At 40.0% G+C, this 72,089-nt stretch overlaps 1 protein-coding gene across 1 annotated transcript; it reads left to right on the top strand.

Moving 5' to 3' along the window:
- Positions 1-40,846: 40,846 nt before the first annotated feature.
- LOC121461198 (putative Dol-P-Glc:Glc(2)Man(9)GlcNAc(2)-PP-Dol alpha-1,2-glucosyltransferase) lies at positions 40,847-48,268 on the top strand. The gene is made up of 3 exons (XM_041672109.1): positions 40,847-41,082; positions 42,405-42,602; positions 44,125-48,268. Exons 1-3 carry the CDS (start codon positions 40,912-40,914, stop codon positions 45,178-45,180), a joined length of 1,425 nt encoding a protein of 474 aa, XP_041528043.1. The 5' UTR covers positions 40,847-40,911; the 3' UTR covers positions 45,181-48,268.
- Positions 48,269-72,089: the final 23,821 nt, after the last annotated feature.

Genomic DNA, 72,089 nt, shown 5'->3' with positions numbered 1-72,089 from the left:
CAGCCTCTTAAAGGAGCACTGATGCTGTATGCCACGAGCACCAACACTGAGTAAGAGAGTGCCTTTGCTAGGAAGCCACCTCTGGCTCCATGTTCAGAACTTTTTATTTCAGTTTTCTTGGGCTCTATGTGAGTATATGTATATTAGATACCAAATGTAGTCGGACTTCCTTTGGACCATCCAGTTCCCAGTTCCCAAAGAATGACCCAGAGACTTACTATTAATTGTGAATACTTAGCCTTAACTTAGGCCTGTGCACAGCCAGCTCTGATAGCTTAAATTAGCCCATTTCTATTAATCTACACCCTGCCACATGGCCTTTACCTCTCCTCCATTCTGTACATCTGACTCCCTCCATATCTGGCTTGTGAAATATGGCCACCTCAGATTCTTCCTGACTTCCCCTCTCTCCCCAAAAGTCTTGCCTATTATTTCCTGCCTGTTATTTGCCATTTGGTTCTTTATTAAACCAATCAGAAGGAACCTTGGGCAGAAGACACATCTTCACATTGTACAAAAAGATTGTCCCACAACAAAGATTTGTTGGGGCCATCATAGGAATTGGTCAAATTACCACTCATCATAGGCTGAAGGGAATGAAATAGATGAGTAGTTTTTTGAACTTTAGGTGAGAGGGCTTATCTGGAGGAAGAAGTCACTGGGCATTTTGCTAGGTGCAAGCTACGATCTGGTAGTAGGGACTTAAAATGGGAATGCTGTGGATCAGTTAACCAGAAATAGATATTGGTTGACATTGCTTGGACAGTGCGTTTTGAATTCTTTGTCTGACTTCCCTGACTTCTATATAATAATCAAATTCTGTCTACAGCTTGGCTACTATCCAGTTGTATAGTCAGTATCTCCTCCACAAAGATAATATTAAATGTTTGGAGATACAAGTGGGATTTTAAAAGTCTCTTGGGTCCGTTACAATAGACTGTACTCATCTCTGGTTTATCATACACACATTGAACAAAGTTGGTGTACAGATAGTTGAAAGTGAGAGAAATAAGAGACCTTTATACTGACATTTTCTATGCCTCAGAGTTTATGGACCTGACATATACAAAGAATGACAACATTTGTAACTGGTTTGTAATTGTCTGTAAAGATCTGTGATTTCTCTCCAGTGTCCAGTCTGTCACCTTTAAACTCCTCCTTGATATATTTTTGCTATTATTTTGTTTTCTATTATTCCTCCTCCAAGTTCAGGACAATATTTTTACTTAGTCAAGGTTTTCCAGCTCAACTCTGTTTTTTGTTTTGTTTTTGTTACTGAAAACTGTGCCTTGTATTTAAAAGAAATTTCTTAAAAGACTTGATCTTTATTTAGACATCAATGCTCAGACCAGGGTGAAGCCCATTTATCTTTTGAACTTAGGTTCCATACAAATAATGCAATCTCTAGCATGTCAGTTTGGATTAAATTAATTGTCCTGGACAAATGTGTGAATTAGGACTTCAGAACAGTGGGTGGCTTCCATGAATCTTATTTTCTTGAAATAATTCTGATTCTCAGAATCATCCTTTGGCTTTCCTCTTATGTTCCAGCTCATTCCCCTCTCATAAACACCTCTCCCAGTCTTGTCCTTATCCCTTGTTTCTCATGGCTTCTAAGTTTATTTCAGACTTCTTGTCCTGGGTAGCTTTTATGTCAACTTGGCTTAGGCTAGAATCATTTTGGAAGAGTGAACCTCAATTGAGAAAATTCCTCCTAGAGATTGCTTTGAGGGCAAGGTTGTGGAACATTTTCTTGCTTGATGATTGATGTGGGAGTGCACATCCCACCGTGGGTGGTAACATCTATGAGTGAGTTACATCTGTGAGTGTGAGGTCCTTGATGGCATTAAAAAAAAAAAAAGCAGGCTAAGCAACCCACGAGGTGTTCCATGGAGAGGCACCTTGTTTGTCCCAGCCGCCTGGCTAGCTTACACCGGAAATAATCATGCAGAAACTTTATTCACTAAAACACTGCTTGACCCATTGGCTCTAGTTTCTTATTGGCTAATTCTTACATCTTAATTTAACCCATTTCTATTAATCTATGTATCACCATGTGAGTGTGGCTTACCTGCAAGATTCTAACCAGTGTCTGTCTCAGGCAGAAGATCCATGGCTTCTCTCACTCTGCCCTTCTTCCCAGCATTCAGATCTGTCTTCTCCGCCTACCTAAGTTCTTCCTATCAGGCCCAAAGCAGTTTCTTAATTCATTAAAAAATGAAAGCAACACATGAACAGAAGAACCTCCTACACCAAAAACGAGCAAACAGCACTTGACTATGGATGCATCAGTTCCTGCTTCCAGGTTCTCACCCCAAGGGTTTGCAGTGGCTTCCCTCAGCGATGGATTTATAAGTCAAAAAAAAGAAAAAAAAAAAAAGAACTGAACCATTTCCTCCTCAAGTTTTGGACATGGAATTTTACCACAGCAATAGTAACTCAGCCTGGGTAAACGCATATGTATTCGCATGGCTTCCAAACCATGGCAGCTGCTTTTCCACCTTGGTGGACTTCCCAGCAAGCTGTAAACCTAATCAGAAACTTCTTAAGCTATGTGAGTATTGCACTACCTGGCTTATCTTGCCAGGGATTCCAATGGTATGTGATATTTACTCTTTTTGTTTTTCTCAAAAAAAGATCTAATGGCCTTGAGTCTGCTTCCCCTTAGGCTGCATGCCCTGAGAATTCGTTTTATTAGTCATTTGTTAAATAAACATGTTAGACCTGGTGTAACCAACTCCTTGCAATTCCTGAAAATGATTAAACATCTAAGCATTGCTAATTCTTCACTCTCCTCTGCTCTTTCTTTTTTTGCCACCTTCTAAGTTAGCTAATTGTGTGGCGAGTGTGAGACCGAACCCCAGCCAATGAGGAACAGTAGAATTCCCCCCCCCCCTTGAGTTAGGGATAAAAGGAAAAGGCAGAAGTCATCTAGTCCATGCCTAACACCCTACTTTGGGGGTGGCAGGTACACTTTAAAAAAGAAAAGAATTTCTTACCGAATTACTTTTATTTTTGCTCAGGTGTTTCTTTTATGTGACATTTCAAAATTCCCTTTTCCACAGGGTCTGTTCTGAGCTGGCTGGTTAGCAATAATTCTACTCCACAGTGCGCATGGCACATCCCAGCACTTTGAAGAGTAGCCAGTAGGGAAGAAACACTTTAAATTCATTCAAAGCTTGATTTATCCATGACACTCAATCAAAGTGTGTGATACCTTCAGCAGTAGGTTCTCGCAAATAGCTGCTTACAAAAAAAATCCCATTTCTCGAGTTGTTTTAGTTCTATTGCTGTGGCAAAACACCATGACCAGGCAAAGTACAGAATAAAGCATTTATTTGGGGGCTCACAGTTCCAGGGAGTTAGTCCTTGTCCATCATCCTAGGGAGCATGGCAGCAGGAAAGCCAGCACCATGCTGGAGCAGTAACTAAAAGCTTACATCCTGATCCATAAAGCAAGAGGCTGAGAAGAAAGGCACGAATGGGGATAATGTGTGCTTCTGCAACCTCAGAATCCACCCCCAGTGATACACCTCTTCCAACAAGGCCACACCTCCTAACCCTTTGCAAACAGTTCCACAAACAAAAAGAAAGCATTCAAACATACCTATAGCTTCTTACAAAAAAAACAAAAAAAAAAAACAAAAAACAAATAAACAAAAAAAAAAACCCCAAAAAACAATTCTCAAGTTGTTTTAGTTACTGTTCTATTGCTGTGGCAAAACACCATGACCAGGCAAAGTATAGAATAAAGCATTTATTTTGGGGCTCTGTGGAGGCCATTCTCATTGAAACCACCAGACTTACAGAAGTGGGTTTATTCAAGAGCCAAATATGAGGGCTTATTACCCAAGAATGGGTTTCCCCTAATGTCCCAAATGTGATGCCATGGAAGTGGTTACATGAGACTTTTATTACCTCCAGAAAACAGAAAACAAAGCCATAAATCAAAGTATTTGTCAACTACATTGTAATACATCTGTGGGGTGACAGGTGGGCAGATTACAGCAAGGCAGGAAACCTTTGCTCCAGGTTTCAGATGCTGTCTCTGATATTCTTTGCTTTGGTGTGGTGAAATCTGGTAGTCTGCTTAGACCATCATGAAATGTTAGTTTAGACGCAGATGTGGGCGATGCGTGGACTAAAAATAGCCCATGGTAATGTAGCTCTGGTCTGCCACATTGAAACTGCCTATAGTCTTGAAATTCAGTCTGTTGGCCTGGTAGAATCGTTATGGCTCTCTCTCTGTCTCTCTCTCTCACTCTGTCTCTCTCTCTCTCTCTGTCTCTCTCTCTCTGTCTCTCTCTGTCTCTCTGTCTCTCTCTGTCTCTCTGTCTCTCTGTCTCTCTCTCTCTCTGTCTCTCTCTCTCTCTCTCTCTCTCTCTCTCTCTCTCTCTCTCTCTCTGTCTCTCTCTCTCCTTTGTGGGAACTTCATTTCACACAGGCAATAGCACGTTAATATGCTATACCATTTACCTCCCTGACTAACAACTCCTATCAGGGTAATCCACTCTTCACACTGGAGTTATCTTTGTGTCTTTGGGAGAATGTCTTTCTACCCATTTGGAATATCTTCTTTGAAAACTGTCACTGTTTCCCACAACTCTGTGACAATTGGAGGCTGCAACGGGGGGGGGGGGGGGGGGAGGGGAGCAGCACCTCCACATGCCCATACTTGCCCTTTCTATGTCTGTGGATCTCAGGAGCCAGCAGCTAAGGAGATACAAAAGAGAAAAGATGGTAAGGTCCGGAACAACATGAAAAGACTCCATCAGTTGCCCACAAATGATCAATCTTTAGCACTGTTTCCAGGGACCTAGATAGCATTGATTGTTTTGCTCAAGTTGCCATGACAATGAGGGGCAAAGCCCAAGGGAGCATCATGTTATGCCCAGAGGAAAAAGCTGCTACACAACAGTTATGCTTTTTTTTTAAAGCTAGAAATAGCTTTTTCTAACTTTTCTGTCTGGAAAAAAAAAATCTATAATCCTTCCAGATGCAAGCCAAATGCCACTTCCCTTAATAAAACGTCTCTCTCCATATCAAAATTAACTGTTCTCCTAAAACTCAATACTGCTGATTTCTTTTATAAAACATTCTCCTATATTCCAGTGATTATTCTTTGCCTTCCTGTGAGGGAAGTTCCTTGATGATCCATCACTGAATGGAAGAAACATGGAGCTAAATAACCGATGTCTTGTCCTTGAGGCATCCATACTTTCGTGAGGATAAAACATGCTACGTAGTTAACATCATGGCATGAAATCTTCAAGGGACTGAAACAGAAGGCGTGGATCCTACCTTGCAGCAATATGAAACTATTTAAGTGGAAGGAAAATATTGATGTATCACCAAACATTCTGGTCCTCTCTGCATGTCTTTCTTCCATTAAGCTAGCCTGAGGCACAGGAGGGAGAACTCTGCTCTCTCATGTTGATTTTACCCAGGCGTAAGCTTCAGAGCTAAATAACTGGACAATGTTTCTGGATAACATGTAACTTAGATATTAAAATTCTAGACAACTTTGCTATTGGCTAAACAGAAATAATGCCTACCTTGTAGTAGCTGTTGTCTGCCATTCACAGGCTAAGACAGAGTCCAATTTCAGACACAGATATGAATAAAGTAGACCTTGAAGTGCAGAGAAAAAAATCATGACAGTTCTGAGTCCAGGCTGCCTTTCTGTCTGCTTCCTCAAGCCTCCAGAGGCCAACCGCACATCTTGTCCTTCTGATTTATTTGATAACCAGTGTGTTCTCTCATTAAATCCCAGTCTGCATTAAATCTAGCTTACGGGGTGATCTCTGTTAACTACATCCAAACAACCTCTGAATATAATAGCTGTGTCTTGAGGCATAAATAGCAGTTTGTCAGATTTGTGGACAGAGTAGGGCACTCCACCACAGAGGAATATGAAAAGGCATCAAAAGGTGAAGCTAATGTTCGAGAATCAAGTATATCAAGAGCTAAATCATATGTTGAGTGAGAGGATTGCTTTACCTCATCAAAAGTAAGCATAAATACCTATGAAAGGTTTTGAACTTGAGATAAATTGTAGTAGAAAAAGAACATGGAAAAATTCCCAACCCAGATGTTAGATTGGACATGTGCCAGTCATACTGTGGCTTTATGTAACAATCCTCTTCTTTGTTCTCGACCTAGAAATAACAATAACAGTAATGACACCAATTATCAGTAACTAACATGTATTTAGTACTAACTTTGTGCCCTAGAGCATGCTAATCATTTTAGACTTATTATCTGATTCCTTTCTTGTGTGAACCCTATGCTAGGGACTATCATTATCTCCATTGGGTTGAGGACATTGAAACACAGATTGATTGAACTTACTCAAAGCCATATACAAAATGATTGACCTGGACTCTCCAAAAAACTAGGATTTGAACATGAAACCAATCATGTTACTTTACTCCTAAAATTACAGATCCCTAACACCCAGGATCTGCCCATGGATTTAAGATCCTAAGTTGAATAATATCTCATCACAAATGGGCTTTGCTTACTATTCAGGACTTCAGTGTGCTTCCAGAGACAGACTTGTGGCACCAAAAGCACTCATGTCTGCCCATCAATTTAACCACCAGAAGTGTGATTTAGTGACTGAATCCTTGCAGATATAATTTAAGTGTTTTTATAATTGTTATAAAAATATTGTCTGCAGATAAGACTTTTCATGATGCAGATACCCATTTATGGACTGAACATAGTTGGTATTCTGGGAGTCATGAATTGATTAAACATTCATTGCCTCCAAATTCTTGTTCAATTTCAGGGACCATTATGTCTTCGATGACTTTTCTTCTCAACTCTCCCAAACACCTGTCCATCCTTAGCTGTTCATTCTCTCCAGTAACCTAGTTAGTAAACACTTGGTTTTTGATCTTGCATTTTGTAGCTGCCACTGGCTTATTTCAGGTTCAAGAGATTTTCTACCCTGATTTCTCATTTCCAAGAATTATTTCCCAAACACTGTTATTATTAAACACAGTAAACACACACACACACACACACACACACACACATCAAATAAGAAACATCTATTATAATTTTCTGTGACACTTATTACCTGTATTGAAAACAGCTTTTCTTAAGGTCAAGAAGACTGGAGATAGACCATCTTGTGCATATACATGCATACATACAGAAAAACAGATACATGTACATATGCACACATGCACAGATACCTGTATGTGCATATTCATAGACACACGTACATGTGCACACACGTGTGTATACATGCATGTACAGAGAACCTTGTTCTCCAGTGTCTATTGCTAGGGTTTATACATACAATCCTTTCATCCAAGAGTTTACCTATGGATATTAAGCTGCCATTTAATCATCAAATTTGGAAAGCAGAGCCAGTTTCTAGGCATCTGTGAGGTGTATCTCTATATACAGTTTCCCAGGACCTAAAAATTCATCATTTTGCACTTAATGCTTTTTCATGACCTGGATGGTTCTGACCATGAGTAATGTGATATCTACAATCATATCCTCAACTTCAATAACAATAAGAGCTCCAAAATATTTGTAAAATAATAAACTTCTTGCTAGCCTTAAATATTCTAAACCTGATATTTTCCTAACTCCCCTAGGCACACAAGTAGAATTGACACAAAAAAATAGGCATAAGCAATTAAGTGGAAGATAGATCATTGCACTCTGGTAAAATTTGTATTCAGAATACATGAAGAATAAATCATACTCAATAATACAAATAACAATAATAATACAGACAAACGGTAAGTAATCATATGGCATAGCAAGTACAGAAATAAACAACTGCTTTCTGACGTCATTTGAAGTACCGTAAGCCTGACCAAGAGAGATCATAGGCTCGATGGGGAAACATATTGCTAACATTTGCTAAATGGTCATGCTGTAAAAACTGCCTTTTAAATATTCATGTTTATGTTCATGGACTAAGGCTGTGCTCAGTCTTCTTCAGAGGCTCTCCTTAGTGCATAAGCTGCAGTGATTACAAAGTATCACAGTCGCTCAAAGTACCAAGAAGAAGTGACATAGGAGTGAGCAGTCTGCCATAAATAATAATGATAAAAATATAGATTATCCTTTCTGAGAAGCAGAAAGTATGTAAGAGCCAGAGAATGGGAGATGTGCTGCACAAAGGTGTCCTCTGGACACGTCACAGCCACAGGAGAGACCTGCACAGGACCAAGACCAACGGTTCACCATGGATAGGGGAGTGACCTGTAGGGGCCACATTGTCTGGACATGTCACAGCCACAGGAGAGACCTGCACAGGACCAAGACCAACGGTTCACCATGGATAGGTGAGTGACCTGTAAGGGCCACATTGTCTGGACATGTCACAACCACAGGAGAGATGTGCACAAGACCAATGGTTCACCATGGATAGGGGAGTGACCTGTAAGGGCCACATTGTCTGGACATGTCACAACCACAGGAGAGACCTGCACAGGACCAAGACCAATGAACAGTTCATCATGGATACGGGAGGGACCTCTAAGGGCCCACCCCCACCTAATTAACATTGCTTGTGGGAAGAAATTCCATTATCTATAGTGATGTAATCACTTGTAAGTTGCCCCTGCTCCAGTACATGACCTCCCACCAATACTTGCCCAAGAAACTCTAACTAAACCCATGAGCCACACATCAAAAAGCACCAAATTGTAGGGGAAACTTATTGAAACAAAGGAGGATTTCAGCAGGGAGGAGAGAGGGTAATGAGATTGAAAGTGACTATTCATTACATACATGCCTGAGCTGTCAGATAATTTTTTTAAAGTTTAAAGAACAAAGACACTTCGTCGAATAGAATATTTAAACACTCACCACCCATTAGGTAAATGAACATTAAAACCACAATTATCTATCAAATAATGCTATTAGAATAACTGAAGTATAATGAGCAGGAATTATACTTTTTATACACTGTTCTTTGCAATATAAAACAATGAAATCGTTTTGGAAAACAACCTGGCAGTCTCTTACAATGTTACATGTACACTGACTGCATGATCCAGATGTTCTATTCCTGGATGTTCGCCACCTTTCCTTTCGGAATGAAAACATGTGTTCATTAATGTATTAATGCTTTATTAATGTATTCCCAGACCAAAAGGGGGTGGTGGTTTCAATGAAACCAGCTCTCACGGGCTCATGTATTTGGCCACTTGGCCTCCAGTTGGTGAGGGACAATAGGACACGAAGCCTTGCTGAAAGAAATATAAAGTGCAGAGTGGGCTTTGAGAGATTGTAGCCACACCCCTCTTCCAGTTCCCTCTCTGTTTCCTGTGTGTGGTTGAAAAATGCAGTCAGCTTCCAAATCCTACCACGGCTTGCCATGCTATTCCTGCTGTTCAGAACTCTTCCTCTGGAAGGAAAATAAACCCAAATAAGCATTCTACCTTAAGTTGCCTCTGGTCTTGGGATTTTATCACAACCGCAGATGCACTGGTAAATAAATAAATAAACAGAGATCTGGAGAGTCAGTGAACTACTACTCAGCAGCACAGAGGGTTGCTTAGACTACTAAGACATAACAACATGAATAAATATTCAGAATAATACCAGTGAACTAAAAACTCCCTAGGCAAAAGGGTACACTTCTAGAAAGTCCCGGAAGGTGCAAGCCAATCTGTGGTCTTTAAAAGCAGAATAATGGTTTCACAGAGATGTAGGGGAAGAGTAAGGAGCAGAAGGAGGTTACAAAGAAGTACCATAAACATGTGGAAGGTGCCAGCAATGTTTTCTGTATTCAATAAGATCATTCATAGGTCACCGGACACAAGACTATTGTTACTAAGCTCTTTATTTCATACATGTTCAGCATGTTGTGCATGTATACCACACAAAACCAGCGCACACAAAAAGGAAAAGAAAAAAAGTAAGTCTTTGCCAGAGCTACGTCCTAGTGGGATCTATCTATCTATCTATCTATCTATCTATCTATCTATCTATCTATGACCCTGTGCTTCTTTTTTTTTAATTGATTTTTATTGAGCTTTACATTTTTCTCTGCTCCCTTCCCTGCCTCCTCTAACCCTCCCCCAAGGTCCCCATGCTTCCAATTTACTCAGGAGATCTTGTCTTTTTCTACTTTCTACTTCTCATGCAGATTAGACCTATGTAAATCTCTCTAAGTGTCCTCATTGTTGTCTAAGTTCTTTGGAATTGTGGTTTGTAGGCTGTTTTTTTTTCTTTATGTTTAAAAACAACCTATGAGTGAGTACATGTGATAATTGTCTTTCTGTGTATGGGTTACCTCACTCAATATGATGTTTTCTAGCTCCATCCATTTTCCTGGAAAATTCAAGATGTCATTTTTTTCTGCTCTGTAGTATTCCATTATGTAAGTGTACCACATTTTCCTTATCCATTCTCTGGTTGAGGGGCATTTAGGTTGTTTCCAGGTTCTGGCTATGACAAACAATGCTGCTATGAACATAGTTGAGCACATGTCCTTGTGGCACAATTGAGCATTCTTTGGATATATACCTAAAAGTGGTATTATTGGGTCTTGAGGAAGGTTGTTTTCTAATTCTCTGAGAAATCACCACACTGACATCCAAAGGGGTTGTACCAGCTTGCATTCCCACCAGCATTGCAGGAGTGTTCCCTTTACTCTACAACCTCTTCAGCATAAGTTGTCATCAGTATTTTTGATCTTGGCCATTCCTACAGGTATAGGATGGAATCTCAGAGTTGTTTTGATTTGCATTTCTCCAATGACTTAAGAATGTTGAATATTTCCTTAAGTGTCTTTCAGCCATTTTAGATTCTCTGTTGAGAGTTCTCTGTTTAGGTCTATATTCCATTTTTTTTTAAATTGGATTATGTGCTCTTTTGGTGACCAGTTTCTTGAGTTCTTCATATATTTTGGAGATCAGACCTCTGTCTGATGTGGGGTTAGTAAAGATCTTTTCCCATTCTGCAGGCTGTCGTTTTGTCTTGTTGACCATGCCCTTTCCTTTACGGAAGCTTTTCAGTTTCAGGAGGTCCCATTTATTAATTGTTTCTCTCAGTGTCTGTGCTGCTGAGGTTATATTTAGGAAGTGGTTCCCTGTGCCAACGCGTTCAAGTGTATTTCCCACTTTTTCTTCCATAAGATAGTGGGAAATACACTAGTGGAATAGATTTAAAGAGCATTTTGATCACCAAGAACAGAGAGTCTCAAGTGCTATTTTGCAATTGCTACTCCACAGTAATGTCCGTGATTTCTCACACATTTTGAGTCTAGAAAATGCCTTCATTAGGACTTCTTTATTCAATACTTTGAAAAACCAGTTCTTCTTGTTTATATCTCAAAAGGTCAAGTTAAACTTGAAAAGTGAGCACATTTTAATATGACTATCTTCAAGCTTGAAATTAACCAGGTTGCAAGTGATCCAGCACCTTGATGAAGGGAAATTACTTCTGAAACCTCCTGAGATGCAAATTAGCCAGCTATTTCCAAGAGCCTGATTAGAATGGCTTATCAACTTCAAGCTCAAATTAGCCAAGCTTTTTCTGAGATGAATCTTTCTAAACACTCAGAATCAGAAAGGAAAATGTCCAACTAACAAAAAGATTTTTTATTTCTCATTGGTTAGGATGAGATTTGGAAAATGTTAGATGAAGAAAGGGTGACAGAAGTTGCTCCTGAAAAGGAGCTAACATAAAATCACCCCCAGGCAATAGCTTTATTAGGAGAGAGAGAGAGAGAGAGAGAGAGGACCTCCAAATAATGGAAAGTGTGAATGGGCCTGGAGGCAGGAGAACATTAAGGAGGGCAGTGTATTGTATCAGAGACCACGTGAAATCAGCCTTTAAGGGAAGGCAAGCTCTTTTAACATGAAAGAAGAGAGGCATGTCTTTAAGTGGAAATATGAAAGATGCTAGTCATGCAGGGGGAAGAGAGAAGGCTCAGGGGGAGTACCTTCAGAGAAATCCTACAAAGAAAGAAAAAGTATCTGGTTTCTATGTCCTTTTGTGAACTGGCAGAAGATTCTACACCACCTTATTTAGTTCAGCATAGCTTCTGTGACAAACATCATGGTACACGTACAGAGTACACATACACTTACAGCAAGCACGGGCTAGGACCATAAATTAGAGCGACAACATGCCTTGGCTTCCTTGCTTTCTGTTCCAGAAGCAGAGCTCTGAGGTATTTAAAAGTGCAGCATGCCAAGTGGGCTGGCCTCCGGGTCATGCCTGCATTTTTCCCCTACAGTCCTGAACATGAGGAGCCACCTGCTCTTCAGTGTGAAATGCCTGGGAGCATAAATGCTATCACCCTACACGTGTGTCTCTGCAGTTGACCTAAAAATGTCCCAAATCGAAAGAGATTTTCTGAAGAATGAAGGAGGCCAGTTGTGCACATGTTTATTTTTGTTACTCTTGAGTGAAAGCCTCGAAACATACAGGAAGATTGTGTTACAGTTTGCTCTTAGCAGTTTCAATTAGAATTTGGTTTTGCCTAATTCACTGACTTAATCACTAATAAGTTTTGCTGCTACAGATAAGAGATCTGAAGAATAGCCAGCCCAAAGGAACTACCCTTTCAAGGAGCTATCCCTGTTGCATTTAAATATACATGGGCTGCTCATGCAGTAACTATTAATGATGAATTTATAAAAAGAATTTGCTGTCTAATAGCATTATGTGAAAAGAAGTGCAATTTGAAAATAGAATAAAACTACTAACTGTTCTTGGTTTCCTGCATTCATTTTTCTGTTTAAAAGAAGTGTGTGAGTACATCCCATGTTTCTCTTTTTGGGTCTGGCTTACCTCACTCAGGATAGTGTTTTCGATGTACTCACTCATATTTGATTTCTAGCCATAAACAAAGGACATTGAGCCTATAATTAGTGATCCTAGAGAAGCTAAATAAGGAGAACCCAAAGAAAAACATATAGGCATCCTCCTGAATATTAACCTTCATCAGGTGATGAAAGGAGACAGAGACAGAGACCCACATTGGAGCACTGGACAGAAATCTCAAGGTCCAAATCAGGAGCAGGAGAGAGAGCACGAGCAAGGAACTCAGGACCGCGAGGGGTGCACCCACACACTGAGACAATGGGGATGTTCTATCGGGAACTCACCAAGGCCAGCTGGCCTGGATCTGAAAAAGCCTGGGATAAAACCGGAATCGCTGAACATAGCAGACAATGAGGACTACTGAGAACTCAAGAACAATGGCAATGGGTTTTTGATCCTACTGCACGTACTGGCTTTGTGGGAGCCTAGGCAGTTTGGATGCTCACCTTAGGAAACCTGGATGGAGGTGGGTGGTCCTTGGACTTCCCACAGGGCAGGGAACCCTGATTGCTCTTTGGGCTGAGGAGGGAGAGGGACTTGGTTGGGGGAGGGGGAGGGAAATGGGAGGCGGTGGCGGGGAAGAGACAGAAATCTTTAATAAATAAATAAATTAAAAAAAGAAGTGTGTGTGTGTGAGAGAGAGAGAGAGAGAGAGAGAGAGAGAGAGAGAGCATGTCATTAAGCATTTGAAGAGGTCAGAGGATAATTTCAGGAAGTCAGTTCTCTCCTTTCACAATCTGAGTTCCTGGGACTGAACTCAGGTCATCAGCCTTGGTGTTAGGTGCTTTTATCTGCTGAGCCCACTCTAGAACTTTGTGTCTGTTGGGTGCATCTAAATGGGGGGAAAAAGCTTGAAATAGTGAGATTAGAAATTAGAAAACTTTCAACTGTAGTAATTCTATTAAAATGTTCAGATTTATACCCTTGAAAAGCTATAAGGCATCAGATTGCCCCCCTGCACCCCATCTCCTATTTCCTGACCTCCACTACCCCTTGCCTCCCACTCCCCTGGCATCCTGTCCCCCTGGTCCCTACCCCATGGGATAAAGTCTGACAAATATCTAGAATCCTCAAGAAAAGTCACAGGACACTCTTCAGGAATCACTATTGTTATCTCAGGGTGGAGGAAGAAAAGGAACACTTTAGACCAGGGAAAGATAAAACTTGTATGTATTTGGGCAACAAAATGAGGTTATTTAAATTAGTAACACATATTATCATTTGAGGAATGCTTTTGTAGTGGTGGTGGTGGTGGTGGTGGTGTGTGTGTGTGTGTGTGTGTATGTGTACCTACAGATGACAGAAGAGGGTCACCCAATCCCCTAGAGTACTGAACTATCACCCAGCCCAACATTTGATGTTTATTTTGGAAGCATAAAGTTGAATGCACCCCGATTTTATTGGTCTTTTTCTAACTGGTAAGTCATTTCCTGTGTCCATCATGACACTATATTTTGCTACTTATAAAGACAAAAGTCTTAAGTTTCAAAGATTTTTTAAATGCGTGTTTTAGGCCCAGTTGATTGTCATAAAGACTCCACGCTATGGAAGAGTCTCCCATCTCTCACTGTTCTACTGATTCTTTGGTTAAGAGTCTCAACTATGCACGTCTAACTTTTCTGTTGTGTTTTCAATTAGTCTTTGTGTTTGTATTGACAAGGGAGTACTTCCCTTTTCTGATTCTCTAGTTCCCTGAGCAATGGGTGCAAAATTAGTGCAGAAAACTTGTAGACCGAGATCCATTCTTTCTGTTTATCAGAGCTAGCTCATGAATTGTGCCATTCCTTCAGCTTCCTTAATTAAAGTGACTAGTGTGAGCTTTGGGTCCTAAGGGACTGATTTTTGTCAGCTACCCAATTAGAAATGTGTGCTCCACATAGGACTTGGGTTACAGATACAAACTGGCCTTCTTGGATTACGGGTGGAAATGCATAGTTGTGAATTTGGGGGGACAAGTGAAACTTCTGGACCCCCCTACTGCTCAACAATTGTTGGTCCCATATTTAATTCTAAAGCACTACTTGACAATCAAGAACTGATTACCACAGTTTCTTGTGGCTGGCTCATGCATGCTGCTGCCGTTTTAGTCAGGGTTTGCTTTTTCCCTGGGGGCATCTTATCTCGCAAGAATAGCAATGACTCAGAGGAACTGGGGGAAAGGAAAAGTGACAAGCTTTCCGAATACCTCTGCTTATTGCTCACATAATTAGCTTTCTGCCATAAATTTCATTTCCAGGTGACATTTTATTGAGCTGTATTATAAAGTGGTGGGTGACCGAAAGGAAGTTGCCTTCAATCATTCTTAAAAGTAAAACAAGAGTGAGCGAGTGATAGCATTGGGTCAAAGTGTTTGATTTGAAGTTTAACTGTGGCATGCATTAACTGTATTTAATTTGAAAACTTAATAATCTGTTTGAAACCACTGACTGCAGAGATTGGTTGATGCAAAAACACAGCTTTCAACTCAAAGGAAAGAAGAGATAGCTTATTCTGGAGCTACCAGGAACACAGATTTATGTTACCCCAGGCCACATGCTCCAATGTGTAAGCAGTTTCGTGGAGTTTTTCATAGTAACAGATCAAGTGCTTCAAAACACATTGATGAAAACATCAAAGGGACAGGGTACAGCCAAGCAGAGAAATCTAGGCTATAGGTCCCAGATGCTATCGATAACACTGTTAGCCTCTAATTGTTGGGAAATTAGAGTGATGTTAAGTTAATATATTCCAAAAAGATTTTTTTTTAATGTTAGGATATTAGGTCAGGCTCTATCTTTGACTGACAGAATGGTAAGGCTGACACAGGTGGAATGGCTATTTGGGGAACTAAAGATAGCCCAAGATAAATTGTAATTAGCCTGCAACTTAATTACAACCTGTAACATCCCATCCTGTCCACATCACTGAAGTCAATCCGCGTTTGCAGACACAGCTTCTTTCCAGGAATCCTTGTTCGCAGCTTCTTTTATTAATAGCATCCCTTTGAAAACACTGTGATCTGGTCTGCAACTGGTCTCCTTATGTTATGTTATATATTATGCTGTGCTTAGGAGTTAATTACTTATCTGCTCAGACACATTGAAGGGAATAGCACAGCCATTAATGGAGCTGGAGATAAGGGGCCTATTGATGCCTTGCGGTGGGAGGTTTAAGGAATGCGAGGAAACAAGGGCAAGCGGAATCACAGATTATCATGGTCCCGAGCTTCATAACCATCACTGTATGAATACCTGTGATGTGTCCAGATACATATATTCTATGCATTTCTGAATGCTCATAGCATTTTAGAAAATAAAACTACATCAGGAATTGGGGAGGTAGGTCAATGGGTAAAGTGTTATGCCCAAATACATGAAGTCCCCGCAAAAGCCAACAAGGAGACCAAGTACCGTATGTAAAAGCCTTTATTTTAAACGAGTTTGCAAACTCAGCCTCTCTGCGTGTCCAATGTATTGGAATAAACGGAGAGCTCCGAGTTCAGTTAGAATTGGGTATTGCTTTAGGGTAAACTACTGAGACTCAGGCCTCTTATTAAATTTATCAATGGCTGAGTTCTACTCTGGCAGGTGATAATGGTCAGAAGTAAAGAGCTTCCTTTCAGTGTCTTGACCATAGTTAGTTTATCATGGCTGGCTCCCACATTTCCCCCATCACAAGTACAGATGACAGGACACAATCTTGGGTCCTGCTTGCCCCTGTTTTTAAAGAGCATGGAACTATTTAAATTAATAAATCTATTAATTGACAACTCTGGCAATATAGGTAGTTATCTTGTCCCCCATGCCAGGGAGTTCCCCCTTGTCTCAGCCTTTCAACCTATTTTGGGCAGGGGCATGGGATGACATTTTTTTTTTTTCGCAACTACTTCAAGCTGACATTGGGGCGTTGTTTTTCGGGCCTAAGCATGTTGAAAGGCTAGCCAAAAGTGGGGGAGACATCTAGGCAATGGAGCACTCATCAGACTTCATTGAAGGGACAGGGAGTGTTCATATCAGCTGGACTGTTCTGCATCAGCTTTCAGGAAGTCCAGGGCTCAGCACCATTTAGAGCAGGTACTGATGCTTAGATGCATCTGCCAGCCAAGTGGAAGCCTATTGAGATAAGTTTAAACTAGGAACAGAGGTTAAAATTTATTTGTTTAAAGAAAAACCCATATTGTAGAAAAAGATCAGATAACAGGCATCTGTACACAGAAAGAATAGGCTCATACCTTTGAGTCCTAGCAAAAACTACAGATTTGTTAGAAGCATGTATATTTTTCTGCTGTCCAGAGAACCATGTATTGTTTGGACAGAGATGTCTTTGGCCCAGTGAGAAACACCTTTAAGTTCATATTTAAATGGCAACCAGAATAGATCTAAAATCTTGAGCTTAGACTCATACAGTAAGTAGTTATTGCTCTATTAACTTATTAGAACTACCATAGAGGGGGGGGGAATTAGAAACATTTTTTTATATCTTAACCGGTATTTATGCCTTAAGTCATTTTTTTAGACCCTTAAAGCTTATGAACTTTTATATCCTCAGACCTTAAAATATTTTTTAATGAGCTAACAAACTGACTGTAGCTTTGTGGAAGGATCTGAATACCTTTTGCTACTAAACTGACATTATAACTGCCCTAGCCATTAATACTATCAGAGATCCCAGAATGATAAATAAAATATATCTCAGTACAGACCTAATAGTTTCCAAATCTATTAAAACTTACAGGAACCAGAGTCCATAGACAGTTAGTCATACCCAGGTCTCCATAGCATTGGAGACAGAAATATCCAGAACAGCAGTCTTACTATGTAAGCCAGGCCCATAAGGTGAATTTTTCTTTTTATGTGGAAGAAGGACATGGAAAAGACTGACCTTATTTTGTCTAGGCAAAAGTGGTGCAATCAATTTTCCAAGGTCCTGCTATTTGTCCACAGTCTGGACTGGGTCCTAGCAGCTGGTATTGCACTGGGACATCTCGTCCAGTGGTCAGCAATGTCATAATCCAGGTGGAGACCTCATAGTGTCTCAATCTCCTTTGGAGACCTTGGGTTACTGCTAGGATCTCAGAGTCTCTGTCTAATATAATAAGCTTTTTAATCATTATTTTTAATGTCATATTCTGCAGATCTCTGAAGTATGAGGGCTGCCTAGGTATGTCTGATTAGACAAACTTTGTTTTTCATTACTGGTTTTAAGTTTGAATTTGATAATATGTACAGGGAACTAAATAAGGCTTATTCTTGTAACTAATCATATCAGTACTTTAAACATGACTGACTAACTTTTATTTCCTAACAGTCTATTATGTAAGTTAGCAGCTTCCACAAGACTAGAATTCTACACTCTGTAATGATTTTGAATTAAAGCTAATAAAGAAAATTAATTAGTCATTCCAAACATAAACACAGAACAAGTTTATAACTGGCTATTAATGCTGTCTCCTGCAAAGGCAAGGAACAGGTCCCAAGGTGAAATGGGAACAAGAGGACCCCCAAAAGACCACCAGGGAGACCAACTTACCAAAATGCAAAAACAAGATTTATTGTGTCCACAATGCAAGCTGGCAGGGACCTTGTCAAAGCAACTGGCATAGCACCGGCAAGAGGAGGTATCCTGCCCTTCTAGAGGGCATTATTTAAAGGCAAAACCCAGAAAAGTTACATTAGCAGGATGTGTGCTGGTAGGTGGATTGTTAGGAATTTCCTTTGGCTGGTCTGTTCCTGGGTGGTGCCTGGGTAGTCTCAGTTTGTGGTCTTTATAGGAATCAGGTATTGCCTCAAAGTAAACTACTGAGACTCAGGCCTCTATCGAGCTTGTCATGACTGGGTTCTACATGGCCACAGGGCTGAGAAACTTGGAAACATACTGTATTTGAATGGGATTTTATTTGTTCTCAGACTGGCCCAGAACTGAGTGTTTTCTTCAGATGGCTCCCTGTACTCTTCATTTACAATAAAACAGATAAGCTGTGAAGTTTGTGCCTCCGTCTAACAAAAGTTCTTAATGGATAAACCCATTCTAGTCACTGCTGCTTGTTTTAAAATGTAAGCATCCCCAACAACTTTCTGAAGAGCAGTAAACTCACCTAGTGGCCAGGAGGCTGTTGAGGTGTTTCCTGTCCCTTTATAACAAAGCCCTCGAATTGGCATCTGACACCTCTTGTCTGCCAGAAGCCATCTCCCACTGTGCTTGGTAGCTCATGTAAAACTCCAGCAAAACCAAACCTCATGTTGTTCTCTGAGTGTTTCAGAAAGTTTTCTATCTCTGCCTTTGCATGTGGCACATTCTCTCCTCCCTGAATATCTTCTTCATAGTTATTACAGGGTACTTTATTTATTTTCATCATTGTAACTCTAGGACCAAACTCAAGAAATGCTCTTAACACTTAAATTGAACTGGAAGATCTAGCAAAAGCCTTTCTAGCTTCTTCTAGCTCACTGTTCATCCCATATCTTTTTGTTCATGTTGCTTTGTGTTGAGTTGATTTTTTCAGCTTTGAGAGTTGAATTTAGGACCACATGCATGTGTTACAAGTACTCTATCACTGGGATCCACCGAAAAGCCCAAAGAATCTTTTAGAATGGAAAGAAAGTGTAACAAGCTTTTAATTAAGAATTTAAATTACAATGGTAAGGAAATAAAGGCATAGGGACATTTAGTGTTTTTTTTTTAAACTTCTAGTTGGCTAATGACAAAGTCAGATTGTTCAGCTGTGCGTGTGCCATGCAAAGAGCCTCATTTATGCATTTAAACTAAATCTTCCCTGATATGAACAATGAGCCGATCGCACACACTTATGTACAGTGTCTTTTTATATTGTCCAAGAAGTAGTAACACTGACGTGGTTTTTATTTTGAATAGTGAATTTGCTGGTTAATTTTTTATTGTCAGCTGGACATGGGAAGAACAAGCCTCTACTGAGGAATTCTGTCAATCAGATTGGCCAATGGGAACATCCACAGGGCAATATCTTGACTGGTAATTCACGTATGAGGGCCCAGCTCATTGTGTGCAATACTAATCCTAGGCTATGTAAGAAATAAGGTAAGCATGAGCCAGTGAACAAGCCAGGAAGTGGCATTCTTTTTAGCTTTCTTGACTATGACTTCTCTGGTCAGAGGTCACACTGCATGGAATAGCAAGCAGCCCTGACTCCCTGCCTTTATTTCCTGCTGTGACTTCTCTTACTTTTGCAATGTAACCTAGAAGCATATGCTGAAATAAGCCCTCTTCTCCATTGTGTTGATTTTGATCAGAATATTTTATCCCAGAGAAAGAAAGGGAACCAGAGCAGTGCATGTGGCATCCCATGTTCAATGGAGAAGCCTACAGATCATTACATTCGTTCAACGACGTGTGATGATTTAGTTCTAGGCGTCATGAAGTGACACAGAAATTATCCTACATTGTCAGAGCCTGCATGGGCATCCCACTCAGTCTCTCATGCAGTTCAGGAGGAACAAGAAGAGGTGACTAATGCTAAAATGGCCATCAGAACGGATGCTTCCCTTTTCCCTGAATCATCAATGACACAAAAGAGGAGATGGCGAGCTGCTGGCAGACCTTCAGTTCGCTCTGAACCCCTGAGCAGAGCAGGATGAAACCATAAAGTGGTAAAATAATCCAGTGATCTGTGGAAACCAGAAGAACAGTTACTATTCCTAGAATTTCCAGTCATAAGCATAGAAAAGGCCTCATTTTCAATTTTTCTCTCCAGCAACATTGAAAACTTGCACGGTAATAATTCCAAAAGGCTGGCATGGGTAATCAACATTATGCAATGAGCTTGTGGGTATGATTTTGTTGAAGACTCTCATCACCTCGGCTAGTTCATATCATTGTCCCCATTTTAATCAGGTATGCAGAAGATGTGCTAGAGAAGATGTCAAAGGCCACAGCCTTAGCCACTGTGCTCCACTAAACGTTCCAGGTCCTATAACTCAAGGGACCTACAGAGCGGCCTGACAGCGTAATAAGAAAACAGCAAATATGCTTATTTGTAGCATGATCAGGATACAATCACTGTTCAGAAGCACATCAGACAATTGCACAATATGAAAATATGCCTGGCACACAGCCTCACTCAACAGCACCGAAGGGAGTGCTTAGGCTCTCACAAGAAGTCTTTGGCTATAAAACTGCAGTCTTCCAAATTCCCCTTTCCTTTTGTACAGTCCAACTTTGTATCAGAAAATGAGACAATGCCCATGAAAAGTTTTTGCGTCCCAATAAACCTCTCCGCGGATATAATTAATCCAAATCAGACCAAATCAAACCAAATTAGAAAAAGCCCAGGTTTAATAGATGCCAGTGCTCCCGGATGACCTTCCAGGTCCTCAGAGAAGAGATGGGGAAGGAAGACTAGAAAACCACGTGTTTGGTCTCTGGGGGCTGTTTAAATACACTATGGGAGTGGTCTTGAACTTCTCTGGGGAGAGGTCACCGTTTGATGGGCTTTCTCAGAGGTGGAGTCTGGGCTGAGGCAACTCCCAGAGGAAGGGGCCCAGACAGCAGGAGTGACCTGTAAAATATACTTGAAATGGGTAGGGTTGAAATAGGCTCTGGAGACTGTTAGTTTTTACCAGACCTTTCTTGATAAAGCAGTAGAACACTTTTCCCAGGAACCTACAGTTAAGAGCACAGGTTCATCTTGCAGCGGACTCAGGTTCCATTTCCAGTACCCAGATGGCAGCTCTCAGCCTTCTGTAACTTCAGTTCCAGAGAATCCAGTGCCACCTTCTTGCCTCCACAGGTACCAGGCACACATATACACAGACATACATGCAGACACACATACATGTGAAATAAAGATGCATCTAAATCTTTAAAGGGATACATTTATTAATAGGAGATAGGCATATAAAATACAAATTTACATTAATTTGTTGAGAATAAATTTTTTTGACAAAGCACAGTATTATCCTATTGTGTTTATTATAATGATAAAGTTGAAAATCTGCCTTCTCGACAAGCTGGGTTAACCTCAGCAACCTACAGTTGATGGAGGAAGGTCATTGGCTAATAAAGAAACGCCTAGGCCCATTTGATAGGCCAGCCTTTAGGTGGGTGGAGTAAACAGAACAGAATGCTGGGAGAAAGAGGAAGTGAGCTCATACGCCTTAGCTCTGCTCTCTGGGGCAGATGTGATGAAGCTCCGACCCAGGATGGATGTAGGCTAGAATCTTCCTCGGTGCTACACACATAAATAGAAGTGGGCCAGGCAGTGTTTAAATGAATACAGTTTGTGTGTTGTTATTTCCGGTCATAAGCTAGCCAGGTGGCTGGGAGCAGGGCGGCAGAAATGCAACCCGCAGCTCCTTTAAACATACACTCTTCCTATGACATTTTTATTTTATGACGTAGCTAAGAAAGAGTGTGCAAGAAATCACTATGTGAATTTTACTGCAAATCTGAGTGCTCTGTGAATAATAGTAAGCATTGAACATTAAATTGATTTTGTTTTATTATGCTTACGAATGGGCACTGCCATGGTTAACTGTCCTCATGGGATGTAGACATCTTCAAGAACATATACCTTACTATTGATGCTGACGGCTTCACATACCTACTCACCTCACGGTCACTAGTGTATTCTTGACATATTGACTCCTCTTTAGTTAAGCTAGGGCATTTTCTATACAAAGAAACTGTAATTCATTTTTGCTTTTAGAGGCCTTGCTTTGTTTTTCACAGAGTGAAATCATGTAATTTGGAACTATGCTTCCACAATCTCTGTGGTGGAGATCCAGTGTTTGCAAAAACCATTTCATTCTTGCACTGATAATAGTATAAGCACATCACCTAGATCATGTGGTAGAAGCCTCACATGTTAGCATTTTAAAGCCTTAATTCATGATACACAACTCTAAGAAACTGTTAGTATATTGGCATCCCTGCTAGAAAAATAGAATATGCATATCAACTTCAAAATATAGTACTTTGGGGGAAATAAAGGTTTTTATTACTAGGTTGTTTAATTTATAAAAATCACAGGTTTTCTTGTAAATACCATAAATGTATCCAATGTCACATAATGGAATGCTTATATTTTTTTTCTTGGAGCCCTAATAGAGTACAATATAATATGATACAATATTACTTTTCTGAACCTTAAGAGAATAACCAGAAATGATTTTTTTTTTTGTCAAAATGCTGTTAATGTAATGTTGCCAGGAATCCACACTCTCTAGCAGGCAGTGTAGAGTAACTTAATTCAGGCTGGAAATGGTACTTGCTATTAGCAAAAACTTACCCTAAGAAACAGGATAAAAGGTTGATTTAGAGGAAACCTTGGCTTTCATCTTTTGAAAGATTCAGTTTCCTTGGTTCAGAGTGTAAGTGCTTTTGAAAAGTACATAAGAAATCGCTGTGACGCACATAACCACATCAATTTCAGCCAGCCCCGATTGATCCGAGCTACTGGGAAAGAGCAGTCAGCCGGACACCGATGACAGTAAAATGCGGACTTGATGGACATCACTCTGAGAATTGGTACCCCCTTCAAGAGTCAGTATGCCTCTCACTTGTCATGGAGAAGGGAATGATATGGTTCTGTTATGAGAGTTCGGCTTATAACCAAGTTGAGACAAGAAAACTCTTGGCTGTCCAAGAGAGACAAAAACACAGAGATGCAGAGATGCAAAAACAACTGTCTTATTAAAACAGGATGATAGTTCCGGTCAGGATGTGCGGGTATCCAGGTTTGGGGGTCGGTCAGGGGGGATCTGAGCTGGGCGTATAATAAGGTTCATAGATTCTCCCATTTCTTTATCATCTTCCCAATTATTTGCTCTAGTTGGCCTTTCCTTACTGCCCTGCTTTTCTGTCACATCCACTGGAAAAAGAAGTGGTGGTCTTAAGAGATGCATGTCCCTGTTCGCCTCATATTGCCATACTCTTAAAATTGTCTCTCAGTCATCTCAGAGATGACCCTTGCTGCCAGGAGTGGAGGGGCAGTGACTATTCAAACTGTGAGTGTTTAGGAGGTGTTGATCCAAGACAGGCTCCTGGAGTTGGTTAACAGGACTGCAATAGAATTCCAACAAACAAGACCATCTAGAGTCCCAGTTGCAAGATCATCTGTACTTTAATAGTTTGGGTACAATGAGAATCCAACCTAGCAATGCATTAAGAAGACAAACTCCGAAGATTAGTCACAGGACGATAGTATAAGAAGGTAGGGGTTGTGGGAACTATGGTGGATGAGTGTTAGAAAAAAAGTTTCCCTGTTGATAGGCAAGAGGCTGTGTAAACCCTCTTCAGAGGCTGGCCCAATACACCTCTGAAGATGACATTTGTGCAGGGCTGGGGACCTGAAGAAGAGGGCAATACTGAATATCTGGCTCTTGTGACCCCTCAGGGTGATTCTTAGATCAAGTGTAGCAGTGGAAATGTCAGCCGAGGTCCTCTATGAACAAGTTCATGGGTGAAATCTCCCTTTGACTGTGTAAGGTCAAAGCAAGCAATTCTCCAAAAGTTCAGGGTGTGCCATTGAACCTCAGGTTCTTCAAATTGCTGTAGCATTTCAGGAACTTAGAGTGAGGACCAAAGACTTGTCAGTATTTAGAAGAGGAAAATAGCCTATAGCTCTTGGAGATCAGGGGACCTGGTACCCACCCATGACTGCCTTTACAGCTGGGACACAGTCCAGGTGGAGGCAGAGAATATCTGTCACAGTTCTCTCCTTCTTGGGGGATTTCTTCCAGAAGTGCGCTGGCTGTCCATAGAGGAAGCAAGTCCTAGAGGGATCTTGTGGCATCTTCTTTTGGGGTAACTCTCCTAACGATCAGGGGGTCAGTGTCCTAGTTAGGCTTCTGTTGTTATGATAAACACCATGAACAAAATCAACTTGGTTTGCAAAGGTCTTATTTGACTAACTGATTATAGTCCATCTTTAGAGAAAGCTAAGGCAGGAACTCAGGTAGGGCAGGAACCTGGAGGCAGGAGCTGAAGCAGAAACCATGGAAGAGATCTTCTTCCTGGCTTGTTTCTCATGGAAATCTGCTCAGGTATTGCATAACCCCCAGTAGTCTGGGTTTTCCCACCTCCATCATTAATCAAGAAAATACCCTACAGACCTGCCTACAGGCAATCTGATGGAGGCATTTTCACAGCTGAAGTTCCTCTTCGCAGATAACTTGATCTTGTGTCAAGCTGAAAAAAAACTAACCAGGACAGTCATTATGTTGTCTTTTTTTTCTTTCCCTTTACGAGATCTAATTTTTCCCAGCATTTGAGAAGACAGATTCAGAGTGATCCAGCAGACAGTTTGTCCCATCGGCAACAAGATGGAGGCCACACCATATACAAGTGTGGGGTTAGGTTTTCCCTTCCTGTCCCCAGGTCTCCTAGCCTGCTGGCTGCTAGCATCTGGTCAGGTCTCCTCGGTCCTGGGGAGAGACTGGACTGGCTGCTGGTGTTATTTCTGCACTTAGGCATGGACCAGCCCCTGTTATATCCCAATTTTCTCATTCAGGTTCCCTTGTTAGGACCATCGTGACATTTGGTACCGGTGGTCTGCAGGGGTTCCAGCTGGTAGTCCCTGACTTCTTACAATTTTTATTATGTTCCCAATACTTTTAAAATTATTATTCCTTAAAACAAAAGTTCTACCATCTGATCTTTCTGGAGGAAGGCCTGAATGAGGTAACTAAAGTGAATTAATATTAAGCTTAGAGGAGTCTACCTAGAAAAGAATTGAAGTTTATCTTCTGTGGCGTTAGAAGTATCAAACTGAGATACACCCAATAGTCCCAGCATCCATAAAACATAACAAGTCCCTGAAGAATCTGGTGAATAGTCTCCAGAAGGCTATTAGCTACCATAGTAACAATTCCTTTGGTCCCATCAAAAGCAAATGTGTTGGTGAAGGGGATGATGGTTGTTCCAAATGAAAAAGAAGTTTCAGGAAAAGGGAAGGTTGATAATGAGAGGAGGCCAATGAAAGTAGAAATAAGAATGATTGTGGAGGTGTGTGTGTGTGTGTGTGTGTGTGTGTGTGTGTGTGTGACTATGTGTGGTTTTCATTGCATTGCTCTTTCCCAGGCTTCTATAAAGAAAGTAGTTCAGATGTAGAGAGGCAGAGGGGCCAGCAAGGCATGTCAGCTGAGAAAGCTTCCTTCCCCTCTAAGTTATTTCCTCCCAGGGACGTGATTGGCCTCTGCTGGTCCAGCAGCAGTGTCTTTTAAATCAGAGGTGACAGTGTAAATGCTGGCCCAGGTCTTCTATTGGACAAATTCATGGGTGAAAGCTTGCTTTGACTGTATGAGGTCAAAGCCATTCTCCAGAACTCAACACTAGTTCTGAATGTCCAGAAGTGGGAGGGCCTTGATGTGGGTTCCAGTGGTGCTATGTGTGGTCAGGGAGTCCTCTTGCTTGTAAGGAGCCCTGAGGATGCCAGAAGACCATAGTCCCTTTCACAGTTGTCGGTCAGTGTCCTGACCTTGAGCAGGATTCTTCTTCAATCTTAGGGGGATCTGAGTTGTAAAGGGGTTGGGGTTGGATGATAAATGACTGTCCTGGAAAGACAAAAGACCAAAACGCAGAAAAGACAAAAGAGGGAGCCAAGAATCACTGCTCCATTGAGACAAGCTGTCTGTTGCCGCCGGGATGAAGGGCCCCAGATGGCAGCATTCATCCAGGGTCTTTGCACTGGGTGTTTTATGAGGTCACTGGGCCCTCTCATGTCTCTTACTGTCCTGTCTACTGGTTGCCTCTGGTAGTCTTCCTTCCCGTCATTTATGCTGCCCTGTCTCTGGGAAGAGCAGCAGCTATCTTACACACACTTCTACTTGCCCATTGCCCACCCTCTTCTATCTCTCCCAAAGCACCCCTGAGCAAGGCGGGGAACTTGGGTGGTCAGGTCAAGTAAAAGGCTTGGGAGATAAAGAAGGCCAACTCCCTATTACAGTTTGGTGGGGATTTTCTCCATAAAATATAACTCAGAAGAGTGTCTTTGAACTGTTCGTGTTTTCATGCTTGCTTTCTCGTGCGGTGATCTCTACTGAAATGTTCGTTTTCTCAGTACCTCCTTTTCCACTGAACAGCATCATATGATTTTATCTAAAGATTTTTTATCTGAGACTCTTCGTAGAGCTGTTTACATCAATAAGGAGAAACACAACTAATTGACAAATGTTTTGTCAAGTCATTTATTTCCTCAACACTGTTTCTAGAAAAGGTGGATGTCCACGAGTATAGGAAGCTTGCCTCATACACACGAGGCACTAGGTTCAGCTCTGGCCCTGTAAACAAGCAGGATGAATGTGTGTTGTCTTCTATGGTGGATGTGCTGATGCACAGTACTCCCACTCACACAGTGGTGCTGAGCACAGTACTCACACCCACAAAGCATTTCGGGTGCTCGATACAGAAGAGTCTAACACCCCAAATGTCCCAGTTCCCACAAATGTCACTTCTGATTTTTCTGCATCCAATAATAACAAAATATCTCAAAGCATAGATTTGATTAAATGAGGCAATAATTTTGTTGGTCATACTTACTCTAAAGTGTCACAAATAATAAAAGCTAAAATTTACTCTTCAGAATAAATGAGCCAAGTCAATTTATAGCGCGGCGACCTTGCTTTAATAACATGGAGTTTTTAAATCATTCTTTTGCTAATCAAAACCACTGCATAATCTTTAATAGAGAGCCCTCCGTTCTAGTTTACTTCCTTATTTTAATGAGGCAACATTCATTTTCCATGAAATGTTGTTTAAAGTGATATTAAGATCAACAGAAATTCATGAGATATTTACCGGGGACATGTCAAACAGAAGACTCATTATTCACGCGTCAACTGACTATTTTATAGACCGAATTATCTGCATATTCTTTGGCAAGAGGCTTTGCACCACGTTAAGTTCACTCTCTCATCACATTCCCGCATCCCTAACATCCAGTCCATCTCAGTTACCCCAGTGATTTTAACTACTTTTCACCTGTCCATACAACTCAGGTGATATTATATCTCACATCCCTGTCAGTTTATTTTCATCATTTATCCATGCACACACTCATTTAGTAGCATGCCATTTCTATCAGGTTTAGAAGGTAAGTTAGACTATTTTGTATAGTTGAAGCAAAACACCTGAGGCTGGGATCTCTATAAAGTAAAGACCTTTTTAAATTCAAGGTCCGAAGGCCCAAGAGTACAGATTCAGATTCTGATGAGGGCCTCATCATGGCTCTACTCAGGACCACAAAGTATAAAGGGAGAAAGGGTTGCGTGGAACAGTGTGCGTGCCAGATACAAGGTGGTAGGCCCAGTTCACAGCCACCAACTCTTCTAGGGGCTCATCTAGACTGGCTCAAGCAAAAATGAAGTCCCTCAAGAAATGCACAGATCCATCTTAATGCCATGTACCCCCCAGAACGGCCACTGGAGGTGAAGCCTCAGCAGAACTCATTTGAGAACAAATCACATCTAAACTAGAGCACATGGTGATTTGTAGCAACGTGATAATTGCAACAGGATCAGCAGGCTTTGCAGCGGAAACAACGTGACCCATATGTTGGCTGCTGTGACTTGATCCTGTATAAGTTCCCATCTGGAGCCCAGACTGAAGAGACATCCTCACAGTAGTGAGGCAGCTGGGCTGATTCTGTAGAGGCTTTGACACGCACTTGACTCTCTATAATGGCAGTAGTAATGTTTAACTAAGGATATAATGTAATATATTACGGATTTGTTACGAACATCCACGGTGGAAAACTAATATCATCCCACAAAATTCTCAGTCTCCGAGCTGTTGTTTAGGCCAATGCTTTTGACACACAACAAATACAGAGATCAATCCCGATACAGGCAGCAATGTGAATTTTCTCCACTAAGGTAAGTATAAATTTCCAATAAAGTTGCTTGCTATGTTTATGAAAAATGACAGCTAAGTGGCTGATAAGTTGAATCAAAATATTTTTATCAAGCCATTTGGCATATATTTTAACTTGTTTTGAGTATTCAGATTTGGCTAGTTAGTGCATGAAGACACTGTGCGAGAGGGTTGCATTTACCTCCATAAAGGACTGGACACAGACCTGGTAACCTAGATAAATAAATTTTATTTGAATCAATTCCAGACCTGTAAAGCAGATTTATTTTTAAGAAAACCCACACTAATAATAATAACTATAAGTATATAATTAAAATAAATTAGAGTTGTGAAATTGTCTGAAGCCGGTTACTGATGAATTGTGTGTGTGTGTGTGTGTGTGTCTTTCTGTAGCTCACACCTATTTGGACTATGTCATCTAGGCAGTGTGAGCTCCCACACTGAGCTAGGATGCGGTTTCTTTGCTGTAATGTCACCCCTGTCTAAGCTAAGTGATCTACTTTAGGCATTTTGCTTATCTATTACTCTTTTGTTTTTACAAGCAGAGTTTTTAGCTTATTCAACCTTAGCATAGTTACTAGGATTTATTTTGTTTTGAGAAACATAGTAGGCATTTTATCTAATTGTAGAGAATAATTTAATACTGAGCCTGTACAGGGGAAGAAGTAGGCGCTTCTGCACTCATTTGTGGGAAAAGGAAAAAGAATTGGTGCTTATGAGAAAGGTTAGTTATTGCAGGTTAGCTCATAAGCAACGGTCTATTTTGTATGTATGATGGGTGGGTGTACGTGCGTGTTTATTTATAGGTGTAGTTACCTGTATGTGTGTTGTGGGGGGGGTGCAGTGGTGGTGGGGGATGTTGACATCAGAATTCTTCCTCTGTCACTTCCTATCTTGTGTTTGAGACAGTCTCTTAGTGAATCTAGAGACTACTGTTTCATCTGAATGGTAGGCCATCCAGCCCCAGGGTGTCCCCTATCTCTTCCCTCTGAGACATACACTGCCGCATGTGGTTATATGTCAGTGTTAAGGATTCATATGCTGATTCTCATACATAGGACGCACTTCACCCACTGTGCCATCTCCCTACCCCATAGGTAACATTTTAGGCAATCACAAGACACTGGATTTTCAACACATGAAAAAGGGAATGTGAAATATATTGAGAGGAAGTAGCATGGTCACGTGTTTCCTAAACCATCAAGGTATAGGATGAAGTCAAACTTTTTACATTTTATTTTTAGCTAAAGTTTTGTATATTATAAGACTTGTAAATTTTTCTCAATGTACATAAAAGGAAATGCTTCTTCATTTTTTAATGATTATATATTGACAATCCTATCAAAAAGTTAAATGAGTCAATGCAAATGAGAAATGAAAGAAGAATAGGATGTATACAAAATAAAGAAGCACTTTTTAGACCTTAGATCCCAGGAACATAAAAGTACTCTAACACTCTGCTATATAGAGGGACCAACGTCCTTATTCCTTTGACAGTTAGGTGTTTTGTAGTGATTTGGTTTGGTTTGGTTTCTTCAACTCGACTCAAGGTGGATACTTTTAGGGAGATTCTCAATTGAAGAACTGTCTCCGTCAGTTTGAGCTGTAAGAAAATCTGTGAGGCATTTTCTTGTTGAACGATTGATGTGAGTCAGGCTAGTCCAAGCCAGGACAGGTGGTCCTCGGTTCTATAAGAGAGGAAAGTAAGCAAGCCGAGGGAACATGCTAGCAGACACTCCTCCGTGTTCCCTCCCACAGGTCCTGAAAAACTCCCACTCTGCTTTCCTTGGTGATTGATTGGGATTGGGATGCACAAGCCAAACACACCCCTTTCCCCTCAAATTCCTTTGCGCTATAGTATTCATCACATCAACAAAGAAGCAAACCAACACAGTCTTGGTCGTTGTCTCCATCCGGTCATACAATGATCCTACAGTGTTCTAGACAGGTACCAGTTCACAACACACTGTTTTCTTCCAGTATAGGCAATTCCATCAAGGACCTTGTGCATACCCAGCGAGACTCTGCCACTGAACTAAATCCCCAGGTACAGAACACACTTGCAATTGAATTCCAAAAGTAGGCCAAATATAAGACACTGCAATTTTTCTAAATGAGTAACACTATTCTTAGCAATCTGATTATTTCTTCTCAGCTATAACCATCATAAACCCTCTAAGCCTGTTCTTCTGACTCTACACATTAGGATAGCTTCATTTTTGTCAGTCCTAGGCAATCTCAGATGCATACGGATGGGGGTGGATAGAAGTCTATGACGTAGCTTCAGTTACACAGAGTGTTCTTCTGACATTCCTTCACCAGACAGTATTTCAGTTTTAAAGATTTATGTTAACCATTGAAATAGAAGGTTCTGACTTATGGAGTCTTCCTGAATGCTTTAAAAAGCACATGCAAACACAAACCGTGAGAGGGAAAATATTCCAAAGATGTAGCAGCAAAAGAACTCATGTCCTGGAGACGATGAGAACAACATAAAGGACAGACAGAAGCCGGACTTTTCAAAGTCAGAAGCGGGCAACTGGCTAGAATTCTATTGCATTTAAAGAAAATTATTATTTTGAAATCTCCTGCCAATCTGGGACCATTTAGAGCATTTTAGATGACAACATAGAACCTGTAATAACTATGATTGCAATTCAAGATGTCTCGCTTTCATTCTTGAAGAATGATGTGGGAATTATTCATTTTTAATATTTAGTGAAGTTCTTTTTGGTAAACTTCTTGGGCAATGTTTTCAAATGCACACACACAAAACAGGACTGTGGGACTATAAAAGAAGCAAGCAGGCAGACTTCAGAATAACCCCCGCTGCTGTCAGAGCTTGGTCCTGATGCTGTGAGAGCTTTCCAGCCCAGAAGCAAGCATCCCCTGCTCCTGTTAGGGGACTGATTCTTCACACAGCAGTGACATTGGCCACTCACTAGCCAAACATTTGCACGGGTTTTCAGAACCGTTACAACTGCCATCAAAATTTGTCTCCTGTAAAAAGGAACAATAGAACTGAAAAAGACCTCTTAAAAGAGAGCATAGTCAAATGAGCCATGAGCCATAAACAACATTTCAACTGTCATCAGAGAAAGCAAATTAAAACTAAATGCCATGCCTTTATCTATGCACTAGAGTATGTAAAATAAGAAAATAAACAGCATTAGGTGTTGACTAGGAAAGTCCTTGAAACACACACTGTTTGAAGAAGTACAAATTACTGCAATCATCTCCCAACCCTCTTGCCAATGTCTGACCTAGAAAATGCACACATATTTTAAAAGGGCCACTATACTATTGGAATATATCTTAACCTAAGTGTGTGCTTCGGATACATAATCAAAGTGTATAATTGGGCTTTAAAAAATGGTTCTCTGGACAATGGTGGTGCAAATTTTAACCCTAGCACTGGGGAGGCGGAGGCAGGCAGATCTCTGTGAGTTCGAGGCCAGACTGGTTTACAGAGCAAGTTCCTGGACACCCAAGGCTACTCAGAGCAACCCTGTCTCAGAAACTAAAAACGAAAACTCCATAGAGTTGCCCCGGGAGTATACAGCAAGTGACAATTAGTGTTCAGCAGGTTGACCTGTCAGAGGCATAATTCCTGGTGGGGAGCCCCACCCGGCAAAGCCCTAGGTTCACTGGTTGTGGAAACTCTGCTCCTGTCTGTAATTCCTCTCATGAGTCACTTCATCTCTCCCCTGAGAACTTCATTTCCTCCCTAATAACAGCTCTGGGTGTATTCCTGCTGCCTGTGTGTGTTTATCTCATGTGTATATTCCATCTAAGAGGCACACATAAAGCTGTAGATGATCTAGAGGATGATTCTGCTTAAATTATACAATATTGATAAAGTGTGACTGCATTCCTTTTGTCTTAGGTTACCAGCAGAAAGCGTGTTTCCTTCTATGCACCCCAGAGTGAAAAGTCTAGCCTCCCCCGACCCACATTCATGGATTTTCTTTGCATACCCTGGTGCTGACTTCTGGGACCTGGAACCTCAATAGTCAACAATACAAAACAAAACCAAAAAAGTGGATATCTGTTTCAAATATTTGTACAGATATGCCTTTCCTGTAACATAGGTGGCTCTTGTCAGCTGCCCTTCAAAGTCTGCAGGGGTCCTCCCTGCCGGGCCTCATCCTTTGGCAGCACTGAGTACTTATCACTGGGAGCAGCACTCACGGTAAGAGACGACCTGGACCTGCATCATGGTCCCCTTTGGTGAGAATCATCTCGCATTTTGAGGATGTCTTTTCCACTGTTCATCTCCGCTGTTAGGATGGTTGGAGGCAGCTTTAGATCCTGCAGTATTTCCTGCTTCCAGCAGAAGCAGAGGCCCCTGCTTTGGATTCATGGAGAATCCTGGCCTAAAGCCTTCTTGACGCTTCAACCAGAAAGGACAGAGTGTTTTCCCTTCTCTCTTCTTTCTGTCGGATCTCTGCCTGAGTCCTGGGATAGAAACCTTCCCCAGAGATAAGAACTTTACTTCTGTGACTGATGAGTCCAAAAACGTATCCCATGTTCTCTAGCCATTCCCAGGGGCAGTCTACAATCACACCCGTGCATGTGAGCTTCTCTGTCAGACTCTCCAGTCTCTCTCCTGCTTCCAAAATGTCTGGTCTGCTCATAAGACTGTTGGAGGACACAATATATATAGAAAACAAAATACTGAGGAATTATCGCTAATGAAAACCATGAACTTCAAAAGCTAATAGATAGAGCCTCCCCCACCCCCCACCTCCCACCCCCACCCCCCACCCCCGAGCTTGGCAGGCTTATTAGGCAAATGTCTGATTGCCTGTCATGGAGGACTAATACTTAACTGCAAAGGCAATAAACAGGTCCTGATTCCGCTGAAGCTGTCATCACCCTCTAGTGGAAGTAGGTGTTATCACAACCATTTAACGGCACAGACCTTTCTCACACTTAGAATGACTGAAACTTGAAAATTACAGGAACTACCATTTTGAGACAATAATAAACAAAAGAGTATTTCATTTTAATATATTAAATAAGTGTAAAATATTTAATGTAGTCTGACACCTTATTCAGAGGAAGAACATAAAACAAACAAGAAGGGAAGGACAGGAACCACAGATGAGGGAATTCCTCTAGTGTGGGCTCTGCCCTGAAAGGAAGTCTGCACTAGGTATCTGAACTTAAATTTTATTAATGAAACTCATGCTATATATGCTTATACTAAATCCAAAGCATAAACATAGCTAAAGAATAATATTTTTAATGTGTTCCAATCTATCAACCCACACTGGGTACCAAATCGCTAGACTTAAAGATATCCCAATATTTCCTTTTCTTCTAAAACCAAAGGGACTAATCCACCTACCCCACCTCCACTCATACATCATTTTGGCTGAAACCTAGCTTTTCCGTTTTAAATCTGGATGGCGAAACTCAGTTCCAACTCTGATATTTCCAAGTTAGATGACATCATAGTGTCAGTTAAAATATTAGTTGTTTATAAATTAAAATTGGGTCATTGTCAAGTCTCATTTCTCACATTAGTGTTTAAATTATTCTGGAACTTTACCACTGTGGCTGTCAGTCTCATGTAATCACCAACTCATGGTACATAAGTTTTATATGAATTAAATGCAAAACATCCCAGAGCTTCATGATATTTCTGTTTTGAAAATTTTTCTCATCTATAGGCAGCAATAGCATGAAAAAGCACTTTCTCTCCATAGAGAAATCTTCCAAGAAAAAACTTTATCCAAATATGAACATATGTGGTCAAAAATACTAAACTCTACTTGAAGTTCACCTCTCTTGTACTTTGCTTTGTGGTGGAGGAAAACCCGAAGATAAAGAACCAGGAAAGCCTCATTCCTCCACAGGAAGGACCAGGAACAAACACGAACAAGACTTTCAGAGGAACTTTAAAGCCTGTCATTGCTTTCTGTACCTCTAGTTCAAGGGGATCGGACTGTCTATTCCAGTCTCCTCCATAGGCAACAGAAACACACATACACACACACACACACACACACACACACACACGTACATGCAGGCAAATTACTTATAAAAGTAAGCAAATCTTTTTCTTTTAAAAACTAAAATGAATGTGCCAACCCCTCCCTCAGTGAGCATTTGACCACAAACACATGCACACACTGCCACTGCCTTTTGTAAAGAACCTTGTGTATCCTTGAGGTAGCACAACAATGTTTTAAAATTTGTTACTGCAAAACAAACCTGTGTCTGACTTAATGTCATTAATCTAAAGACTACAACAATATTGATATCTCAATACTTCATTTATTCCCAAGAAAATAATATTTCTGTCTTTTATAGAAGGGAGGAGAATTTTTGCATACATTTTTACTCTTTAAATGAAGACACTTATACTACCATAAAAAAAAAGACTGTCAGAGGAAACAAGGCTGCATGGCCTTCAGAAGAGCAAGAACTGCTATGGAAATTCACATGCATGGTGTGCAGATGCATAAGACGGTCATAACTGACCTGTGTGTGGAGTGTTGTATTCATGTACATGTGTCCTTTGTACACAGATGGGTGTGCACTCGTGTGTACCTGCTTGTGGAGACCAGACAATGAGGACATCACACTGCTCTCCACCTTTATTTTTTGAGACAGGGCCTCAAAATGATCTAGAGCAGTGGTTCTTAACCTTCCTGATGCTAAGTTCATTTAATGGAATTCTTCATGTTGTGGTGAACCCCCAACCATAAAATTATTCTCATTGCTACTTCATAACTATAATTTTGCTAATGTGATAAATCGTAATGTAAATACCTGTCTTTTCTGATGGTCTTGGGAGACCTCTGTGAAAGTGTCAGTCAACCCCCAGGTTGAGAACCACTGATCTGAGCTTACCAATTTGGCTGAGAGAGAAGGCTAGTGGAATCTTAAGATATTCCTGCTAGGATTAAGACATACACCACCATGCCTGGGGGTGTTTCATTGTTATTGTTGTTTTTCCGGCTGTTGGTATCTGAACTCAAGTGTTCACACTTACACAGGAAGCATTTTACCTACAAACCATCTCCCCAGTCCTGTAATTGATTATTAAGTGAATGGCTAACCCTTAGTTATTTGGTTTAATTTCGGAGCTTCTGCTTTCATGAGTTCAAGGCACTAACTTGATGACTCAGATTTGTTACAGGTTTTTGGGTGCTGCTAGTGTTGCTGGTGTGGGGTTCACATTTTAAGAATCATAAGTTGGATTGTATGGCGTACAACATACAATTTCTAGATGACTGGTCATCAATGCGTACTTGAGATGCTCAGGGCCAGAATTGGAACAGCTCCAGAAAAGCAGGCCAATTTGTCCCCCCCACCATATCTTCAATATTTTCAGTTAAATACTTGCTAGTACTTTTTTTTTTTTTTTATCACAAGAGCTGTAAGTTGCCTATGGTGACTGTCTTTTGTTACCTTGGATGAACTTTGTTTTCCTGAGTGCCAGTACCTGGAAGGGAGAACCTAAGAAAAACAATTCTGCGAACAAAAACAACTCCCGGATACTGGCTCTCTGCAATGGTCAACCTGACCTCGCTGTTTTTGCTAATTGCACATTTTAGCTTTTGTGACTATCTTCTTAGCTTGCAGCTGCGAGAAGGGAACCTTGAGGACTTCTGTGATGAGAACCACAACCATGGCAACTCTTATGAAGGGAAACATTTAATTAAGGATGGCTTACAATTCAGAGGTTTAGTCCAGTATTGTCATGATGGGAGTTTGACAGCACACAGGCAGACATGGTGCTGGAGAAGGAGCCGAGAGTTCTGCCTCTGGATGGGCAGGCAGCAGGAAGAAAATGACTCACTGGGTCTGGCTTGAGTATCTGAGACCTCAAGCCCTGACCCCAGTGACACACTTCCTTCAACAAGGACACACCTCTTAATAGTGCCACTCCCTATTAACCTATGGGGGCATTTTCTTTCAAACCACCACAACTTTCTATCCAGGATGTGGTTTTCTTGCTTCAGTATGGTCCTGAGAAAGGCTCAGGGCTGCAGGTAGATTCTGATTACGTAGACATAGTTACTAGCTGGCTGGAATAAACACTTTCAACAGACTGTGTCTGGGTGATCTTCTCTGCTGGGAGCCCCACCACATTTTGAACTGAAACTTTTTGCATGTTTTCTTTCATTTAAAACTTTTTGTTTGCTCATTTCCCAGTGATAAGACATCAACCAAATATTGACTGCAAGTCTAAAAATGCATTTTGGAGGCTACTATGTAGGATATTGGCTCAGGTTTGTAGTCCTTGCTGTATAGAACCAAATGTCTCTTCACTAAGTAAAACAGCACTGCTACTGTAAGTAGCCAAAGTCGGATTCAGCAGTATGTGAAAAGGGATAGTAAGGCAGAATGTCTATCCTGAAGTATTTGATAATACTTCAGTGTAAGGGGACACTTAAATACATTTTTAACCTATAAGTATAATATTTGGGAAGCCTTATTCAGAAAGAGTGTTTTGCTCACAAGTATTCTTTATATTCACTAAACAAAGGCTATCTTAAATAAGATGCATAAATTCATAGATGGTGGTAAATGCAAAAATTTCAACTATTTTAACCAAAAGCTTACTTCTTTGCTAACAGTATCTTTAGAACTCAGCAAAAGTTATTTTCCCACAATACCAAATGTTGTAATTTAAGTAACAAGCCTCAAATAGTTTGACACTCAATAATAATGGATTTCACCACTTTACTGATGAATCTTTTTTTAAAAAATAAACATCTATTAAAAACAATCCAGTTTCTAGAAATAGGTCTAAGGAGATACAGTGCTCTTCATTAAAACCCCAGTAGTTACTATTTTAATGGGATGTCTTGATTTAGGGGCAGAATTTAGGAAAATGTTTAGAGTTTATCAAAACATGTTACTTATCAGCTGGACGTGGTGACACACGCCTTTAACTCCAGGAGACAAGGATGTGCAGATCTTTGAGTTTGAGGCTAACCTGGTCTACAGAATGAGTTTCAGGACAGTCAGGGCTACATAGAGAAACCATGTCTCAAAAAACAAACAAACAAACAAACATTGTTACTTATCATCTAGGGGTCATTTTCTCTGCCAGTTAAAGACTGAAAGGGCAAGAAAATCTTAGACAACAGAAAGTAGTAAAGAGATTCAGCACATAAAGAAAAGTTATTAGGGATGAGGAAACACACACACACATACATGCACAGGCTGCACAAAGAGAAAGACCCTCTGCAAAGCAGAGGCAGCATGGTGTAAGAAATAAGAAATAAGTCTACATAAGAAAATGAATGGACTCATTTTGACCCTAAAATGGCGAGAGCAAACTATTGGTTTTTGAGGGCGGCGTCTGCTCAACATCTGAGGTTACAGGAGAGAGCACCATGCAGGGCCTAAGAATAAGTTTTCATATGGGGGTGGAGACAAAGTGGGTGGTTGGCTTCACAAGGTCCAGAAACTGCTCTTTATTGAGATAAACTTCTGGGTAGTAGTTAAATTAGATTGCCTGGTTTTGTGGCCTCTAGACTGGGGGCCTGTTGTCATGGTTGGCTACTTTCCAGTATTCAAGGTTTCTTGAAGAATTGGGCCTATCTTACATCCCTGATTTGGGATGGGAAGTTTTCTTTAGATGCAAAAACAAAGCCAGGTCTCTCCTTACAAGCTCGGGTTTTAATTGTCTTGGAAGAGTCTTCCTTCCCTAATTTATGATTGGAATAAGGGGAAGCTAATAGATTTGTAAGTCTGGCGTAAATAGGTCATCATCTGACCTTGAACTTCTCTAGGATCTTGAACTTGTCAGACTGGTCCACAGGCAGGCACGGGGGTCCTTGAGGTGACAGAAAATGCTGCCAGGCTTTTGTTGTTGTTGTTGTTTTTCCTTTTTTGGTGTTTCAACAGTTTCTCTGTAGCCTTGGAGCCTGTCCTGGAACTAGCTTTTGTAGACCAGGTTGGCCTTGAACTAACAGAGATCTGCCTGCCTCTGCCTCTGAGTGCTGAGATTAAAGGTGTGCGCCACACTGCCCACCCTTTCAGACTTATTATTTGTTTATTTAGTCTCAGGTCAGGAGGCTGAGGAAGAAGCCAGATGCTCTCTTGGAAGTTCACCATCTTTGTTATGTAATCATGGCCTTTTCCCTGGGTCTGCCTATCTGAGCCTGTAACTCCCAGCCCCTCAGAATGTCATAATTCAACATTGTTGAAGTGATGTTAGGAAGGCCTTCAGTTTGTAGCTCTTGAAAAAGTGAACCCCCACTCAGAGTTCCTCCCATCTGGAAATGACGGCTCTGTGTTTGGAGAGAGTGCTTATCTTATCCTTTTCTGTTTACAATGCTCTCCTGCACATTTTGACATGATCTGTCTGTAAAGTGAACTCTTTGAGCCACTGAGCTTAATTTGGGATCCCACAGGAGCATGACGGGGTAGGGAGCAAATTACCAGTGGTTACAGCACGGATAAAAACTGTCTCTTTCCCCACCGACCACTAACTGTCGCCTCTAGATGAGAACTTTTTTCATCTGATGCAATATATGTTTGTCTACTTGACTGATGGAAATAGAGGTGGGATATAAATTTAAATTGCAAATGATGAAAAGCATTCAGTTCAGTAGAAATTATAGTTATAAACCACAAGACTATAGCTACAGCTCTTATTCTAATTCTTTCCCCTCTTCTATACAGCTATTTTCTACATAATTTTAAGTAAGTTGCCTATCTTCATCTTGTTTCCATAAAACAAACTTAAATAAATTATTAGAAAAGGTACCTAGCCATTCTGAAACCTTGCACTTGCTTGCAACATTCCAGTTCAGCAAGAAGAGTGGGGAACACATATATGGGAGTTGGATGTCTAAGTAAGTTCTTCGTAGCAATTATTATGAGAACGTGAACATAAAGAGGTAAATTTGTGCTACTCCCTTCAAACATTGTCCATGATATCTAACAAAGGCCAGATGCTTCTAAGGTGTTTATTGTCCTAATTGTGTGTATGGTCAGGATAGAGCAAGCATTCTGGGTCTGAGGTCAAGTGGTTGTAGTCTAAATTATCTGAAATGGTCTCAAATTGTTAAGTTTACCTCAGTTATTAGAGAGAAGATAAAGAATGGAGGGGAGATAAATAACACATCATCATGGAATTTAATTCCAGTTATTTCTACTAGGAGAGGGGGAATAGTGCATCCAGTTTTGAAAAGCTTTCCATACATTGGCAGAATTAGCTATGACTCAACGAAAGAACCTAATTGACGATTCCGAGCTTTATACTTTAAAACAAATCTCAACTGCTTTGAGATGTGTGGCTGCCAAAAGCAATCTGAGATTAGCAGAAATGTTTTCCTACAAATTGTCACCAACCACACTCAAAGCGTTCTTTATCTTCAGTTTTCTTCAAATATCTTCTCAATCTTCAGTGTCAACTCCAATTTCAGAATAAAAGTATTATGTGAAGCCTACCTAGCCTACAACTTTTTACAGGTACCATTTTGAGACCACACAGTTAAATAAATATTCCATAATACCACATGTTAAGGTACTTAAGGTCACATGTTAGAACGCACTAGAACAGAGATAGATATTAATGACTTTATTGTTTTTTTTTCTTTGTTTTTTTAACGGAAGGATCTTACACTGTATCCCAGGTTGGTCTGGAACTAGGAACAATCCTCCTGCCTCAACCTCTCAAGTGCCTCGACTACAGGTCTGAGCCAGCACCCACCGCAATAGTAACTAAAATGATAAGCACAAGAGAAGTATTCCTCATCTAAAACACACCAACTCTGAATGTTAATTAACTCAGTCTCTCCAGGAGTGGCACGTGGAAAACACTGCCCTGTGCCAATCAGAAAGCGTCAATCTTCACTACCCGCTAGAGACGGCAGGATGTCATGAAGGTTCTAGCAATTCATTTCACTGGCAATGGAGAACAGCAATAGCTGGAAACAACGTGCAGTTTGGGAACTTGGAGGTTAGAAAGCTTCTGCAGAGCAACAGAGGGCGCAAGAATCCCTTCTTTCCGGAGACTGCTGGGCGCGGTTCCCGGGCCCGAGCCGAGCCCCGCCCCTCCCTCGAGCTCTGGCCACTCAGAGAACTCTGAGCAGAATGATTGACAGGACGGCCGTCCGCGGCGTTGCGTAAGCGCTTCACTCCGGAAACGGAGACCTCCTTGCGCTTCCGGCCAACGCTCTCCCAGCATCCCTTGCGTGCCGGCCCTGCAGTTGCTCGCCCGGCCGCCTCCGGCCTTGCGCGCTGGATTTTGAGCACGCGTCTGCCCGGGGCTGAACCCTGACGCGGCTGCGCGGCATGGCGCAGCTGGAGGGCTACTACTTCTCGGCCGCCCTGAGCTGCACCTTCCTGGTGTCCTGCCTGCTCTTCTCCGCCTTCAGCCGTGCTCTGCGCGAGCCCTACATGGACGAGATCTTCCACCTGCCGCAGGCGCAGCGCTACTGCGAGGGCCGCTTCTCCCTGTCGCAGGTTGGTCCCTGCTGGCCCTGCCCCGGGCCGGGCTCCTCCCAACCTCTGTGTGTTTCCTTTTCCCTGTCTGCCCTCCCACACTCAAAACGTGAAAGCAACTGGGTAAAGGCTGACTGTACCTAGCCTGGAGATCCACGGCGTATTTGTTAGGTGATGCGAGAAATGCGGACCCCAAATTATAGCTCCTCTTGGCAGATGACCAGTTTGCCTTCCTAAGTCCCAGGACTAGAGGCATGCGGGTGTCCCCTGGAAATGCAGAAGACAGAACAAAACAAAACAAAAAAACACCCCAAACTTACTTCTAAGGTATTCCACTCAGTGTTTTGGACGCCTAATTGAGCCTCTTAGGCCACCAAAGAGTGATAGTTTCATTCAAACTTCATCTTTGTATGTTTTTAGAAACTTGCTCTTGTCTAGATAAATTGGTAACTAGTCAGATTGCATCATTTAAAAATATATGTTCAATAACATAAATATGCATAATACAGAGATAAATGCCATATAGTCTCTCATGAACACAGTATGGGTTACTGCTTCAAAATATAAAGTCCGTTGAAGAAAATCCTGTTTCCCTTGGTGCTGTTGCTCATAACCTTTGCCATTTTAAGGACCACGAACCTGCAAAGTAATAGTAACTACAGTCTCTAATACAGAATGTATTGCAAGATGTCAAACGGGTAAGCACCAAACTAAGTCCCAAACTAAGAGATTTTCTGTTTAGAAGTCTTGTAATGCAGTCTCTCTAAATACTAAAGTATCTAAAGATCCTTCAGAGTCCAACTGTTGTTAGCCTGGCTTGTAAAATTGGGGCCGGTGCAATTTAGTCACAGAATACATGTTTCCTAAAGAGCAAGCCTTGGAAAGTAGAAACAAATTATAACTTACTGTCTGTTGCTTGATGATACCTTAATAATTCCGAATGGGTTTGAGACAGGGAGCAAAATGGTTTCTTAGAATGGACTGGAGCGGCGGCTCAGTGGTTGGTAGCTCTTGCTGTTTGGACTGAAGACCAGATTTCCCTTCGCCCACATTGAGCTGCTCACTAACCATCTGTAACTCCAGTTCCAGGGACCCAGTGCCCGCTCTGTCTTCCACAGGCACCTGCTTGTCTATGTTGCACATACTTAGATGTGTGGGCACACACATTCAATCTTAAAACTAGAACTTAAAGACATCTCATCTGCCAGGATTTATTTAATTATGCCATAGAATGTTCTCAACTAATTATTCAATATTGGAACAAATGAAAACTGATTTTTGACACACTTGTATCAATGGAGTCATTATTGCTTCAGCTTTACCGTCGGTCTTTTCTTTTTAAGTGGGATCCTATGATTACTACGTTGCCCGGCCTGTACCTGGTGTCAGTTGGAGTGGTCAAACCCGCCATCTGGATCCTTGGATGGTCTGAACATGTTGTCTGTTCCATTGGAATGCTCAGATTTGTTAATCTTCTCTTCAGTGTTGGCAACTTCTATTTACTGTATTTGCTTTTCAGAAAGGTACAACCCAGAAACAAGGTATGTACAGAATAGAGTTATTGCAAGTTTCTGTGCAGTCAAGTTACAGTTATATAAGATGGAGGAACATGTCCAATGGTTAGTTTTTGTAGGTTTTACAAAGCTAAATGGATGTTCTCTACTTATATGTAGAAGGTGTTTATATTTCAATATGGGAATAGCTTTATTTGAAAATCTAAAAGTGTTTGTTAGTAAACCAAACCATTTTAATAACTCCATGCTTTCTCTAGGAAATTAGATAGTCTAATGAATCTTAGCTGAGGGAGCTGGATATGACTTCATATGCAAGTCTTGGAGGTAGGTTGCCTTGGTTTAAATTCAGTCCTGGCTACTACTTATATGAACGTGAGCAAATTACTCCTTTATGATTTTATATTTTTATCTATTTGAAGTAATTTAAATATTAAAATTTTTTAAATATTAATTTAAAAAATTTGCCTCATTGAATTTGTATTACGAGTAAAGGAGCTTGCTTAATAAAGGGAGGTTGCTTAGGCTAGTACCTAGTACAGAGTTTTAATAAATGTTAGCTATGGCAGCAGTGCATGATTTTCATTACCTGTGACAGAGTACTTTGATTTTTACAATTTCTTCCTTACTAGTTTTAATTATATGTTTGTAAATTGCAGTTTCTACTATTTAATATTTTGTATAAAACTGTTTACAGTACAGATTTGTCAGAACAGGATGTATCGTATATGTGCCAAGTTTACAGGCTGTTGTGGAGCTTTATCTATGTATTTATTGAGACAGGGTCTCACTATGCGCCCTGCTGTCCTCAAACTCTGTGCAGGTCTGGCTGTCCTAGAACTCGTAGAGATCCACCGGCCTCTGCTTTCCAAGTTCTGAGTTTAAAGGTGTGTGTCACCACACCTGACCTGAGGAGGGCTTTAGTCGAAGGGTTGGCACGGACTGTGTGTGACAGGGTTAAGTGAAGGGTACAGGTCAGAGAGTTCAGAGTAGTTATTTCTGAAACTATCAAAGAAGCTAAAAGAAGACATTTAGTTTAGAGTAGGCCTGGATTTCGTTTTTTAGGAAAAATTTCTTGTCATTTCATTGTACAAAAAGTAAGCTCACTGGGCAGGGTGAGGAATACTGTCTACACATTTCAGTTTTCTCTAGTGTAGAGGTTTGAAGGGCTATCCTTAAAGAACTGGATGAGATGGGCTGAGACCCCAGTTCAAGGTTGCAAGGTGACGTAACTGTGCCATCTTTACTGCGTTCTGTTCATCCCTGTGTTCCCCATGTACCTTAGTCCAGGGTCTCCTATTCAGCGACCCCTAAAGAATTTGTTCAGTGATTCAAAAAATTTTAAGCTCTTAAGAGGTTTACACCATTAGTATTTTAATGGTTTACAAGCTGATTAATTGCCAGAGGTATTATACATGGTGTTGCAAAGTCAGAAATGTGCTTCATTTGAATTAAACTGCAGTGAGTTTTTTTTAAATAAATCTCTTTATTAATTCAGCAGAAATAGTGTATTTATTTTACCCTAAAAATAATTTTTTCTTTTTCCTTCAAGGCTTCTTCAAGTATCCAGAGAATCTTGTCAACATTAACCCTGGCACTATTTCCGACCCTCTATTTCTTTAACTTTCTTTATTATACAGAACCCGGGTCTGTGTTCTTTACTCTTTTTGCCTACTTGATGTGTCTTTATGGCAATCATAGGACTTCAGCCTTGCTTGGGTTTTGTGGCTTCATGTTTCGTCAGACCAATATCGTCTGGGCTGCCTTCTGTGCGGGACACATCATTGCACAGAAGTTCAGTGAGGCCTGGAAAATTGAGCTGCAGAAGAAGAAGGAAGAGAGGCTTCCCCCTGTGAAAGGACCATTTTCAGAACTCCGAAGAGTTCTTCACTTTCTCCTGGTGTACTCCATGTCGTTTAAGAACCTGAGTATGCTTTTCCTTTTGACCTGGCCCTACATCCTCCTGCTGGCTGCATTTCTTGTTTTTGTGGTAGTTAATGGTGGGATTGTTATTGGTGACCGGAGTAGTCATGAAGCCTGTCTTCATTTTCCTCAGTTATTCTACTTTTTCTCATTTACTGTTTTTTTTTCCTTCCCTCACCTACTTTCTCCTACAAAAGTCAAGACTTTTCTTAGCTTAGTTTGGAAACGTAGAGTTCAGTTTTCTGTGATTCTGGTAGTCTCGGTATTCTTTGTTTGGAGATTCACTTACGTCCATAAGTATTTACTGGCGGACAATAGGCATTACACGTTTTACTTGTGGAAAAGGGTATTTCAGAGACATGAAATTGTGAAATATTTATTAGTTCCAGCCTACATGTTTGCTGGTTGGACCATAGCTGACTCTTTGAAATCAAAGTCAATTTTCTGGAATTTAATGTTTTTTGTATGCTTAGTCACTTCTACAGTTCCTCAGAAACTACTGGAATTCCGTTACTTCATTTTACCGTATATTATATATAGGCTTAACATACCTCTGCCACCTGTATCTAGACTTGTTTGTGAACTTGGTTGTTACACAGTTGTTAATTTTCTAACTTTTTATATCTTTCTGAACAAGACTTTTCAGTGGCCAGATAATCAGGACATACAAAGATTTATGTGGTAATGGCAGCAATATTTTGAATTTTAAAAGTAGACTTTCTCCAACAAATAACTGGGTAAGTAGAAGTGGAACTCCTTTTAGGTAAATTCAGGGAAGTTGAATGAAAAGCATTAAGTTTGAGGCCAACCTAGAAGCCTGACTAATGACGAGAGAGTGGCTAACAGTTGTCTTGAGAAGCACTGGTGCTGCCAGCTTCCCAGGTCTGGGCACTTTCTGTCTGCACATGGAGGGTGCTGGGAAAGCCCCACAGCCCTCGAACCAGGACATCAAAGAATTGGAAAACCATTTACAATGAACTAGCAGTATTTCTGAGTAAGTGGACAGTTATTGCAGTAAATATAGCTCCGATCTTAAATTAGAATGGATTTACAGACATAACAAATTATGAGCTAGAGGCTTTGGGATGTTTATCTAGGAATCAGGTTTTTTAATTAAAAATGCAGAAGTAGGGAAGCCATTTGAACTAATTCCCAATTTGATGTTTATACAGGCCAAAGATAAACCGTGTTAATTAGAATACCTGTTACAGATAATCTTTCTGTTAGGTACCTCGGGCTCATGTACAAAAATAACTGCAAACCTCACGGCTTAGAACTTTTCCTCACATACTTAGAGGAGCAGCACCTGGATTCAGTGCTACCATAGCTCTCTCCTTCAGGAGAAGGAAATCCATTCATTGTCCCTGCTCAGCTCACTCCAGCAATTGTTTGGGGTGCTTTATATTTGGACAGGTCCCTCCAGTCTACCTGTGTCTTCACAGGGTTGTTTCCATGGGCTTCTTGTACAGATAAGGCCTTTGGATTTAGGGGTCCTCTGATTCAGGCTGGCTTTACCTGGGGACTCCTGGTTATTATCTGTAAAACATTTTCAAGTCAGGTCCCATTCACAAGTTCCAGGTATACATCATCTTGTTTGGGGGGATGTAGTAACTTTTTAGGAGATGTCCTTGCTAAGGTCTTTTAAGTTAAAGTTTGTCTTTAACTGAGAGACCAAAATCAAACAAACAAACAAAAGAGGTCTGAATTCATATAATTTAAATTGTTCCTCTAGCCAGTCAAACCAGAAGAACTCAGAGGTGAGACGTCATTGGTTTAGCTTTATCTTACAATTTAGGGAACAGTATTGGATATGACTCTGGGATTTTTTTTTCTTTTGGCTCTGTTTACTGTTTATTCATTTTATTAAATTCAAGTTTAATAATTTAGTAGAAGTTTTTTTCATTCAACTGTTACTTTATTACAGACACACAGACACTTGGTTAGTTGTGCGCTGTGACTGTAAACCCAGAACTGTGAATAGAGTTTACTTTTTAGCCCAGTTTTCTTTCTCAGTTTTACACATGTACACATGCACACGCACGCACAAAGGGACCAAAAACTTTGCTTTAATTGTTGGATTATGTTTTCTTTGAGTTTTAAGTGTGTGTAAATTTGTATATAAGTTTAAAAACTACTTGAATAAAAGTTACACACGTAGTCCTGAGTGGTCAGTTAGCATAGACCATCGCTTTGATATTTGAAGGTGACTCCAGTAAAACAACGGTGGAGTTGTGAGCAGGCCCAAAGAAGTCCTCCATTTCTGCCTTCACAGTGGATTTATTATGATAGAGAACTAAGTCCAGGAAGGTGAGATTGCAAACACGCAGCTGCTGTCTGCTGCTGCCTTTCATATCTAGGAACACTGAGGGATAGAGGAAACACTTTGTCCCATGTGATGAAAGGAGACTGCCTGTACAGGCCCTTCTGAATTAGACATTGTGGAGGTCTACAGGGAGACAAGGGAGCAGTCTACACTGCTTTCCATAAGTATTGATAGCAGGACTTGGCATTCCAGAAAAGGAGGCCATGAATTAAAAGGTGCTATTTATTTTTTACTATGATTTAAAAATGGATGTATGTTGATGCTTTATAGGGTAGATGCTTGGTTAAATCTTCCTGGGCAGTTGACAAGAAGATGGTCATTTGCTGGTGAATTTCTCAGTCTTTGTCACTAAATGAGTATGTGAGAGAAATGAGCTTCACACAGCAGGTGTCACCTTTGGTTATTCAAAATAACAGGTTCATCTCTGGAAAATCATTTCTCTTGGAAAGAGCCTTGTTTTTACAAATATTATAAACTATGTTTCTGAAAAAGTTTGAACTTCCAAAAATTAAGTATTTTTACTTATTAGACTTAATTGAATTTATTGATTAATAAGTGATTATAAAGGGGCTCAATGGTTAAAAGCACAAAGCACCCTTGCAGGGGACACTAGTGTGGTTCATAACCCTATACAGGGCAGCACACCAGCCCTGTCAGCTCCATCTCTAGGAGATCTCAGACCTCTGGCTTCTGCAGCTACCTGCACTCCTGCATATACCTCACTGCCCCACACATAATTAAGGTAAAAATTCTCAAAGGTGGTTGTAGAAAATGTACCTCTTGCTGAAGGACTTGTGGAGCCCTGCGGTCTTTATCACTCCTTTTCCAGTAGGGTTGTTTTAACTGTCTCATTGGAAAGGCCTAGCCTTTAGCTTGAGTAATCAAGTTAACCAGCTCTACCTTATGTGAAAATCCATAGGCATAGACTATCATTTTCAGATATATTAATAAGGGTTTGTGTGCAATGTATTTTGCTCACATTTATGCTTTTCCTGGGTACTCCTTTTATGGCTGTGCCTCACTAAATGGTGTGGAAATAGTGTTCTTTACATAATATGTTCTAGTACGTAATAGTGAAGGAGGAACTATTGTTCTCATAGTTACCTGTGTTTTTCCTGTTATAAAATACCCGCTATAAACTAATGTCTATAATGTATTTCTAATGTAAACTTAACTGACGTGACATTGTGCTCACCCTGATTGTCTAGAGAGAAGAGAAGGGATCCTCAGCTTTAATGTAGAGCTCCTAAAGAGCGAGCATATAATTTAGGTCCACCTCCAAACTACTCAGATAAAAAGAATATAGATCACTATTATCTTTGAAGCAATTGGAATGTCTCTAAATGGTTAAAAAAAAAAAGTGGACATGATATTTTACCTAGAGGAAATTAAAATAAGACTGTAGATTGTACTTGATTTTGGTTCCAGAATAAAAAGACAAGTTGTTGAAGGACGGTTGTTTATTCCTGATTGCAAATGAGAATGTTATGTCTGAATTCTGGTATCTGAAGTATGTCTTACCCATTTCATCATGGATCCATACTCATTACACAGCCATAAAGCGCAGAAATACATCATATGTTGTATGTTGGGTAAATGTATATTGGATGGAGTTTTCAGCATAGAAGCAAGCAGGTATCCTAGAAAAGAACTGTATTACCAACTTAGGAAGTAAATTGTGTTTTATAATGAGTTACCCTGACCCCTTTTCTGCATGTTTTCTGAGTATTATTTCCAGTAGTATTTAGTATAGATATGCACATTTAGTGTGTATGTGCTACCTGCAATAGGGTATGATTTTAATACTATTTGAAACACAGAGTCTTCTTAATAATTATAGTAGAAGTATTGATGATTTGTGATACTTTAATTATGAAATTTCAGCTGGTTAGAAGCATCTGGTGTTTAGCTCTATGAAGGAATGAATTACTTGTATTTGGGTGATTCTTACGTATTTGAATTTGATGGCAATATGTTGTTGAGACATACATAATAAATTAGATATTGATGATATTTTTAATATACCCATGAATCCAACACTAAATTCTGTGATGCCTGGAAGTTATTTCTAAAAGTAAATTTTGTGATAATTTGATAATCTGATAATAGTCATTATTTTAAAATAAGATATTGATCAGTGGTAATTTGTTTGTTCCTTCAGCACTGTTAAACCAAAAGTAGCTAGGCTATAATTTTTTCAAAAAAGTTTTATTAAGTATTACATCCGGTTTGCATTTGGAAATTTGAGTTTATTTGAGCCATGTGTTTACCACTGTTCAATATGAGTAAGAATGAAAAGAATTCCAGTAGTTGTCTTCATCTATTGATGGTGTTTTGCTGTTGAGATTGATCTGTCTGTTGTCTCTCTACCTACCTGCCTACTACATGCTTTATCACTCGAGCCCACTCACATGCCTATGATGTAGATGCTGATTTCTTTATTACTCGAGCCCACTCACATGCCTATGATGTAGATGCTGATTTCTTTTGTGACTGGTGGAGAAGCTGAATGCCAGCATCTCTGGTGACTCTCCAAAGTCCATTCCTTTTGTCATTGAATGTAAAGCTGTGAGCTTTTGCTATTCTGCCTCAATGTCGAACTTCATTAAGAGAAAATAGGGAGTGAAGTTTCCATTCTACTGGTCAGACCTTTTGTGTCATGTTGCTGAGAACTTACATGTTCCTGAAAATGTTAGAAGCTTTTCAGAGGAGTACAAATAAAATGATAAATACTAAATTGTATAAATACTAAATTTGTATAAATACTAAAAATTGTATAAATACTATAAATTGTATAAATACTAAATTGTATAAATACTAAATTTGTATAAATACAAATTGTTTTAAAAAATTCTCATTTTTTTAACTTGGAAAAAAAGCTCCAATAAGTTCTTAATTAAAAGCATTATACATTCTACATTGCTTTAAATGTAATTCGGAGATTGACAAATAGGTTTCAGCTCACAAGAAAAATGCCTTTGTTTTTAATTAATTGGTCTCTTCAGGGGTATCGAATTCCCCAAATAGGTTTTGTATTTACTGAAAACATTTCGTCAGGAAAGTCTCAGTGACTAGAGAGAATAGATATGGCATAGTACCTTTGCCAGGTGTCTCACATCCTGCCATTTTAAGCCTGTGGTTACTGAAGCTGGTATTCTTTATGTTCTTTGGTAAGATAAATTCAGGTATTTCTTGAAGTATTCTGCCTTTGATATAGTTTGTTTCTAAATTAAAATAGAACTTTTACCCCATTTGTGAAACAAATTTGAGTTGTGCAACGTAGCCAAAGGTGATACAATATTTCGGTGTACCAGTAATACAGTATCTTACCTACATTTATATTCCTTTGTCAGTGAAAAAAAATGTGTTGTGTTTTCCCTGTAGTTCTAAATAGGAAAGTACTGTCTGTACACATTTTTAATGAAGTGTTTACCAGGTGGTGACAATGTGCTATATTTTGAAGTGTTCTTGTAATTTAACTTTTTTTTACTAGTCTAGGTTAAACTTTTTATAGTTTTGTATTTTGAACCACAAAGATTTATAATTATTCACCTTTATTATTGTTTGCTTTTTAGGAAGGGTCTCATAATCCAGGCTAGCCTGGAATTTGCAATGTAGCCAAGAATGACCTTGAACTCCTGATTCTTTTGCCTCTACCTCTGGTCTGCTGGGATTTCAGGCACGCTGCACCAGGCCTAGTTTATGCAGTGCTGGGGATAAAACATACGACTTAGAGCTTGCCTGGCCCTGCTTATTATACTGTGACTCAAAATGTTTTCCTGAGATACATGAAGTGAAGGTTAATGTAAAAACAAAAGTCACTTATTCCATAATTATGTCTCATGGGTTTTAGGATTGTTTCCAATAGTAGTGATGGCTTCGGAAACTCTGCTCTATAGCTACTGCTGTTAGTCTTTGCTTACTCACTGTATCTCAGTTCTCTGGTATTAACTCTACCCACGCATGGAGAAACTATGCCGAGAGAGATTATTTGTCCAATGTTACAGAGTAGCTGGTTGAGCTTAGGTTTATGAATAGGCAGCTTGAGCATAATCCCATGGTTGTTTTGCGGAGTGAGTAAAGGACACTAAACCTACCTTCACTTTTGTAGCATTTTAGGGGAAAAATATGCCATGGAACTATAATTAGACACACTACTTTTTTTAGCTCAGACAAGTGAGGCACACACTAACTGGCTCTTCTAGGGCAGACAATCTTCCATTTCCCATGTGTCCGTCAGTGCTTCATTTTGTTAGTGAACACAAAATCACAATGCAGGCTCAAGTTTTCAGCCCTATTAATTTACAAGGAAGCAAAGATCTTTTATCAAATACTGATGTAACTGCTTAAAGCTTAATTTCTCAAAAAGACTCCTATTTTGGAAAAAATGTTTTAAATGATCTGTGATTTTTAAATCTTTCTGAAAGAATTTGATCTTTGTTTTATAACTATAAATGTATGTTTTAATGTGGTTTTTAAGGTTTTACATTTTATTAAAGACTGCAATGTTTGACTCCTGTCATTTAAACTGTTAAATAAATCTATTTAAAAGAATAAAAACTTTTTAAATAATTTGCTTTATATATTTATTCATAAGAAAATTATATTTTGAATATATTGTGCCCTCTCAACATGCTTTTAGTCCAAACTAATGGCCAATTGCTCTTTCCATTCACTCTACTTCAAGCCATTTTCCCACCTAACTTTAGATTACTTGTCTTGAAATGAGGAGTGAATACATTTTATATATCTGTAAAAATACCCATCCCTACCCTGAATGCCTTGATCTACTTATAACTCCAAGTTTCAGTGGTCAGTGAAGATACTGGATGGTCACTGAGTTTCTGAGCTTGGTTTTCTTTGTTAGTCTAGGTCCAGAGAAAGGTCAGTATTTACCAACACTGCTAACTTGAAAAGACTCTAACTTTGGGCTTTGTCCATTATGAAGACATGAGTACTGCTGTGTCTTCATTCTTTGTATGGACTTTCCCCTATCCACCCCTCAGAGAGGGTAGAGCTTCTCATGGGGAATCAACAATGTCTAGCACATTGCTTTGAGGCAGGACCAAGGCCCTCCCGACTATGGATCCACATATGAGAGGACATGTGCTTGTCTTTCTGTGTCTGGGCTACCTTGTTCAGTGTAATTTTTCTGACTTGTATCTGTTTACTCACAAATTTCATAATTTTATTTTTCTTTCCAGCTGGCAAAATTCCATTATGTATATGTATTACATTTTTATTATCCACTCATCAGTTGATGGACAGCTAGACTGATCCCATTTCCCAGCTATTGTAAACACAACAGCAATGAACATGGCTGACCACAATAGCATGCTTTCAGAGTATGCCCAGCAGGTGAAGCTGGGACAGATGGTTGTTCTATTTCTAGTGTTTTGAGGAACATCCACACTTGTGTCAGTAGTGGCTGCACCAGTATAAACTTCCATTAGCAGTCAATAAGTGGTTCCTCTTTCTGCACATCCTTGCCAGCATTTGCTGTTATCTCTTTTCTTGATGATAGTCATCGTGACAGGAGAGAGATGGAATCTCAAAGAAGTTTAAATTTCCATGTTCCTGGTGGCTAATACTGATAGCTTTCTAGTCTTCAGTTGCCATTTGTACTACTTTGGTGAATTCTCTGTTCAATAAGTCATCCATATGGGATAATGCTCTTGTCCCCTGTAAAGATTTGTCACTCATATTAGTTTAAAATACTGATTGGCCAGTATAGGCAGGGTGACCAGACTAGGGGACTACTAAGAAGAGGAAAGGCAGAGTCAGTCACCAGCCAGATGTAGAGGAAGCAAGATGAGAATGCATTACTGAGAAAAGGTACCAAGCCACATGGCTAAACATAGACAAGAATTATGGGTTCATTTAAGTTGTAAGAGCTAGTTAAAAATAATCCTGAGCAAATAGGTCAAACAGTTTATAATTAATGTAAACTTCTGTGTGTTTCTTTGGAATTGAATGGCTGTGGGACCAAGTGGGACAGAAAGTTGTCTACACCTATATTTGATGGTGTTTTTTTTTTTTTTTTGTGGAATAGTTTGCACAAAACTGGTGTTACTTATTCTTTTTTTTTTTAAGATTTATTTATTATGTATACACTGTTCTGTCTGCATGTGTGCTTACAGACCAGAAGAGGGCACCAGATCTCATTACAGATCGTTATAAAGCACCATGTGGTTGCTGGGAATTGAACTCAGGACCTCTGGAAGAATAGTCAGTGCTCTTAACCTCTGAGCCATCTCTCCAGCCCGTGCTACTTATTCTTTAAAGGTCTGCTAGAATTCTACAGTGAATCTCTCTTGTCTTAAACGTTTTTAGTTGTGAGAGTTTTCATTATTTGTCAATCTCACTGCATATAAGTCTCAATATTTATTCATCTTATTTAATTTTGGTCATATTTATTTAGAAATTTATTCATTTTCTTTTGTTTTTCTAACTTAGTAGAATATAGGTTTTTACAGCATATCCTCATGATTTTCTGAATTCTGTTGATATCTATTGTAATGTCTCTCTTTTCACTATGATTTTAATTTGGGACTTTGCCCCACTTCTTTTGGTTACTTTGACTAAAGGTTTATCAATCTTGTTCGTGTTTGCAAAGAACTGTCTTCATTTTATTGACTTTTCTGTGTATTTTTTATTTTTATCTTATTAATCTCAGATCTGATCTTTATTATTCAATACCTTTTTTTTTCTGTTCAGTACACTTAGTGTTTTCATTATTACATGCCACGGAAGGTTTGTTTTATGCTTCTGTCTACTGTGTTTTGTGTACTTTACATTTTAATGGGCATTTCTTTACTAAGATTTAGGAAATTTTCTTCTGTGATTTCATTGAAAGTATTTTATTTGCCTTTGGCTTGTATTTCTTCTTCTATGCCCATAATTCATAGTGTTAGACTTTTCATAGTGCCCCAAATGTCTTGCATGTTCCATTAATGAGTTTTAACATCTTATTTTCTTTGACTAAGTGATATAATTTCCTTTATTTTGTCTTCAAGTTCTGACACTATATATCTAGTTGATTCATTCTATTTGTGAGACTTTGGTCTTTTTATTAGTATTACTCAATATTTCATTTTAATTTTTATTACAGTTTGAGTCATCTTCAGCATTTTTCTTTATCAAAGCAGAAACTATTAGTGTGGTCTTAATAACTTTTATGGTGGCGCCTGGTGTCTGGAGTTAAACTGTTGGTGTGTCTTTTGTATTGATGTCTGTCTCTGCATTATTGATTATGTGTTTCCATCTCTACTTCCTGTTACCCTGACTTTGCTGGGTGGTGCTTGAAGCTCATTCTCGGGGCTAGTCAATACTGATTCATGCCTGTCTTGGTTAGGGAAAAATGGCTGCTTCTGGTCTTATTAGCATGTCCTCACCAGGATATGTCGGTTCTCTCTGTAGTCCCTCAGAAGTAAGGTTAGATTGCCAGGTAAATGGAGGTGAGAGCAGCCAGTGAGGTGAGTAAGTGCTGAATACAGGCTCTAGGGTCACCAGTGAGATTTTTGTGAGTACAAATCCTATTTAGTTCCTGATTGCTTTTGCTTAACACTTGGTGGTTTCAGATATGAGACAACAAATGTGAAAAAGCTTCCCCCTGCTGTTACCTGCTTGAGAGCCCTGTCTTAATTGTGCTGACATGGAGTGTGTATAGTCTCCTTGTAGATAAGGAAGATCTTGTTACTTTTGAGGGACTTAAAGAGTTTCTGAAATAGTTTAGGCAGGAGCAGTACATTTTTTGGATATGGTTGTCTAACATGGTTCCTTTATGTACTGAATCATATAGTGTTTTAGGTCCAGTGACCACCTACCAGTGGCCTGTGAGGAAACACCAAACAATACAGAGGTGACTTTTCCAGACAATAACAACTTACTCTTACCGGAGTCTAACCAAAGTTCCCATGAAGGAGGAAGATGAGAGCCTGTGTATGTATATGGAACTAGAGGCAACATGAAATCAAAGAAAGCTTACAGAGATGTGTAGAGATGCTGTGACATGCAGTCCAGCCTTTAAGGCGTGCGATCAGAAATTTCATAGCAAAAGTATTATAAACAGAGTAGTTGACCGACATTTCTGGTGCATGCGCCAGGCTCTAGTCTTAAGTTAATTTAAGTGCTTATTAATGCAAGCCCTCCACAAGGCAACTGACTGCTGTTATCATCACAATTTTATTGATGAGAGAAAGGAAGGAACAGGGTATTAAAATTTGGAAAATGCAGCTTCAGAAAAATTCTCAGATGGGGTACTGTATTGACTCCTGCTGAGCCTGAAGACTCATCTTATCCTCGAAAGCACATGAAGTTGATTTGGGGCCGAAATAAACAAAGAGAGTACACAGCACACAGAGAGACTGAATTAAAAGTGCAGTTTAGAGGAAATGTTTGGTACTTGAGAAAGATAGATGGGTTTCAGCTAAAGCAAGATGAATGAAATTGCTCTGTTCCCTCCCCTAACCCCTGTTTAATATATTGCTGACTGTCTTAAGTCAAATGCCTGATTCATCTTTAACTTGACCCATGGCCCAGATCTCTGTGAAGACTTGTGCTAGGAACTCTGCTATAGGACCCTACTGCCACATACTAAGCCTTATGATAGGAGTGTGACACTTACTGCAAATTGAGGTTTGTCTCCAGGCTCCCCAATCCTATTGCTTATACTCTGAAATAAAATTGAATTGAACCCCAGAGGGCTGTCTCCATTTGTGCTCCTTATGACTCTTTCCCGTACAAAGCTTTCGGTGCTCCTTATGACTCTTTCCCGTCTTGGACTGATGGCTGAAAGAACAAGAGGGAAAGAGGATGTCCCCACCTCTTCATCTTAATATTCTTTAAGATGGGACAGATACCCAAGAGAAAGATGCTTTGAATTAGGACTCTCAGCCATTTGTTTGGGACCATTCCTTCTTGACCCTCTCAGAAATATTTTGAAGCCTGGAGGAGAGAGGACTTCCCAGAAGAAACAGTTTCTGAGAAGCAACTACAATGTCAGATTTGTGCTTAGAGCTTCTCTGTTAACAGTCTGAGAGATAATCAAACCCATATGACCTAACAGCTAGACTAAGGCGTTTGAGTCTAGGTGATGCCTCTGTATCTGCAGGGTCTTGAGTTTAAGTATCTTTCAAGGTATCTGTGCTAGTTAGTTTTCTTGTCAACTGGATACAAACTAGAGTCACCTAGAAAGAGGGAAACTCAACGGAGAAAATGCCTCCATTACATTGGCCTGTAGTTCACTTTCTTGATTGGCAATTGATGTGGGAGGGCTCAGCCCATTTTAAGGTGGTCCTGGGTTGTTTAAGATAGCAGGTTGAACAAACCATAAGGAGCAAGTCGTAATCAGCACTCCTCCATGACCTCTGCTTCAGTTCTTGCCTCTAGGTTCCTGCCTTGAGCTCCTGCCCCTACTTCCCATCATGATGGACTACACTTGTAAGATGCAATAAACATTTCCTCCCTAAGTAGCTTCTGATCATGTTGCTTGTCACAGTAACAGAAAGCAATCTAGGATGGCATCTGAGATGTAATCGAGCCTTGAACCTGGGAAAGTTGTGCACAGGGGTCGCAGTAAGTTTTAAGTAGCACCACGTAGAAATCTTTACTTTGGTCTGAGGACTCTGTCCCTCTTTGTAATACAGAGAAAGGCACTCCATTAAAGCATGAGTTATAAATAGTCCAGTACCATGTGAGAAAATCTTCGCTTTCTCTGTCCTTCGGAACATGCACCTGACACCGCATGCCCACACAAACGCAAAAGTGTATCTGCAAACGGAAAGTGTCGCAATGTTAGAAGCACTGTTAAGAAAAGAAGAAATAAAGTATGAAAACTACGGACAGCCAGAGACAGCCAAAGAGCAGCCTGGAACGGCAACGTTTGTTTGCCTACAGTGGGGACTCTGAGAATGCCCCTTTGCATGAGGGTATCTCATGAGGGAGGCACTTTGGAAGAAGGTAAAGTCCTCTGGATTGTAGAAAGAGGCTGCTATACGGCCGACAGACTGCATTCTCTCTGCTTCTACTCCTTGTAGGGAAGAACTTCTTGTTCTAAAAATCAGTAAAAATCACAATAACTGGAAATTTGATTTCCAAGGTGTGTTATTTTACATTTCCCTCCAGGTGGCAGTCTTGGGCATCTTTTCTAGTGTGTCGGAGACATTTTAAATCATTCTGTTAATTGTCATGTATGTTAATGTTTTTTTTCAGTACAAGTTGAACCAGATAATCATAGTTACTTTTTATTTGCCATAATTAAGAATATATTGAATCATTTATAATTCCTGGAGTTTATATGTAGTTCTATCATAGAATTCTATGATTATTGTTATTATTATTTGCCTCATTGATTGAAAAAAAATCAAACACACTTAGACACTGGTTGCAGACAGCATTATAGAACATTGAACGATGGGGTTCCAATCATCAAGTATAAGAGAATAACAGCCTCAGCCTTTAGCGTTGACCCTTGCTTTAGAAGGGTAGATTTCAGCTGTTACCAGACACTTGGGGCATTTTAAGTGCTTCATACACTGACTTTCTTAGCAAATGGTTTGTGTGTGTGTGTGTGTGTGTGTGTGTGTCTATAATATGTTTTGCATATATATTTACATATAGTCCCAAAGTACCAGGAAGTTGTTAGACATTTAAAATTCTGTCTTTAATCTTCTAATAATAAAGTTTGTGCTTAAGTTGGGGCTGTTTCTCTGCTGTTCCAAACTAGCAGCCTTTTCTGGGAACATGGAACCAAGTTGTACTCTTGTGGTAAGTAGCACCCTGTAAGTCTACTATAATTGAAATGATGAATTTGTTTTTGACATGTCTTTTGGAGTCTCTTTACAAATTATTTCAAAATTCTAAAGTCAGACACGGGGTGACAAATAAAATCCATTTGTTTCTCCTAGAGATATATCCTTCCCCTTTCTTCTCCTGTGATTCTTTCCTTCCTACTTCATTTTCTTCAGTCTAACCAATGCCACCATTCTTTCTTCTCCAATGTCAGAGGATCCATGGGCATAGGCCTGGTAGGAATAAGCTGGTGCTGCACTGAGGCCCAGGAAGCTGGAAGCTGTGTGTGAGCACACAGTCTGCTTCACCTAGTTGCTTCTCTGTTTCAGGGAAGATCTAGTGGTTTTAAATAATGGAAAAATAACTCCAACTTAAACACAAGCAAAACAAGGAGGATATTAGAATATCAGTAACACAATTTTAATAACCTAGCACCTTGCTGGCATCTCATGTCTAGACCTGGTTCTCAGCATGGTTTCCCGACCTTAGTCTTTGTTTCTCTTTGCCAGGTTGAGCCTCTTGCTGTAGCAGTTGTGGCCAGCAGGGGACCTGTACCCATATTATATCTATAGCTATCATCGAAGATAGAAAGTTAAGGATGGAGGTTTACCTATCCTCTGCCTTTGATTATGCTGAATCCAGAGCACATGACATTATAGATGGAAGTTTTTCCATCCTGACTGTTCCAGTACCTGCTTCAAAATCACCACACAGAGACTTATGTTAATTATAAATGCTTGGCTAATAGCTCAGGCTTATTACTAGCTAGCTCATATTTAAATTAACCCATTTCTATTTAATCTATGTATTGCCATGTTGCTCATGGCGTTACCTGTCCTTTAGTATATCTTGCTTTTTGGGCGACTATCTGGTGTCTCCTGACTCTTCCCTCCTTCCCATCATTTTCACTTTGACTTTCCCACCTAACTTCTTGCTCAGCTACTGGGCTGTCAGCTTTTTATTAACCAATGAGAGTAATACATATTCCTAGTGTAGAAAAAGGATTGTTTCACATCAGGAAGCTTACTAACATCAATAAATATGAATGCCAGCTCCTTCTCTACTGGTTTTCATTATTAACCAACTTAGTTTGCACAGGAACTACGTGAGACAATTATATAAAGAAGACATAATCTCATAATTATGAGAAAAAACAGAGAAGCTCTTCAAATGCTAAGTGCTAGATTCAGGTTCAATTCAGGGAAGTTTGCCATGGGAATGATAGTCAGAGAACATGTGGGTTCTGGTGCTAGGGGCACATGGAAAAGACTATCCCCAATTTTTTACATAGCCCCATCCCAGGAAAAGGCAATCAGCGGTGTAAAACATCACTTTATAAGCAACAGCTCTGGAAAAGTCATGAATCTGAAATACCTTCATAGCAGTGGTTCGTAACCTTCTTAATGATGTAACTCTTTAATATGGTTCCTCATGTTGTGGTGGCCCATAAAATTATTTTTGTTGATATTATATAACTGCAATTTTGCTACTGCTATGAATTGTACTACAAATATCAGTGTTTCCCCATGGTCTTTGGTGATCCTGTGAAAAGGTCATTCCACCTCAAGGTGGTTGTGACCCACAGGTTGAGAACTGCTGGTTTATAGTTTTGGCAACTTTCTGGCAGTGTTTTATTAGGAATATTTTTTAAAATTATTCATTTAAACTCTGAGTGTGAGCAGGTGTGTGCACATATGTGTATATGTCCATGGAGATATCAGTTCCCCTAAAGCTATGTGTATATGTCCATAGAGATGTCAGTTCCCCTACAGCTATGTGTATATGTCCATGGCGATGTCAGTTCCCCTGAAGCTGGAAGTACAGGCAGTTAGGAGATACCCAGCATGGGTGCTGGGAACTGAACTCTGGTCTTTTGCAAGGGCAGCAAGTTCTCTCAACTGCTAAGCCATCTCTCCAATCCATCCATTCAAGAATTGGAAAAGAGTTAGCTTCAGGACCTTCTAGCTATCTAGAGTAAAAAAGAATCAAATTGATGTGAAGAAAGGGTCTTAAAATCATCTTAGATTTGGGATATAGCGATGGCTCAGTGATTAAGAGCACTTGCTGCTCTTCCAGAGACTCAAAAGTAACTGCCAGTGCCCAGGTCAGGTGGCTCGCAACTTCCTGTAGCTTCATCTCCAGGTGATCATGACCGCTTTTATTCCCTGCAGGCACCCACATAGGTGCATACCCACACACATTTTAAAAATGTATGTGGAATCCTTATGATTAGTCTTGTGTGAGCTTTGTATTGTTTCTTTTTTTAAATATGGGCAACAGTTACCAAGTTCACAAAAATATTTAATTTATGGTTGTTTTTAAAAAATACCATGAATACTTTGTACAAGTAGTACAAATTAATGAATTGGTTGTAATGAAAGCCTGTAATGATTTATGGATTACTGTTTCAGACTGTGGAGAAGTTCTTTGAATTGTGGAGCGACATGATTGTGAAGTATTTTCTAAAGTGTGGTAGGCAGAGCAAGCTGAATTCCTATTACTGATACTCATCTTTCTCTCGTTTCTTTCCTGCCATTAATTCTTGAACTGATGCTGCATGTCTTCATGTGAATTTCACAGCACATCAAGCTCTTTTGTGACTAGTGATGAGGCTGGAAGGGGATTGTTACTAGTTAATGACTGCTTCACTTACCTCTTGGGATCAAGCCCAGGAACAATTTTTTTCCCTGACCCAGTTGGTACCCAAGTACAAAACCTGTCATTTCTCTCAAAATTCCAACCACAAGCAGAGACAGGAAGCCGGTGCTGATGTCTCTAGAGTGAATGTTTGTCTGCGGACATTTCTTACCTGTAGCTTCCAGCAGCTTCACTCTTGAATTTTATATAAAGATGCTGGCTGAGAAAGCCAGATGGAGCCATATTCAGAAGAGATAATTTATTAGCTAAACCAGCAACACATAAAGTACAGTGGTTAATTTTGACTCTCAATTTTGATTGGGTTGGGGAATGTCTAGGAGAAAGCACACTTATGGGTCTGTGGGGGAAAATTTAGAGATGATTACCTGAGCTGAAACGACCTGCCCTAATGTGGACAGCACTGTGAAGTGGCTGCGGCTTCTGTTGAATGGAAAACGGTAGAGGGAAGAAGATCGTCAAACTGCTTTTTCCCTCTCTTTGCATCCTGCCCAACATAATTCGAATATCTGCTGCCAGGGTTCCTGCCATGATATTCTGCCTTGCCTCAGGCCCAGATGAACTCAACCAATTGTGGACTCAAACCTCTGGAACCATGAACTAGAACAGACCTTTCTTCCTTGAAGTCTATTTTTTTTCCTATAGGCATTTACACAAAAACAGAAAAAAATTGACAAAATTACATAGAATACTAAAGAACAGGATTTAAGGGATACATCTTGAGATATTTCCTATACAGAAAATGTTCTTATTTCTCACATGGCTTATAGATCACTTGAGATCAAGCATGTTGAATGTTGATGATTTCTTTAAGAAGAAAGAGAAGAATAATTAACTGAGCAACATCTGTAGGTTAGAATGTCACCCATTCATTCAATACATTTCCTGTTTAGGAATGGAGCAGAAGCATGAGCTGAGGGGCTGGGAAAGATTCCCTGGTTTGGACAGTAACAGTCTAGTAAAGAGGCAGGTGGTAACTATGGAAACAAGGTTAAGACAGAGGGTAATAAGTTCAATGAAGAAAAACTTGTAAGTGAAGTTGTCTTTTAAAAAAGATTTAGAAGGGACCCTGGGAGAGAGAGAAAGGAGTCTCTTGGGGGTGTGGAACATTGAATAATAAGAATGGAACACATTTCTTAGAGTAAGTTTAAGGATAATCTTGTATAAGTGATCTTGTCCAGTAGACAAAAGCCCCAGATACAAAGGATGGCATTGGGACACAGCATTTCCTGCAATCCTTATTAATTTCTACAAAAAGTTTTATAAAAACAACCCACTTAAACATGTAGCAAAACTGAAAACCATAACAGGTAACTTGTTTGGCTCTAAGGGAAGTTGCCAGTTGTATCACAAAAACCATAGTTCTGCTATTTGAAGGGATCTAAAGCTCAGCTTCAATGTACAAGTAATGAATTAAAAAGGGGAACTGATATTCCCATCCCAACCACAGGAAATCTCCTGAATGATGCTTCTAACTCATTTTCTTTCTCCAAGAAGCATGCAGCAGAAGGTCTACTCTTTATTAATGCACTCTGTAGATATTTGTGTGTCTACAGTATAATTATATGATTTATGTTCAAGAATAAGAATACAGAACTTAATAATATCAATCTGTTTTCTTTCAAGGAACTGATAGTGGTTTCGCTGATAGGCTGTTTATTGATTCTAACCATATAGTATGTTCTGGCAAGTGGTTACATGGAAGACCTTAATTCATATGAAAATCTCATGGTTGGTTGGCAATTGCCCTCAGAGTTTATTATCTGATTGGTATTTATTTATTTATTATCTGATAAGTACTGAGGCCCACCCTTTTCTCTTTTGACTGTGAGAGGAAAGGCATTGCTGGCATCTTTATTTATTTTCAGAATAAAGTAGAAATTGACAAGGCACTGATTTATGATGCCCTGAGTTGTTGCTGAATATTTGTTTACCTTGTAAAGATGTGTCTTTGCGAAGGCATGCTCTGATTGGCTTAATAGAGAGCTGAATGGCCAATAGCTAGATGGGATTTCTGGGGAAAGAAGGAAGAAGAGATGAACTGAGGTGTGTGAGAGATGATGTGAGAAGGTGGACATAACAGAGTAAAAGAAAGGTGGAAAGCCACGTGTACATTAATAGAAGATTAAGTTAGATGGGCTAATGGGACAAGCCTAAACTAAGACAAAACTGTTATAATTAGTAATAAGTCTCTGTCATTATTTGGAAGCTTGTGGCCCAAAGGAAAGTCTGACTACACCGAGGTATTTTTTTTCAGTCTCTGACCTCTGGTAACTCTGAGAGCTGACTTGTGTAGATCCACTACTGTCATTTTTTTTTTTACAGTGTTCCTGACTTATTTTCTTAATGATTAGTGGGCACATAGAACAAAAAAAAAAAAACCCAACAAAACTAAAACTAAAATAAAACCTATCTTTACTAAATATGTGAATTATCTCGTAAAAAAAAAAAAACATGTTGACTTAAGCCAGTGGCTGTACTTAGGGTTTAGACATAGCTGTTCTCGTGTCTGGGCTCTAAGATATCAATAAGAATCTGTAAATACTGAGTAATAAGTTTTGTTGACTTGAAAGATAACTGCTTTTATACATTATTCTGTTAAAGCTTTCACAGTTTTTAGAACATTACACTATATTTTAATTTCTTAGGTGCTTTTGCTAAGAAACATGGACACCAAATGATTTAGGTCTTGTGGTATTATTGTATGAAGATTTAGGCTTAAAATTGTTTTAGAAAGTATTGTTGGCATTGCAGGGGACCACACTTTCACCACAACAAAAATGGCTGACATTTCGGGTAAGATTAAGAGGCAAATGCACAGAATCAGGAAAGTGGCAGAAGGACAGTGGCAATTTGGATGCAAAAGAAAAATGTCGGGTGTAGTGGAACATGCCAGAAACTGAAGTGTAAACATCAAGGGGTTAGGAACTTGATTAAGAAGTCTCTTTGTCTCCAGGACATGCCCTCTCTGCAGAAATGGAATGGGAGCTCAGTGTTGCCTGCATCAGTCAAAGGGTAGACTAGAATTAGACTTATGCAGCTTCTGTCTTCTCATGTTTACAATTTAATTTTATAACCTCAGCCACATGTCTCTTCTTCTCATTTTACACTTAAAATAATGAAGAAACCAAAGCAAAGCAGGCAAGTTCCTTCAGAAATGTAATTGAATTCAAGAAGTTTCTTTTATGCAGTTTTATAATATGACTCTTTGGGGAATTATTAAGGACACCAGATATTCCGGAATGTTCCAAGACTCTAAAATGAAATTATTGTTCAGGGTCAGGACTATGCCACCACACCACAATTTACTTCAAAATTAAAATTGCTAGGTAGGATTTAATTTCCTCCTCAGAAGGACAATAACCTCTTGATGAATCAGACATGGCTATTTATGCTTCCCACAAATAAGACTGCCCCCCAAACCACAAAGTGCTCACCTAGGAAAGCTCTATTTGAAAAAGCGGAGGAAGAAAAGAACAGCTGTTTTGCTCTATGTAAAGGGACATGGACAGATGTTGAGTGGCAGCAAGACTGGCAGTGAGCAGGGGCAGGAGATACAGTGTGTAAAGAGGAACAGAATGATCATGAGAACGTGAGAATTATTGCCTATATAATGAACAAATGAAAGAATGAATGCATCATAAAAGTAACTAGGATTCAACTCCCTCACCTCTTAACCCAGTATCTTTACCTACTGTGTGACAACTTTGTAGGGTACTTTTAGAAACCTATTGGGGGTGGTAGCTGAGAAGAGCTAAGGGAAGTACAGAGGGAAAAGATGCTGTTTGCTTTGTCACTTCCTAGCTCTTGTAAACTGGATTTTGAGTTGACAGTGCAAACATTTGTAAGTGAAAACTGGGCAGTGCTATCTTTTTCTTCACCGAGTAAAGGCATTATAGTCTACCAAACTGCTAATTCTTGACAAGGAGCCTGAGAGGATGGCAAGGCTCTTAGATCCTCTCAGAGGCCAACAATAGTACATTTTGCTAGGGGATTATCCAATGAGAAGTGGGTATAAGATTCTGAAGTTTTTAGTATTTCTGTGACAGTCCTGTCTAGGCAGCTGAAACATCTCCCAGGCAGCCAGGCTGTAGCTAGTAAGCATTATTGCACTTAGACCTGGTTTGAGTGTGAAGTCCCTCAGTTCTTCAAGGGGCAGTCATATGCAGCTCGTCTTACATCTACAACCGCCTACTGTCAACAACAGCTGTGATTTATTCCTGTTCGCTCTCTAGCAAAGGCATCCCATGAATTAATGCCATGCCCTGTGTCAGTCCTACATTTTTCAAGATGTTTTCACTTCTTTGATCTTATGGATTCATGAGAGCTGAGGGATGGAGGAGACTGCAGATGTCATGACCTCCCTTGTAACAAGAGGGCAAATTGAATCCAAAGGATAAAGTAACCGCTTTGTCTAATTCAAAGAGCCGCTAAGCTGAAGCCCTTATTCAACTTTCCTGCCTCAGAATCCAGTACTGATTTCTATAACATGGCAGTCTAAGAGCTTATATCATCAACTCCTACTATGTTGTTGTTCTTGGTCAGGTTCTATTAGCTTCATGCTGTGTGGATTAGGATGACTTTACTCAAAATTTAATATTCATAACTATGGCATGATGCAACTTACATTAAATACAATGATTGACTTGAGTTGATACAGCCAAAATCTGCTAAAATATAAAATAGAATTTGTTTGTCTTTGTATATTTATTTTTGTGTCTAACAGTAGTATCATCTTCATATTCCTTGTTCTACACACTGAAAAATCAATATAAGCAGAAAAACTAGGGTTATCATCAATTCTATGACATAGTTGAAATTTCAACTGAGACTTCATGAGATTTGTAACAACTTGGAATCCAAAGATGATTTCCTTTGTGTACTCTTTCCAATGGGTGCACACCGATGAAGGCTCTGTCAAGTCTGACGAGAAAATGTTCCAAATACCATGCCAATCTTCCTATTTCATTATGGGAAAAAAAGCACATTTATAGCTAAATTCAATTTTACTGAAAGAGAAATACCAACATTTAGGCCGAGTTCTAACTCTTTGTGATCACAAGTAGCCAAAGTAATTCTTTGTTAAAAAAGAGTACCTGATCGTAAATAATAATACAGAGACAGAGGCAGCATGGCATTGGCACAGAAAGAGGCAGTTATTCCAAAGGAACAGACTAGAAGATGCAGAAATAAATCCACATATCTATCACTACCTAATTTTAAAGAAATTATATTAGCATTTGTTAACTGCATATAATATTGTATTTCATTATGGTATTCTTATGCATGTATGTTCTCTGGGCATGCCTTCCACCACACATTCAACCAATGGTCCTCCTGTGCCTTACTGGTCCCACTTCCACTGTCATGTCCTTTTTCACATGTATGTGTCTTGTGTTCTGATGCCATGGAGAGACATCATGACCACAGCAACTATTATAAAGGAAAGTATTTACCTGGCGGTTTGCTTACAGTTTTGAGGATTAGTCTATTATCAGCACCTTGGGAAGCATGGCCGCATGCTGGCAGACATAGTGCTGGAAAAGGGCCTGAGAGTTCTACATCCAGATCCACAGGCAGCAGGAAGAGAGGGAGCCTCTGTGCCTGGCTTGGGCTTCTGAAACCTCAAAGCCCACCTCAGTAGCACACTTCTTTCAGTAAGGCCACACCTACCCCAACACTTCTAATCTCTCAAAGTGATGTGACTCTCTGACTCACCATTCAAATACATGAGCCCACGGAGCCATGCTCATTCAAACCATCACAGTAAGTGACCCACTGAGTTTAATTAGGTTTGTTTACAAAAGTATGGGTGAGGGTAGCTATAGCATCACAGAACAACTTAGCATTGTCTACACCACTGGGAAAAATGTCTCTCCATCTATCAGCAACCATTGAATGCACTTATATCCCCGGGCTTGGAAAAGGCTTCATGACCCCATTGTCCTCTAGGATGGAGTATTGATGAGCCCAATCTTGTGTGTGTCTTATGCCAATAACCGCCATTGCAGAGAGCCCAAGAGTACACTGGCTATGAAGAGTACACTGGGCTATGCCCAGAAATGAGATGTTCCACAGCACTTCAGCTTCCCGCTGGCTCTCACATTCTTTCTACACCCACTTCTGTGATGTTTTCTGAGCCCTGAGGGGGTGATATATATGTTCTATTTAGGGTTCATCTTTCAACACTCAGTTCATCTCAGCACTTAGAGCCATTATGAGTTTATCAAGTGACCACTACCCACTGTACACAGAATGCTTCTCTGACTAAGTGTGAGAGCAACATTGATCTGTGGGAATAAATAAAAATACTTAGAAGGTGATTTGACAGGCATATTTGTCCAGTTAGCAGAATAGACGCAGTCGTTTCCCCACTGGGATCTGGGAACTTCCTAGCCATGATTTGTTCCATATGTGAAGGCCTTAAATCCAATCACAGAGCAGTCTGTTACCCCAATAACAGACATTATTTGACTATTGCACAAAAACGCACTCTACATGGCCCCTCAGGAGTGTGGAATGCAGGGTCCACAGTTGAGGAAGATTGCTGATGGCAATTCTCTAGCAGCCTGCACGACACATTCTGGCCCTGGAGAACTAGCCAGTTTCCAGTCTGACACAAATATTTGAAAAAGAATTAAAACAAATACTGTGTGTGTGTGGGGGGGGGAGGGTCTAGTCAACAAACTGGATATTCACCTATAGAAGAATAGAGATCCGTAGGCTTGTCTCATCAGTTTGTAGTGGACCAAGACCTTAATTTCAAGCCTGAAATACCAAAATGGATAGAAGGTAGCATAAGGAATAGACGTTGTGATACAGGCATATACAAACACTGGCTGACCAGTACCCAGGGAAGAAGTAGTAAATTGAACTACGTGAGATTGGAAAGGTCATGCACAGCAAAGGAAGCTCAGTAGAGCAAAGAAACAGCCTATAAATGGAGAAAATCTTTGCCAGTAACTCTTCAGAAAGGATTCATTTTTTAAAAAGTAACTAGGCTATATTTTTTTAAACTACAAAAATTAATTTGTCAGTCAACAAACAGAATAATGAAATGAATGGGCAGTTCTCACGAGAAAAAAAGCATAACCAATAAATATACTAAAAAGTGTTCACTAGGCTGGGAAGTGGTAGTGCACACCTTTAATCCCAGCATTCTGGAGGCAGAGGCAGGTCAATCTCTGAGTTTGAGGCTAGCCTGGTCTACAGAACGAGCTCCAGGACAGGCTCCAAAAGCTACAGAGAAGCCCTGTCTTGGAGAACACAACAAAACAGCACAATATGATACAATACAAAAAGTATTTACCAGTCTTATCCATCAGAAAAAGTCAGACTAAGCCTGAAATCACACCATCTCAATGAGAATGGCTCGATGAAAATGGCTGTCATCAAGAACAGTTACAACAGCCATGCTGGTGAGAATGTGGGGAAAGGGGAACCCCCTCCTGCTCTACTGAAAGTCTTGGGCAAGTCACTATGAAAATCTGTGTGCTATTTTCTTTGAAAATTAATTATAGCTTTCATATGACCAGGTCTAGACATGTCGCCAAGGAATGCTGCATTCCGCCACCGAGACATCCCTATTTAAAGCGTCATTTTTCACAACAGCAAAGAAATCTCAGCCATCCTAGGGATCCATCAGTAAACATATAGGTAGTGAAAATGCAATATGTTTTACATGTATACAATGAGATTTTATTTATCTATAAATAAAAATGAAATTCTGAATCTTCAGTGAAATGGATGGAACCGAAATATGTAAGTGTGGTAATTCAGTCTCAGGAAGAGAAACACTCATTTTATTTTAACTTCTGATATTTTGTGTGCACATCTCTACATGGAAATGAGGAAGGTATGTGTCGGGAAATCAGAAATAGGTCCATGAGAGGTGAAAAAATACTTTCAACAGAAAACATTTTAGCAAATGCTATCTAGGCGACATTTAGGTAAACATTTCCAGAAGGTGTAACTGGAATGCAGATTTGTAATACTGCTCTCTGACCACTGACTGGCACCAGATATCAAGGTTCTGTTCTCAATGTGTTCCCAGCTCTGCTGTCTACCCCCAGCTATTCCCAGCCATTCCATAGTTTCAGCTGTCACCCACTCAGTGAAATCTGAGGCCTGCGGAAGCTTTCCATGTAGAAGTCTCTTAAATACAGTGCCTTGAATTCATCGTGTCTGAAAACAAAACAGTATTTGTTCCTAAGTAAGCGTTTCCCTAACGATGCTCTGCACTAATCCTGCCTCCAGGTGAGGCAGGAAACGAAAGAGGATTCCTAAGCTGCACCAAGAGGGCTTTGGAAGAACTCACTCTGCTTGCCTTGCTCCATTGAACGAGAATGTTTCCCGAGGTAGAAAGTAGAAAGCCCTTGAATTCGGCGGGGTTAATTTTCTATCCCGTTTGGCAAATTCGCTTGACCATTAAGTTGAGAGTGATTTCTACCTCCTGCTCACTTGCTCCTATAGCTTGTCATCAGTGCAATAGACCAGCTTGATAACTTGCAAAAAGAGTCATGAGAGCTAGAGTTAGGGGGCATTGACTGGTGTTTTAAGATTAAAACCTCACGTTTCTTGTTTTTTGTTTTCTCTAGACTAGTCGTTTAAACTGTCTCGGCTAAAGGATATTTCAATTGCAGTGTTTACGTTTTTGGTACCGAGGCAGTTTCGGTTCATTGTTTTGGGTTTCATCCTGTAACCACTTGTTTTACCATGTGTAGGCTGTGGTGAAGCCAAGCTTTGTGGTGAGGATGGTCGGGAAGCAGCAAGACAGAGAGAGACAGGAGGGGCCAGAGAAAATCTGTGCCAGGCTTCAGAACTTTGCCCTCCCTGTTACCAGGTTGCTTCAGATAGGTCCCATATCCCACAGTCTCCAGCTCTTCTCCAAACAGTGCTGATAACCGGGGACAAAGCCGTCAACACATGAGTATATGGAGGTCATTTCATGTTCAAACTATACCATTGCATGAAAAGGTTTAAAGAATCATAGTCTTGGGCACTGTTTTTCTTTTGGAAGCCCCACTGGAAGTTTTATAAAAACTTTAAACTATAATAATACTATACTGATGAAATACCTTGCCAACAATTTGTTGTTGTATGTATGTATGTATGTATTTATTTATTTATTTGAGACAGGGTTTCTCTGTGTAGCTCTGATTATCCTGGAACTTGCTCTGCAGACCACGTTGGCCTCGAACTTAGAGATCTGCCTGTCTCTGCCTCCAAGTGCTGGAGTTAAAGGGATGCACCACTTCTGCCTGGCTAGAGTTTATATATATTTTACAGACAAGCTTTCTGACAATAACAAGATAGAGCTTAGAAACAGGTAGTGTGATGCAGAATTCAGAAAGTGCCAAGTATAAAGAAAAAAGGCCATCACTGGAAAGGACAAAAATAGTGACAACGGCATAGGCATATTAGTGACACTGTGCTTTAAGATAGCATTTCGAAAAAAGTATTCTACCAGGAACACTTCTCTTGTACAATGCCAGGAGGCATAACTTGTTTAGATCTACATGTGGGCAGACCCTCAAGAGTTGTGCTATGTGGCAGTACTGTCACTGGCTTGCCCAGAAATAAACCTGTCCCATTTGGGAGATAAGAGCATCTGCAGATGTCCAATGCTTCTTGCTGTCAAAGCAGGAGGCCATTAGCTCTGTAATCAAATCAACAGACACCCATGCTTTGATCCTAGAACCGCTAAACAATCTTCTGAGTCTAATTTGTCTTGCTATGTATCTTCCTACAGAGATTAAAATATGACAGCCGGAAAAATGAGCATCTATTACTTGACAATTTGTTCATTTAACATAAAACCAACACTCTGGTATAATACACCCATATGTAAGCCTTAAGTTATGTTATGGAAAATAAATATTTCATAATTTCATACCATATAAGGAATAAACCAGACTAATTTTGAATTATGAAATCAAATACATGAATGAGAAGATTTTGACCATATAGCAGAATTTAATGGAAATTCTTAAGGGTTTACTATGGGAATAACCCAGTACTGAAGTCATCTGAACACTTCTACGTTTTAAGTTAGTAAATTTTAATTTACTACCACTTCAGGCAGTCTGGCTCCTCTCACAAATCCTTATAGTCTTTATGGAGGGTGCATTTTTGTCCCTTCCATTGGAGAAGAGATTTACATGGCAAATCCACAGTAGGAATTCCAATTTTTCTGAGTTTTAAAATTCATTTAGCAGCCTTAACAGACATCAAATGTCTCCATCTTACGCTCAGTAGGTCATCTTCTGATTTATAAGTCAGCCTACCAATCCAGGAAACTGTGGCACCTCTGTTAGGGGTGGGACTTTCAATCAGAAATCCATGTCAATAAATTTAGCCTGACCTGGTTCTGTATTCCTTTTTATATTGCCCTACAACCTTACAATCTATTTTACATAATCCCCGAACTCTTTGTAACAATTAGGAAATTCAAGAAATTTTTTAGGTGTGCTGCTTACCTCCTCATGGGGCTCACTGTCTATGTCAACATTTGTAGCCTGAACAGACTACATCCCGGTTCTAGGACAAGAGGCAAATGTGGGCGATGTAAGTAGTCCCTGATTACGTCAGTCTTCATTGCCATACCCTTCACAGGAGGTTACTGGTGGTGATCCCACTGGTATTGCAGGATTAATTTGCTTGTCAAAGTCAAGAAGACACTACTGCCAGGGTGTGGGTTGACCTTCTTCCACCATTATGTGTGTGGAAACAGTTTCCTCATATGAAACAAAGCCAAAATAATCCAAGAATTCAGTGTCATGGGACCCACCTGAAGGTCACTCCACACATCTCTACTCTGTTTTAAGGTTCTACTTTTTCCCAAGTGGTACCTCGTTTCAACTGCGCATATCTTTCAAGGTTAGGACTTAAGCTTGTATTAAGAGTAGATGATTAAATGATGGGGGCTTGAGTTTGGTTCTTGACAACCCCAGCTCTATGATTGCTTGTGAAATATTCTCTTAGAGCACAGTTGGAAGACTTCAGTTTTTATACGAATCTTGAGCTGGGGATGGAAAATTACAACTCTGGGCTTTTTTGTTTCTTTGTTTTTTGTTGTAGGTGTTGCACACACACACACACACACACACACACACACACACACACATTCAACAAATTGTTTGCTTCTCACAACCAGGAATGTTAAACACATCTATTTGACATAGTTTTAAAGCTTTCTACACCACGGATAATTGGTGTTTTCCATAATACCAGGAATAGACTTAGCAACTTTAGGTTAATGACAATCAGAGTGCCAGCTCCTGACAGAGCCAAGCTCAGGACAAAAATTCATCTTTACAACTTTATAATGTTTCTCTAGAACCACTCCTTGTGCTCCAATCTTTATTAGTCTGTCTAGAAGAACATACACTATTATAGTTTATATATATATATATATATGTGATGATTTGTTAGAACTGCTAACAGTATTTAGGGTTAAGTAGTACTATGGTGACCATTTACTGTCTGTAGAGGCTAAATATCTGATATATACATAAGAATTTGGATGTATCAACATCCCCAATCTGCTGCTTAAGTCCTGGAAGATTCTTGGAGAGATACCAGTCTCCCATCCACATTAGAAGGCAAGTCATAGTTTGATGTCAGTGAGGGACCATCGCATCAGTAACAGCAATGCAGACATACTCTAACAAGAAGTGAAGGAAGGCAGAACAGCAAAGCAGTATTGATTTTTTTCCCTTAGATTTCTTAGTGACTGAGATGCCCCCAGGATTGCCCCACCCAACCTAGGGGAAGGGCTTCTTACTTAATACTTCCCAGAAACACGCTCACAGATTTGTATAGAT

The sequence above is a fragment of the Microtus oregoni genome, unplaced genomic scaffold (genome assembly GCF_018167655.1).
Source record: "Microtus oregoni isolate MIOR12 unplaced genomic scaffold, Mior012 000022F_ref0000154, whole genome shotgun sequence".
In the NCBI taxonomy this organism is placed as follows: Eukaryota; Metazoa; Chordata; class Mammalia; order Rodentia; family Cricetidae; genus Microtus; species Microtus oregoni.
Note: the sequence above shows the minus strand (reverse complement) of the source record. Positions and strands in the feature narration are given on the sequence as shown.

Excerpts from the sequence above, each read along its gene's own strand:
- LOC121461198 (XM_041672109.1), top strand. The coding sequence starts at position 40,912 with ATGGCGCAGCTGGAGGGCTACTACTTCTCGGCCGCCCTGAGCTGCACC. Across the intron at positions 41,083-42,404 it reads GCCGCTTCTCCCTGTCGCAG|TGGGATCCTATGATTACTAC; the intron begins GTTGGTCCCTGC and ends TTTCTTTTTAAG. Across the intron at positions 42,603-44,124 it reads AGGTACAACCCAGAAACAAG|GCTTCTTCAAGTATCCAGAG; the intron begins GTATGTACAGAA and ends TTTTCCTTCAAG.